At 39.9% G+C, this 72089-nt stretch overlaps 1 protein-coding gene across 1 annotated transcript; it reads left to right on the top strand.

Moving 5' to 3' along the window:
- Positions 1-16410: 16410 nt before the first annotated feature.
- Positions 16411-30503, top strand: LOC148026989 (UDP-glycosyltransferase 85A2-like). Its single transcript, XM_087690553.1, has 3 exons — positions 16411-17059; positions 29433-29867; positions 30029-30503. The coding sequence occupies exons 1-3, from the start codon at positions 16570-16572 to the stop codon at positions 30487-30489; spliced, it is 1386 nt and encodes a 461-aa protein (XP_087546679.1). The 5' UTR covers positions 16411-16569; the 3' UTR covers positions 30490-30503.
- Positions 30504-72089: the final 41586 nt, after the last annotated feature.

The following is a 72089-nucleotide window of genomic DNA, read 5'->3' on the forward strand; positions in this document are numbered from 1 at the left end:
TTAAGTGTTCATTCTCTTTTATATTAAATCTCGAAAACAAGCGAATATCATAATTGGTAAGCATACTACGTTGTTCGGGGCATTTACATCTGCCAAAGTTTATCCCTTAACAATCAACACACTGATTATTACTTAGAACAATTAGTCTTAAAAACCATAGATATTTTTAATTTCAATTATGCTTTAATACCACGTGTCACATGCCTACCTAACAGTTCCCTAGTAGCACGTTTTAGTGGTCCATCGAGGAACTATCCTAGATGGCTTTGCTCGGCACTCGGGAGAATACACATGGTCTATCGTCTAGGTTTCCCAGAGTCCACCCTGTAACGGAAGGTACCGGCCGTCCCCACAAGGATCAACGTGCAAGCTCGGGGTCCTAATTTGACAACTCAAGTCTTGATGCATCAACTAGCTCCATCGGAGGTGTCCCACAAGGGCTTCTTGTTCGATTGGAGCGATCGTAGTTACCCTTGGTTCATGGAGTGCAACATTTTTTTCCAGAAACTAGTTAGGATTCAGGGAACCTTAACGGAGTTCTGGCACATCCGCTGCACCTTTCCCTTAAGATAATTATTGATAAAGGTTTTAAGACTTGACCCTAGGTAAGTCAATGCTCAACTCTACCTAATTTATCCTAATTAACGTTTCATTCAATCTCTTGAAAGAAGCTCCCAGCTTATCAGGACCACCCATTCGTAGGACGGATCCATCAGGGATCTCGCCCACCCGCTTCCCACAAGCGGTTTTCTTTAGTTTTCTAATTACCTATCACATTAAGTTATGACATATAAAAACAACTTCATTAATTAACCCATTATCATAGGTTCCTTTGCATAATTTTATGATACAACACAAAGACATAGAAAAACAAACTTTTGGCAAAATATATTTATTTATTATTTTGCAAAAGTTATTTACAATGCTTTTCCCCTTCTGCCTATGCAAAAAAAAACCTCAGTTCATCAGAAAATCCCTTCTATATGTGTAGAAGAAAGCAAACCCTCAAAGATTTCCATTCCTTCACTAGTACCGGGGACTCTAGGATCCCATCTTAATTTGCGTGAGGGTCAGGCAGTTCCTAGGAGCGATTGAGAGATTTATGGCCAGAGCCCTTGGCACTCCCACCTTCTCCTGCCTAATGGATTTCTCACCGAGCGACCTCCTCTCGCCATCAGGGCTGGTCCAAAGCTCCTTACGGCGGTACAAAACAATCCCCCTTGGAATAGGGTTCCGCGTCTAGCCGTGGGGGAGGCATAGCGCGATCTTTCCTCTTATTATCCTGATTATATATTTACAATCAGATCTAACTACTCCAAGCACAATTAATCATTCTTGTGCAACCATCAATACATGCACAAATAAAAAAAGAAATGACAGCAAGTGTTTTTAGCATAGGAAGCAGCCCCACCCAATTCTAGGGTTTCTCTTTTAAGGTCCCACCTTATTCTTAGGGTTTCACTTTCTACTTGCAACTCTTTTTTTCGGATCCGCAAGTTATTTCGCAAATATGAAGTCTATTTTATCCTTATGAAAACCTGGTATTTTTGCCCTAAAAGATAATATGGGCATTTATACCTATGGTAGGCAATTCATGTGCTGCCTTGCCCTAACCCACACTTAGCAAGATTTCAAATACTTTTCCAAGTCTGTTTAGAAATTAGAATTTGTATCGACAAATTCTTATCAATCTCCAATAAGTCTTACACACTTTCGATATTTATTTAATTTCCTGATACCTGATAGTTTCATGGTTGTCGAGTATTTCATAGTTGTTTTTGCTTCAACATCCTTGATATTTTAGGTAAGGTTTTCTCGTTGATTCATATGGGGGTCGACTCATGATATTGATGTTCTCGCTAATATAACCATTAATATTAACATTGTGTGTGTTTTTAGTAAAAAAATAATTTTTATTTTATTCTGCTCGTATTCTATGGTTTAATCGACAATATCCGACCATTTGTCGAACTTTCAACATTATGTAGGAAGATCAATTTTCATTTAGCTATGTCATGCAATGCTAATTGTTTTTCTGAAAACTTTATTCTAAGCAATGTAAAAATCATAAGTGTAATTTTTCTTTCATCTTTTAGACATCGAATCATATTACTACGCATCTAATTTATGCATGTCTAGTATATATTTTCCTATACAAATTTTTGTTGATTTAATGCATTGATTATTTTATGATATTATCTAAATGATTTTCTATAAATTATTATAAGACTCATATTTGTCTGCTTATCATTAGAAAAATGAAATAGAGATAGTCACTTTTAGGAAAAAATTATAAAATATTCCCTTCTACATTTTTTTAGTTATTATAATTACACACGTCATTAATGAAATATCAATAAATATCACAAAATAAACCATAATTACGATATTTTCTTCATGATAGGCATATAATCCTTTTTCAAGTAAAAGAGTCTTTTCATTGAATATTTTATTATTATATTACTTAGCCATTTTCCAAAGCGACAGTTCATATGCATATTCTTTAAAATGTGTTTATAATCATTTAAAGCCAAATATAGTGATAAGCTTATAAAACATTATTTTTTTCCAAACCGATGAGATGTTACCTCTATCAAGTTTGTAGTAATGGGGGTTTCGCCAATTTCTATCGCGTTATTTTCTCCATTGATCGGGTTTCTTGCTTCTTTTGCTTTAAATGAGCTTCTTGAATTTTTGCGACCTTGTGGAGCCATGGATGTCAGGTGAAATTAAAGTGCTAGCTTAGGGATAGTTGGCGATCATCTAGAAAAATTTTGCCAGCGTTTTGCTTAGCGATATGGTTGTATGGAAGAAAGGCGCAACAGGGGGTAAAGAAAATGGAAATGATGTAGAAGAGGGGTATTTTCCTTCTTCAAGGCTCAAGCTAGAATGGAAAAGAGATGTAGAGAAAATTTTCCATCATCAGGAGGTCTTCCTTCTTACTTTCTTTGTGAAGGAGAGGGGTTGTATTTATAGTCACGAGGGGGATGCATGCAGTCACTCATTCTTTTGGCTACTTGTTAAGAGCTAAGTAAGCTTGATAAAAAATTCTTTTTGATTGCCTACCTATTGGATGGTGGCATGGGGATGATTTTAAAATGCTTTCGCTCCCTCCAGGCGTAAAAAAGTCATAATTTTTGGTGTATTTTTTCAAAAACTTCTTTTTTTCATCAAAACGACTTCATCTGGTAGTTTTTGGCCAAGTTACCTCATGACTTATCTAGTTTATAAAGTCATGCTATACTCTTTGATACTTAACTTACTCAATATCATGCTTGTTCTTGCGTGTTCTTTGTCTACCGATTAAGGCTTTTGCGATTTGTCTTGCTGTTGCAAAATCAATGCGATCTTTGATGTATTACATGGAATCGGGAATGCTAAATCAAATATAATGCGGGAAATATTATGATCAAGCCGTCGTAATATTATTTACGAGGCATATTTGCTTTTTTGTTGGATGGGTTCATTGAGGCGTCTTCTCATGTCGGATTGTAGAATTGATTTAATGCAAGATTTGATATTACATGCGGTTACTTATGTGATAACTCAACAAATAAATTTTTAAAACATTTCAAGCCCGAATTTATTTTATGAAGTGATATGGTAGGAATATTACATTTAATTGCTATGTATTAATAATATGGTTACTAAGATTAATTACATAGAAATCAAAGGCGGTGGAGAGAATACAAGAGTGCATCCCCATTATTAGGAGAGGGGAAGATGATCTAGATAAGTCTTTTTGAGATCTATCAAGCCACATTAATTATGTACCAGAGATTATTTAAAGGTACCATGGTTAGTGTGCATTTTGGTTTTATATGTGGATAAAATCTCTCAAATTTTGTCTCATGGTTGTTTAGCACATTGATCTTAATTAAGTTTAAATATGGCAATATAGCCTTCCTCTCAATGTATCTTGAGCTACCCCCCCCCCCCCCCCCCCCCCCCCACACACACACACACACACACACACACACACACACACACACACACACCTCTCTCTCTCTCTCTCTCTCTCTCTCTCTCTCTCTCTCTCTCTCTCTCTCTCTCTCTCTCTCTCTCTCTCTCTCTCTCTCTACCAAGCATGATCACCACAGTTCATATATCTCCCCCTACTAACCTAAATATTAGTATAATCAATGTTACTAAACTTAATGTTTTTTATTAGCTTTATGACTAGGGTAAAGTAGTATTAAAAAATATTGATATAAGCTAGTGTGTCCTTAAGGAGACATTTGAATTTAATGTGATCATTGAGTTGTAGAAATATAACACAATTTTTAAGCCAAAGATGGCCTTGTAAGTCTAATGCTTCTAATTTTTTAGAAGTGAAAATTGATCATATTACATTTGAACCTAGAACTACAACACAATGAGAACATTGAATCCGCTAACAAGGATTGCTCTACAGTAATCAAAGCCTCCATGACCACTCCCAAAAAATTTCAAGGCTTTGATGAAGTTTTGTTATTGGCATTATTTATCAATTAAAATACTTGTAATTCTTGAAGAGTGTGCCTTATTAAAGGTATGAAATCATTATTTTTATTGCAATATTCTATGAGTTGGTCTAACAGACCGAACCTAAGAGAATTGTAGATCCATTGGTGCTTGCTGTTGTGGAAACTATTTAATCTCCCAACCACTAAATAGTGGGACCTGGATTGGATCTAACCTACCAAATAGTGGGCCTTGGCAATTGTAGCTAGCAACAAGTCTAATGCTCTTCTTCTATACACAATGATGGCAATAGGATAGCAATCTCTTATAGTGGAGTGAATCCTCACAATTATATGGTAGTAGAGCCTAGAGGTAGAAGCTCTGATGGGGCCGGGGGCAATGATGGTAGTAGTAGAGCTTGATGGGAGGTGAAGTAACATTTATAGAAGGCCAAAAAGTGGTAATTATGGTGGGAAGTGACAAGCCTCCTACCAAACCTCCTCCCCTATTAAATAATCCTCACCTTCCCCCACCCCTTCATTAGTTGCGTAGAAGGGAGTGGGGGGGCTTGCCAAGTGTATGCTAGTAGCTACCTTATACACCCCACCACTTGCATGGAATTTGAGGGCTACATGGTAGTGGTCCCTTAGGTTTTAAAGTAATGATGTTCCTTTTTAATGTAATAACCCTCCTCCCCAAAAGAGATTTCTATGGCAAGGGATATTGAGGGTGCTCCTCCCCTTTCATACTGTATTTTGCAATCTCATCATAGTAGAGGTTTTTTCCCCTTGGTTGTTGAAAGACAATCGTATCAAATCTTTGCCTACCACAATTTGTGAAGCTAAAGCAATGTTTGTGTAGATGGAGTAGCGATTTGTTGTTATAACAAGGTTCATATGTGGTATTATGAATCGATTTCTCTTCATTCAAAATTCTAGATTAAAAAAAAAAAACTTTCAAAATCCACTTCAAGTTCAAGACATAGGTGTCCCTTTTTCAATAATTTGAAGCCATTGTACCTTACTGTAGAGTGTTTTAACCCTTGAGATTTGAATTGCAATGATTTGTTCACACAAGGAATTCCTCTCCCAATTTATGTTCACATGAGGATATTACTTAGAATAACCAAAGACACACAAATGAGCATATGATGGAGGTTTTCTAGACCACACTTCCTCTATAACTTGATAGTCAAGGGTAGTGCATGGGGATTGATTAATCAAATGTGAGACAATAGTAATTGCCACAGCCCAAAAATGCTGGGGTAGGCATGCATGGCTAAGCATACTATGAACTCATTCTTGAATTGTCTTATTCATGGACTCAGCCATACCATTTTGGGGTGGCGTGTACGAGATACTCAACTAATGCTTAATACCCCTCTCATCACAAATTTTCTCAAATGATTTAGATACATACTCGCTCGCATTATAATATTGTAGGCATTTTAGCCTATATCTAGACTGATTCTCAATAAGAACAAGGAAATGCTAAAATGTAGCCAATGCATCTAAATTCTACTTTATGGGATATTCCCAAACCTTATGCAAATAATCATCAATGCATCTAAATTCTTCTTTATGGGATATACCCAAACCTTATGTGAATAATCATCAATGAAAGTAATGAAATACTTCATACCACCTAAAGACTTGCAGGGCATAGGGGCATAGATCCACAAACATGAGAATGAACAAGAGCAAGAGGCTCACCCATGCATGTAAGGCTAGACTTCTTGTGCAAATTATGAGTTTGTTTTCCATAATGATAATGATCACAAGAATCAAAATACTTATAGTCAAGGGATGGAAGATACTACAAATGAGTAAGTATTTTCATTCCCTTTAATGACATGTGCGATGATGCCATAACGATACATGTGGTGCTACAGCCACTGCCAAAACATGGTCAATAGACCTGGATACAAGTAAGGGATAAAGAGTACCAGACTTCGCACCTTATGCTAGGATGAGATTCCCATGGGTAATCTTCCATGAAGAATTACCAAAAGATATAACACAACCTGCATCATCCAACTGTCCATAGTTGAAAGCAAGCTTTTGATGAAACCAAAACATGGCATACATCATTTGCAAAGTAAACATACTGCCTGAAGGAAACTCTAGCTGGACATCTCCAATACCAACAATATCCAATGCTAGATCATTACCCAATGAATAAAGTAGCCAACACTATGAGCATGAGATGAGGCATCGACCTCAAGAGAAGAAGTTGTAAGTATGTAATCATCATTAGAATCAGTCTACCCAACATTAATCTCTTCGATCTTGATGCTAGACTTGCTAGGGATAATGCTATAATCATTATTATTTCTTGAATTTTATCCTTTGCCTTTTCCTTGCACTTGTTATCATGCATTTTATGGCATTGTAGCTGAATATGACCTTGCTTTCCACAATAGTGACAAGTTAATGAGGACTTATGCCCACGAGATTTATTGTGAGATTGTCCATGTGACTGAGAACGAGACTTTTGATGAGAGTCTCTCCCACAGGTTTCATTACTGCTCCTACCATTATTGCCTTTGACTGTCAAGGTATGAGAGGTGTGGGAGGCATCTACATTCTTTATAATAACCTTTTCATTCAAGAGATCACCCTCTACATCCTACAATTTCAGCTCATCAATAGGCATATTAGCACATATAGCAGTACGGAATGTGTCCCATGACTCAAGCAATATAATGAACAAGAAAAAGGGAGGAAGATTATTCTTAAATTTAATTCCTTGCAAGATAAGTGGTTGAAAATAGAATCAAAATCATTTAAAATATGGAATTTCCCTCCTTCATATGAAGGTCCATGAGTAGCTTCAGCCAATACATCTGAGAGGCAGGGCTCTGCTTATCATAGACATTGTGAATCTTATCCCATAACTACCATGCGTTCTACCCATTAGAGACAACATTATAGAAAACGTGCTTAAAGAGTGATAGAACGATCGTGGATTTACATAACTCATCCAGTTTAGTCCAATCTTCTATGTCAATGTGTTTGAGCTTGACACCCTCATGTCTTAATGGCTTATTTTGCAAATTCTACACTAGAACTTACTAGATTTTTGCCTTCCAATAGTTTTAGTTAGTGCCATCCAACTTGTCAATATTGAAGATAGCACTATCCTTTGACCCACTAGCCATAATGCAAGAAATGATAGCACTACCCAAGATAGACACGTTGCTATAAATGACAACAAAACATTGCAAAATCAAAGCCAATACAATGTCTAATAGAGGAGAAATAGCAAAGGGTAGGGCTATCCACTAACTACCAAGAATGACGTTGAAGTCAAGGCATTTGCCCTTAGAAATGATATATAAACTTACAATTACATCAACCTAAAAATAATGACAATAGTCAAACCAAAAGCAACGTTGGAGCAATCAACCGATAAAATCCACACTACAACTGCTAGATATATCCTACAAGAAGTGGGATATGTATAAGCAACTAGTAGTCATCATCGAGCATGCAACTGATATCAAGAAGAACTGTCAAACTCAATGTGTTAGAGAGAGATACATCCAATAGGCATAACTATCATGTATATTGTAGATCTCAGAGATAGTAGAAGAGAATTGCCAAATACACAACTAACTAAGCAAGTGTAGAGAAACTCAATACAAAGCCAAGCTCGATGAAAACATCACTGCTGATAGAGATAGGTGTTGACTCAAAGCATGAATCAAATCAGCCCACTAGCCAACAATTGCATCCAAATAGCATCCAAAGAGCATGATCATAACTAAGCAAGTCCCATAGCCTCATCAATGAAGTAAGCTCAATTACATAAACCCAATGCTTTGGTCAAATGTAAAATTTCCAAGTAGTGCAAGTAACTCCCACTGGTACAAAAGTGAATGCCAAATGAGCAATGCTAGCTCAATACATCAAGGACATGACATCCAAGTATCCAAGATACATGAAGCATAAGCCATGAGTATAAAACCTAATAGATTCTTCAAGCCCATAATTGCATAAAATCAAAGGCATAAGCTTGGTAACAAAGATATGGAGCCACAAATAAGACAAATGTCACCAAGGCAAAGTCAAAACTCAAAAGCTTTCAATAGCATATTCAAATGCATAAACCAATGCTAAGCATCAAGACATTGATATGAAGCACCTAAATGACATCCAAGAGCAATAGGCTACTAAAACTAAGCTAATGCAAGCTCAAATCCAACCATCAGCACCTTAAGACATTTTCTAAACATCCCAACATCAATGCATATGCATATGGGCATTAGTAGAGATTGAAGTGAGCTCCAATGATTGACAAAACACTATTCAAACATGTATTACAATAGGTTTGCTATATATTACAGGAAGTAATGGAGGTTGAGAGCTCCAAAACCCAAGTGGCCAATGCCAACAAGTGTGTCAAAGGTTTCTCTGAGTGTTCAAGAGTACAAGATGCCACATATGAGTTGGAGAAAAAGTGTAGTAGGTCTCAGAGAAGATGGTAGCACTATAGGTGTGACTTGTTGTGTGTTCCTATTACTAATTATCTTGACTAGTTTGAGGGCTCAAACACTAATGAACAAGGCCCAATGCAACCCTAGAGCAAGCCTTAGGGGATATGAGCAAGCTGGAAATGAGGGAAGATCAAATGCATACCATTAAAGGTGAATTGGGCTAAAGTAAACTGAAGGAAATAGCTCCTCAATCTCAGCTCTAATACTAGTTGAAGGAAGGAAGCCCCAAGTGGAAGCTTGTGAGTGGAAGAAAGAGCTATGGTGGAAGAAGCAAGAGAGCAAGAGCAAGGAGACACAGGATGCGGGAACTCCAATAGTCACATTGTGTGACCGGCCTTCCCTTATTCAAATGTCACTAAAAGAATAAAGAATGAAGTGACAGTGATGGGCACCCACCACTTGCAGAAGTATACATGTGTGTGGGTACTATCAATGTAGTAATACATGGGTGTCGTAGGCACATGTACCTTTACCCCTAACAACAACATCAATTACCGCATTCTTCTTCCTTGGACAATATTTGATTTCAAAAAGTAAATTCTTGTAGTGCTTCAATCAACACAATTCTTCTCATAAGGCTTGAGCTTATGACAGGTAGAGGCCATAGGGAAAACTTATTTCATTAGAATGCATCCTAATGAAAGGATGTTGGCATAGGGATTATCCTTGGGGTGTAGGAGAGTCATAGTGGAGCCATAGTAATAAGCTGGGGAAATCTCTGTTTGTTTGTGTTACGAGGTGCTAGATATCATTATGTTTGGGTACTCCAATTTCTTGGAGTTGGGAAGGGCAACCAGTTAGACTATGATTTAGAAATAATATCTACAATTGTATTCTTTGGTCAAATGAGTTCACACTGTCTAGATGCTCCTAGCCACGAGGATGTGGGGTTGTTTAGGTGAGTTTAGGAGGCTCGCTGACTAGAGCCCTAGAGCCAGTGTCCGGGCCCATTTTTGGTCCTGACATTTTGAAGAGGATAGGAGCACCCTAAGATGAGTTGTTAGGACAGATGAGACATTGCTCTAGCAATTGCCTTAGGTACTCTTTTGTCTTTATTGATTTGGTTATGGACATCACATATTGTCTCTTTACTACTATCTCAACTCTAGGCACAAGTTAGATCTTATGGTCAACTTTTAGACTAGGGGTAGCTTAATCAATTCTTTAGGAAATACATTATCATACTCCTTGAGCCAAGAAATTTGTTGTTACCTTTTCAGTTGATCCACCTTATTGAGTTTGATCTAGTATATCCCTAAGAGATTTGGAAGGTGACTTGAACATTACCACATTATATCAACTTCCTTTGAAATTAACTATTCCATACCCAAAGGAAATCATATACCCAGAGTAACATGACCCTAAATTTTGCTACAGACGAACTCATTAAAGCTTTATGAAGTAAAAGCCCCATCAAAAGATCAAAATATGCATGATGCCATGTACTTTGAAAGAATCTGAGTTCATGTTTGTTAAAGTCCCCATGGTAGCTGAGGAATTGATCACCATCGAGATTTCTTGTGAGCAAGCCCATAGACAAAGGCTAATCATCTCTTATAGCAAGAGAAAAGTCTTTGCCACAAACCGGGAGTTAGAAGAACTTAAAAGGTTGGCCATCATTGACTCCTCCTTTCTACAAAAATGGTACGCTCTTTGTTTTCAATGGGAACAAGAGGGCTGCCCGATTATGACCAATGTTGAGTAGAGATGCACCCTCAAAACCTTTGAGTATGACCCAACTTATGTGGCTCTTACCTCCTTTAGAGTATTGGCCATCACTCGCAATTGACCCTTAGAAGATCATAACATGGCCCACCCCTATTTAAATTAAGTCCTTATCGAGAGGAAGAGCTACACATTGCCAACAGGATCAACATCGGTGACTTTCTAAGTGATGTCCTGATCTACATCACACACGTAGGTATTAGACCTTACGACATGGACCGTCATTCTCCCTTGGAGTATGACCCACATTTCTACACCTGGCTATTGCAATAGTAAAGCATCGCAAACTTGAGCTTAATAACCTTAACCCTTCATTCTCCAATCCTAGGAATGATTTATATCCTTCCGGGGGGGGGGGGGGGGGGGGGGTAAGGTGGAAAGTAAAACATGTCTCGAACTTCAACCAATTTTTAAAGGAATAGAAACTAACTTATGATTGAGGAAATTATCATAATTTCTTTTGGATGGATTGCTTGAAGCTGAAGTCTTTATTTTGTACTTAAGAATTTCACCTCTCCATAGCTTACAATCATTATCAGCTTATTGTTTTGCAAGAGTTATCTCAAGAAAACTTATGATAAGTTGTGGTATTGTGATAAGAACCTACGATGGCGGGCCAAGACAAATACAAGCTTCCATTCATAGAAGAAGAATAGAAAAAGTATGGCCTAATGGCGGAGATCAGGGCCTTCAACCGATTCAAGTTTAGAAACATCATGAACTTGGATGACTTGGTCATGGGGAAGAATCGACCATGAAGGTGCTTGTTGACTAGTGCAACCTAGGAAAGTATGTGGAGAAAGTCAGTGGACAAGCTGTAGACTACAACATGTGTGCAGAGTTCCTACGAACCTTTGATGCCAATAGGAACCACAACATCATAACAATGCAACGAGGAGAAGAACCTTGCAGAGTCAAGGTGGAATTGAGTTCGCAAGTGGTGGAAAAAGCATTTGGCCTAGTCAAAAAGGTTGAGAGGTGACCTAAGAGGGACGTCTAGGGCATGCTAGGGATAGACAAAGCCCTAGTCCACACCAATGACGGTATTAGCCTAGTGGACATCCCGGATCTTGAAATCAGGTTGCAGGCAAAGGTGATCCACACCTTGTTCTCTAGCCAAAGGTACAATGCCTTGATGAGTAGAATTGGAGTGCCCCTAATAGAGAGCCTTGTAGCCAAGTCCCTGGATGAGGTGAATTGGAATGGCTATGTACAAAAAACCATCAAAGATTTGGCAAAGGCACTATCCACAAGGACAAGACTAGCGGGTGGGGAGTCTCCGGCTTCCATAGCAGGGGCAGCAAGAAATAAATCGTCATCAAAAGCATCCATCATAGGGTTTGGTGGGTTGTTGACGGCCATGATCCAAGAGGTTGTGGGAGAGGTGCAAGGTGAAGAGGAAGTGGGGGAGACACCTGAAAGGTTGCCACCCTAGGAGCAGGAGCAATCAAGTGTGAGAGGACGGTGAGTGAGGGCAGAGATCCAGAGGTACCATCTAGCGGCCAAGGAGGGCATAGGAGGCCAGAGAAGATGACCCCTCGAAAGTGACAAGAGACTAGGGAAAGAATGACAAAGGAAGAAAAATCTTAATTACAGAGGGTGCAGGAGGCAAAGTTAAGGAGGCCGAAAGAAGAAAGAAGGAGGAAGGCAGAAGTAGAGGTGGAAGAAATACTAAAGAAGGAAGAGTAAGATTTAGCTTGAGCCATTTGCATGTCAGTGGAACAGCCCACAAATGAGGAGTTAGCCACGATGAGTCCTCCAAGGGAAGAAGGCCCAAGTACCAGCACAAAAGTGCCAAAGATCAAACCATCACCGATGGAAGAAGGAAAAGGCAAGGGCATGTTGTATCCAATCTCGCTTGCTCTAGTCCCCCAATCTATAACTCCCACAACCACCCAAGGCATCACCAGCACAGTGGATGCAAGCAACCTCATGGCCTGGGTGCAATACCTAGTGAACAAGGTGCAAGAAATAGCCCTGAATTTGAGTGGGGAGCTTTAATGATTGGGACAAAGAGACCGGTAGTAGTAGCTGTAGATGCTGAATCCAGGCAAGACCCCAAGAGGCAGAGAATAGAGGCATCTACAATGACCATACCAATAGCACCGTCGCCGTTCATGGGCTATGATGAGTATGTCAAAGAGCTTCTCGCATAAGTGGATAGGGCAAAGGCGAAGAAGAAAACAACGGTATCTGAATCGAAATCTGAAAGAGAAGCGTTGGCAGCCTTCTAGTTGGAAATGACTCACTGGGTAGTAGGATACCAAAGAGAAATCTACGAGATGAAGGAAGAACTCAAGGCTAGAAAGAAAGAAGAAGAAAATTGGCAAGGAAGGCTTGAAGAAGAACGATAGGAACTAATAGGGTTGCAAAGGGAGTACAAGCTCATCCTCATGCAACATGGAGAGTTGAGAGAGCAGTTGAAGAGGATAGAGAAAGCAACGAAGGAACTTGAGGTATTGGACACAGAAAAATCCCAGAGAGAGGAAGGGCACCAAAGAGACATGGAGAAAATGGAATATAGGTTATTGGTGGAGCTGGAAGAGTAGGGAAGACTAGAGAGGAAAATTGAGCACATGGAGAAGGAGAAAGAAGAAGCAACCCAGAGGTGGGGAGAGCTGGAACCAAGAGGATGGTTGCCTTAGCACGAAGGAAGAATGAAAATCTAGAGGAAATGAAGCAAAGAGCAGAAGAATGGGTCGCCAAAAGTGAGGGAAGAGTGAGAGAACTAGCAAGCCGTCTAGCCCATGCTAAAGAGAATAAGGTGTTGAAAGAGAGTAGGGCGCAAAGGCGATAAATATGAGCATGGAAGCCCAGCAATGTGCCTTCCTCAGCACCATCTTAGATGTCAAGGATCCATAAGAGGAGGAGGCCATTGAAACATTGCAAAAGAAGTTGGACATTACCCGCAAGGCCATAAGCCACGACATGTGTGTCCAAGCTTACGAAGCAAAACCAAACCTAAGCCCACAAGAGCAAATGAAGTACTTGCTAAGGGCAGGACTAATAGTCCAAGAGATGGAATGGCTAGGGTATGCAAAGTAGGGACCACAAGAGCTAGTGAGAGAAGAAGAGATGCAGGGTGCCACTACCTGAAGTGGTGAAAGATTTTGAAGTGAGGCAACAAGACAAGGAACAAGTCCCCCAACCACCCTCTCCAAGATGGGAAGCTCAGCAAGAAGTGCCGCTAGAGACGCAACTGCAGAAAGAAAAGTAGAGGTCATGAAAAGGAGGAAGAGGATGCTCGAACAAGAATGAAGAAGACTAAGGGCACGACCCCTAGCAATTTCGAAAGCTTCCATCCCGCAAAAAGAGGAATGCTTTCTTGTCAAACTGGAACCTGGAATTTGCAGCATGGGAATAGTGGGAAGACAAGTGCAAGCCCTTCAAATTTACCTTCTAATACCCACCCACACTGAGCCGAGTATTATCCCCTAAAGTGGTAGAGGAAGTGATAAGGATGGGCAAAAGGCTTGGGGATTGGTGGAGTGTAAAAAAAGAGAAGAATCCAATGCTATGGGGGACACAGGCACATGACTACTGGGAAGACAAGGTCATGGAGGTGCCCAAGACCGTCAAAGGGTATGAGTCACAGTAGAGGTGGAGGCGAAGAATTTGGGATGGGAACGTGGATGCATAGATGGCTTCCTCTATGGTAGGAAAATCCAAGACCCCATCCTTAAACTTGGTGTCCTTGATTGATTTTGCATTGGACCAAGAGGAAAATTATGTTTTGATGATAAGTATAGACTTTGGGAAGGCATACGATAGAGTCTCATGGGACTTCATGATAAAGGTGCTAGAAGTTTTATGATTTGGAGAGGGATTTTGCAAAATGGTAAATCTCTTCTTTGCCATGCGCCATAATGGAGGTGTATATCAACACATTCCTATCCAAAGGATTTGAGCTTGGGTGATTAGCGAGGTAAGGGTGTCTACTTGGAACATGCCCACATTCTTGACAAGGCATCCGCTACCACATTGTCTTTTCTAGCCATATAAGCTATCTCAAAGTCATATCCTTGAAGAGTAGCTAACCACCTTTGCTGCTTGGGAGACAAATTTGGTTACGAGAGGAAGTATTTCAACACACGATGATCACTTTTGACCTTGAAATGGTTGCCATAGATGTAATGATGCCACTTTTTAATAGCATGCAATATTGCCAACATCTCTTGCTCATAAACATGTAATTGACACTCTTCTCTATTTTATACCTACCAAACTCCTACTTAGGGCATTTTATGGGAAAGTAGAGGGTTCTTTAAGCTAAGGGATCAAATTGCCAAATGGGGAACCCTTCCTTATGTAGATGTTTGCATATGATAATCCCAACTTGCTTGAGGCAGAGGAACAATCTATCATGATTCTCTTGCAAGTCTACAAGGACTTCTTGACTGCTTCATGGTCAAAAATCAATCCCTCTTTTCCTTAAATGGCAAAAACCACCATAGTGGGTGACAAAGGGAGGTAATGGGCTTCATATGCTTCATGCATGGTCCATATAAATAGGAGAAGAGAGGGGTTGCCTCTCCCTTGTCCCGTCCACTTTGTTTGATTAAGCACTTGCTTCTAGTTGTTGATTATTGTTGGCCATGTTAGATCCCTTAATCTGCACGTTGACCTTTGTTTCAAATAGCTTGTCTATACAATTTAGACCTATAATTTCAAACTAGGGCGACGGTCAAGAGCACTATGGTGATACTTATTTGCCTAGGGAGTCCACCTTGTAGAACATGTAAGATAGTGCGTAAGTTCAAAGGAAAGAGTATTCTATTTAGTAAAATTTATATGATTATATTTACAAAAGGGGCTTTTTAATTATAATTTGAAAAAGGCTTGTAAGTTTAGTAAAGTAAAAGGGGTCATTTTATGGCCTTATAGCATGTAAAGAAATGATATTTCTTAATACCCTTTGAATGTACGTTATATAAATGATTTTTTATAGGTGCACCCCACGGGCTTGCCTACCTATATAAATACTAAAATGTTTGATTAGTCTTCATACTTCTTTGGATATGTTAGTGGTAAAGGATTGTGTTGAGGGGTCTAGCCCACCCCAAACTTTGGTGGGCCCGGACGCCATTCTACAATATACAGGGATCGAATATATTAGCATGTGGGGGATGTCAAGATAAATTAAACCAGTCCAATATCAATTTTTTAATTTTTAAAATATCTTATATAATTTTAAAAAGTTGAAATTTGGGAGGTAAGGGTACAATTGAAACCGAGTATTGTAACACTTTTTTCACAAGTCAATGAGTGACACCTAAGCAAAATTCTCAACATATTCCTTTTTTCTTGTGACATGACGAGCTCCAAGGTGTTTGCTTTCGGACACCCATGTCGCAATTGGCCCGTTACCCTAGCCTTTTAAATCCTTAGGGAAGTATTTGAGCAAGTTGTAATTCAGTGTGTTACACAACTTTTTCACCTTCGCATTTGACGATCGTGAGGAAGATTCCTCTCGGCACTGCGAAACCGAAGTCCTGGACCGATGAAACCGAAGGAAGGGCGATAGTGTGGTGGGCGGCATGCGACGATATCGTTATTCTCATTTGTCGTGGTGTGGGCGGTACGTGGTGCGAATCTCGAAAGCTTCCAATGAGATGGGATCGAGGAAGGGAGAGGGAGAGAGACCTGTCTGTCTGTAGCGAGACAGCTGTTTGTCTCTCTAGAGAGGGAGAGGGACAGAGCTATAGAGAGGGGGAGAGAGCTGCCGGTGTGTGTGTCTAGAGCTGTCCAGAGAGAGAGAGAGAGAACAGACGAGGGAAGACTGAGAGAGAGAGAGAGAGCTGCCTGTGTGTGTGTGTGTATACAGAGAGCTGTGCAGAGAGAGAGAGAGAGAACAGACGAGGGAAGACTTTGAGAGAGAGAGCGAGAGAGAGAGAGAGAGAGAGATGGCATCCGATGAAGCAGGAATGATGATGGAGGGGGAAGAGGAGGAGAAGAGAGAGCGGCTGCAGCTGCACTTTGTGATGCTGCCTTATCCAGCGCAAGGTCACGTCAACCCGATGCTCCAGCTGGCGCGGCAGCTGCTGGAGCAGGGAGGCTGCCGCGTCACCCTGGTCCATACGCACGGCTTCCACGTCAGCGGCCCGCAGCACCCGGGCCTGCACCTGGTGAGCCTGCCGCCGGACGGCGGAGACGACGAGGCAGACGTAATAACCAGCAGCGGCATCCGCGCGCGCGACACGCTGGCGCGCCTCGCCCGCCACGAGGGCTTCGTGCGCGCCCTCCTGGTTGGCGGCCTCTCCCCCCCGCCCTCCTGCATCATCACCGACTTCCTCTCCCCTTTCTACCACCTCCCCCGCCTCCTCTCCCTCCCCCTTGCCATCTTCTGGACCTCCAGCTCCATCTGCTTGGCCCTCTCCTCCAATCGCCCCGCCGGTAAAGTCTCCCCTCCCCACCTCTCCAATTTCTTGTCAATTTCTTATAAACCATTTCCCCCAAACCAAAGAATTTCAATTCCCCATGTTTGCCTTTTTGCTAAGGGGGTTGTAGCTCTCGTGGTTTGAAAGAGCTAGCATGTGTGTGTATGTGGATGGTTACTTCAAACCCTGGGTACACCCTTCAATCATCTTTCAAATTTCAAGCCTTCTCAAAAGAAAATAGTAGCGGATTTTGAAGCAAACAATAAGGCATCTGTGTGTGTTGTGCAAAAAGCCAGTGTATCGTGCAAGAAGTGAATTGAAGCCAATGTATTGTGTAAGAAGCCAACTTCAATTCCCAAGAGTAAACTATTGCATTTGTGGCTCTATCTGTTCACTTCTTGCGCGACACATTGGCATGTAGTGCATTGAGGTGTTTCTTTATATCATTTCCTCATTCTTCTCTTTTACACAAGTAAAGGGTCATTAAGGGCTTGGATTGCTGCAATCTAGTTGGGCCTTTCTCTTCTGCACACGCAAAGGGTTATTGGGGGCTTTATTCCTCCAAGCTAGTTTTCCCTTTCCATACCAAAGAAACATAAGCTAATCTTTCCGAATTATTGTGAGAGTATTGTGTTTGTAAAGAGCTTCTATATTAGTCAAGTCCTAAGGAACTCCCACATTGGTCAAGCTAGTTGCCCACACAATATGTTTCTTGACTTCTAGTTTGTGGCATTACCATCCCAAATATCCCTCCATTTATTCTCCCTTTCTTAGTGAGGGAGTAGACCTTTTCTAGGTACCTATTATATGGGTGGTTGTGTATTAATAAAGGACCTATCTAGAATCCAAATGGAGCCTAATGCTCTTTATAATCATGGGTCCCCTCAAATACTAAGTTAACTTGACCATCTCAATCACTCTTTGTACGTGACTTTGTCTCACTAGCATGCCCTCCTTGTTGTATCCTACATGTCTTGAGGGGCCTATATTAGGAAATAGTAATGGGGTATTTTATAGCATGTAGCTATTTTCATCACCACCATTGATATCCCTATTTCACCCTTAATGTTACCTTTTTATTTCTAATCTCTATCCCCAATCTCTCAAATTGTCACCTTTCCACATTTTTACACTCTATCTACATGCCATCCCTCATAATACTTCAGTACATTAGTTGGTCAAAGTTAAATTGGAAACTCAACATGCATTCATTTGTCTAAACTTAGGTGTCTACATATTCAAAATTTCAACCTTATTATTAATAGTAATAAAGCATAGTATCAGATGATTACTTAAATACATGCACATAGTGAATAAAACTACCCAACTTTCTTCTAACAAGCCTCAGGAAAAATTAAGGTTTGCTAAAGGTGTCAAGACATCCACTTGCTAGCCATGCCACTGCTCAAGAGTGGCAATTGGGTTTGAATTCATGTAAGGCATCTAATTGGAGTCCTGTTTATCATGCTACTCAATATTCTCTCATAGGAGTCTTTCGGAACTTGCAAGACCTAGTGAAGGTGTTGTTCTATCCACTTTCTAGTCATGGCATTACTCATAGAGTCAATGGGATCTGAGTTCATCTCAAGACGATGAGTATTGAATATGTTCTTGTTTGCATTATCAAAGATGAAGAAAAGGGTGATCAATGGGCCATGTAGTCGCACTCGGTCACATTGGATCAACCACTCAACCATGTCCATGGGGAGGTACTACTATTATGTGGGGGATACGACAATGCTTAGGTGGTAACAAATAGCTACCCATCAACAAATGTCCATCGTGCAAGTGGGCCACTTCTTTAACATTAGCTCAAGGACTAGCTGATGTGACTCACACTCTTTCATCTAGTTTTTGATGACCCATTCTTTGTCTCCTTCTTCAATCGTATGCTACTACAGTGTCAATTGTACCACACAGGAGATGTGAGCACCCATAGTCCCTCAAGCTTAGTCTAAGGTTTGAGGAGTCTAGCATGGCGCCTTATAGCCCTTGTCATTGGATTGTGGTGAATCCATTTGCATCATCCATTTATAGGTGTGGGCTTTTCTCCTCACATGGTCTCATACTAGGCAATTTCTAATGTCTAACAACCAAATTCATGACTTGATGAAAGTCACTAGTTTTAGTTGCCAAAATAACAACAACCTACCATCAAATTTTGGTCCCTCCAGCTTAGTCCAAGGTTTGAGGAGTCTAGCATGGTGCATTACATAGGTGATATGAGCACCCATAGTCCCTCAATCTAAGTCTAAGGTTTAAGAAGTCTAGCATGGTGCCTTATAACCCTTGTCATTGGATTGCGGGGAATCCATTAGCATCGTCCATTTATAGGGGTGGGGTTTTATTCTCACAAGGTATTTGACTAATGCCTAGGAAAACTCTAATGTTTAACAACCAAACTCATGACTTGATGAAAGTCACTAAATTTAGTTGCCAAAATAACAACAATGTACCTACCATCAAATTTTAGTGTTATTTGCAAGAATCTCAAGACCATAGTAGGGATCTTACACCCCAACTATGGCACACTTGGTTGAGTCCTTATAGTATGGATCTACCACCCAAACTCTGCCACAATCTTGGTGACCCTAGTAGGGATCTCATTGTCATAAGGAAAAATAAGGGAAAGATGTATACATAAGCATTTTAGATATATGCTTATGAAAGATTTAATTAAGATGTGAACATGTTTTTCTAGGTTCAAAACCGCTCTCCAAAATAGTATGAACACCCATTATTATGTCTTAATAACTTAACGAGAAGTTTGGGTGGATCTAGATATGTGCAAGGACTTATCCTAAGTGATACAAGTCATCCAAGCCCAAAAATGTCAAAAAGTGATGCATTTTATGAAAAGCGGCATTTTCAGCTATTTTGAGAAGATTTTTGTAATTTTACCCGGATCACCTTGTAGACAAGGTATTTGTTCAATTTGAGTATTTGGACAACCCTATTCAAAGTTTGTATGAGAAAGTTATGGCCAAAACAAGTTGTAGTTAGTCTTTGGCCCTACACAAAAACAGAAATGAAAATATAGAATAGTAAAAAGCAAGGCATAGAAGGCAAAAGCCTATTTTTTAGACATGGAAAGTAAGGCTATGAACTTCCTAATAAGATGCATAGATTGATGTATGAAGGTTTGGGTAATCAAGAGAGCTATCTTATGCAGAGATCTTATGGACTAAAGTGATGCTACCACTTGACGGGCGCCTTTTGCCCAAAGGCTTGCATGAGAGTACCTAATTTGGAGTAGATTTGCATGAGGAATTACATACTACTATAGTTGAGATTTTGGAAGAGATTTACTACTGTAAATAACAGTTTGTGATAGGGTTTTGATAGAGAGAGTGGATTGAGATACATCTAGGCAAGTGCATTTCGGGTTATTTTGGTCAATGCATGAAGGACAATCTCTCATTGTATTGTTGTAGCAAGAGATTTTAGATTGCATAAAGTTGTCAAGAAATTATCTTAAAAGAGTTTTGTCTAAGGCATCGCCTTAGACACAGAGTTGGTAATTCAAGAGAGTGGTTATAGTGTATAGAATTTACCAAAGAGTAATACACAATGTGTTTTGGGTTCTTTTGATTCTTTTGTCTAACTTATCTATCTCTTGAACCCCATTGGTTTCCAGGGAGTCTACATATAAGAAATCATTTATATAATGTGCTAGGAAAGGATATTAAAGAATACCATTTCTTTACATGCTATACTGCCTTAAAATGACCCCTTTTCCTTTACTAAACCTACTGATTTTTTTCAAATTGTAATTAAAAAATCCCTATTGTAAATATAATCTTGTAAATTTTACTAAATATAATACCCTTTCTTTTGAACTACGTGGTATCTTACATGTTCTATAAGGTGGATCCCTTAGGGCTAGTTTATGGCTTGACACTTTTTCTCCCTCGATATCATCTCTAACTTCCACCCAAACTACGACACACTTGCTCCAGTCATGTAAGTGAGGCCAAAAGTAGTATCTTAGAGAGATTATTGAAGTCATCTACAAAGCTCCATTACTCTATCCAAGGAGCTCCTTTGCTAGTCTTGTGAACTGGAGGGTGACACGGTATGATAGAATTAAAAAACTAGGTTTCCATTGTACCATTAATTCAAAAACTAGGTCTCCATTGTACCATGGCATTGAATAGATAACATTGTTATTAAATACTACTAGTGAGTTATGAGTATCTCTAGGAGGTCTTTGTACAAGTAAGGTTAGTTCCACACCTAGCTCATACCAGTCGCTGTGGGAGTCTTGCAACAAGTAAAGTCAATATGGTACAACATGCTCTTTTTCATTCACACAAACTAAAAATATGGCTATGTTTAATTTAAAATTCTATTCAAGACTCTAGGTGTGCATTACCCAAGACTTGCGATGGTATTGATGTCTTCTCCATGAGTGTGACTATGACAATATTGCGTGAGGTGCCAAAATTAGTAGGGTGGAATGAAATCAATTGTGAAGCTTAATAGAGGAGGGGGACTACATCACAATAGGCCCAAATTCCACAATTTCCTCCTTTGTTGGCTTAGGATATATTACACCATGAGTCCCACAAGCCATACTATGATCTAGTCAATCTTTTAATTGGAACAAAAAATAAAATTTATTGCTACATGAGTTGAACCTATGTCTCCAAGACTATAGTCTCTCTTGATAATCATGACACTAAGGGCTTGCTAACTTCCCATAAAGTAAATACCTTCCTATAGGGAGCATTGGTATGAAGTATCAAACCCCACAAGTAAAATTTGGGGTCCATATATTGAAATCTATCTTGACCTCCATATTTGGAGACACATATGTTATGAAGATCAAACTTTTATGATAGACGTTGTCGGAGGGGTTTTTTGTCGAAAGGTCGAATCCATCGGGGATCAGAGATAGGAGGAAGTAGAGATAGGAGATGGAAGAGAAGAAAAAGAATAGACAAGAGCTAAACACAACAAAGACAAAGCACAATGAATTGAATCAATATGTATTGACAGAACCTGAAATCCTTTGTCTAGCACTACTTAGAAGCAATCTCTAGGTATTAGATCTCCTGGAGCTTCTTCGTAGAACAAAAATGTGCATCAAAATAACAGCTCCTTCTCTGCTACTCGAAACCCAAATATGATGGCTTCATTGGCTTCGGAAGGGGGGTAAAACCTGAGGACACCTGATCAAGGATCTCCCAAATCACTCCTTCTTTCTCTTCTAGTTCAAAGTGCAGTTTTCAGCCTGTCAACAACAATCACGATAGGCGCAATTTTGCCCAGCTTTCTTTTTTGTGAAAAATCTAATAACTAGCTGAAAAAGCAACTTGCTTTTTGCATGCCATCCTAATCTAGAAGTTTTTTTTTAATTTTTTCAGATATTTATAATAAATAATAGGCTAAAATTATCCAAAAATCTAATATTTTTGGACCATCTATGCCACTCACACTAGTATTAATGACTCAGATCACATTGACTCTCTAGATCAATAAAGAAGTCGGATGATTATGCACTCTAGAGTTTCACACTGTGCCTGCATAGTGGCACAACATCCACCCCCTCTGAACCTGCATGTCCTCTGGTATGTGCCACCAATGCACCACCCGGGTCAAACACCCATAATGTCAACTTGTCGCTTATCATGCATATAAGAAAGCATCCCCAAGGATCATAGATCAAAATACTTGGCATTTGTACAACTCTTGAGCCATACCTAGTATCCCATCTAGGGTCGTAAGGCCTTGGGTGCATATCATACACTAGAGGTTGTTGAATCTCCATATATATGCTATCAATGCACCCATCAACAAATACATAGCAACATGCCAACTCTTTCAAAGTCCATCGCATGGGAAGTTGCTTTTGATAACCTTTTTGCTCCTCATCCAACATAAACTGAGTCTCACTTGCATTCAACACATTCTCACCATCATCGAAAATAGTAAAACAATCCATAACTTGAAGCATCTTAGAATTGTCAACCAAGGCCTTTGTCAAAGCATCCGAAAAATTTTCCAACTGTAAAGCATTACATCTAACATATTGTAAATGCATATCCTTGAGCTCATGAACTATTTCAAGAACGATAACTTTATCATCCTGCAAATCTTGTGCATCCAACAAGTCACCAATCTCTATTTGAGTCCCTACATCAAGTAAAACGTTATCTTCACAAACCTCTTTAGATGCATTAACAAAATCTATAGGTGCAATGACTGAATCTTCCAACACAAGATCTTCCAAGGCATCTGTGCCTATCAGATTATTGCAACTGCTCCTGACTAACCTCTTCCATAACATGCTCAGGAGGTGACTGATTTGTAGCTTTAGACAAATCCACACTTCTTCTTGTCACTTCCTTAGATATCCTTGCATTATCTTCATCTCTCATCTGTTTCCCTTCACCAAGTACATCTGTGCTTTGTCCTTTTTCTAAATATCCATCCACTGAATATGCATCTACCAGTGATTCCCAATCAGTTATGTCACCAATTTCTTGCCCTACATGAGATATTTTACTATCAGTAACTTTTCTCTTTTCAGTTGCATGCAAAGTATGTGTCCATATTTCAGCCTTTGGACCAACCATCAGTTGGCCATGCATTCTATCCAATTGTAGACCAAAAGTAGAATCACGTACTGCCGCATAAGCATTTCGGACAGCCAAGTCTTCCAACAACTTTTGAATACCACCCTTTCCAAAATTCAAAGCAAGAGGCAATCCCATTTCTTGTGCATGGATCTTGCCATCTTTCCAAAATATGAGTTGTCATGCCAAGGCCTCCTGATAGGTAGCACAATCCTTTCTCTCATGCTGCAAACTATCACACCACATACATCTTTTTCCTAGCTTAGGGGTTGCTGCCCGTCCCCTTTCCTCTTGTCCTTTTTCATCCAATTTTGCAACCTTCAATTGAAGATCACGCATGCATTTATCCAATTCATCTAAGACATCTTCCCTACTAACAGAGGGAACAATAGCAAGTATAGCCATAGGGTTAGCCACAGAAGCGGGTGGCTTACTGGATACTTTAACTATTTTGCCCATAACAGTGGGCAAGCTAGAGACATGCAATCTTTCTCTTCTTCTATGCTTTTTCACAAGTGCAGTAACAGCTTCCTTGACATGTCTCCACTCTGTTTTCAGACCTGTCTCTATAGTTTGATCCTCTAGCAAATCATCAAGCTTCTCTTGAAGCTCAGGATCTGTTGCTTGTAGAAACAATTCAATTTTCTGACTTGCAAGAGCTTGCTGTTCTGCAAGATCCAATTGCTCAAATCGACTTTCAAATTCTCTTAACAATTCTGTAGCCACCCACAAGACCCTTATTGGGTTGTAAAACCCACTCCTGAAAAGTCTTGCATGTAATCACAAACTAGTATCTTCAATGTAAAATTCTTCCTTGAGTGTCTTCTTGAAAGCTACCCAGTCAGCATCCTGCATGTATAATTCAGTAATTCGCGCTTTCAGTTCATGTACAGTAACATGTACAAAATACCGGCTCCATGCAAGTTGAGCCACCCCAAAGAATTCCATCTTTTGAGCATAGGTATGTACATATGCAGATACATTCCTACCATTGAATAACTTCATCTCATGCTCAATTGCTTGTAGAGCACTCATCACAACCGTTCCTGTTTGAGTAGAAGCCTACATCACCTATTGTTGTTGTTGTACCTACATAAGCATTTTCATATTTTGCACTAACTGTTGCAAAACATCACTGGAGATTGTGTTTGAAGGTTCTCCCATCTCGTCTTTCCTTCTTCTGACAACCTTTCACGTTAGGTTCACCAATGTCGGAGGGGTTTTTTGTCAAAAGATCGAATCCATCGAGGATCAGAGATAGAATGAAGTAGAGATAGGAGATGGAAGAGAAGAAAAAGAATAGATAAGAGGTAAACACGGCAAAGACAAAGCACAATGAATTGAATCAATATGTATTGAAAGAACTTGAAATCCTTTGTCTGGCACTATTCAGAAGCACTCTTCAGGCATTAGATCTCCTGGAGCTCCTTCCTAGACCAAAAAAGTGCATCCAAATAATAGCTCCTTCTCTGCTGCTTGGAACCCAAATCTAATGGCTCCACACCCCCCTCCTTCCTTCTATCTCTACTCTTAGAGATATGGCTCGGAACCCAAATCTTCCAGTTCAAAGTGCAATTTTCACCCTGTCAACAGTAATCGCGACGGCACAATTTTTCCTAGCTTTCTTTTTTATGAAAAATATAATAACTGACTGAAAAAGCAACTTGCTTTTTGCATGCCATCCTAATCTAGAAGCTTTTCTAACTTTTTTGGATTTTTACAGTGAAGTTGGTTGATGAGAAGCATATATCCATGACAAAGTAATCTAGGCGGCATCTTTCAAAGATAAAGACCTAGTTCTTTTTTGTTTTCTTGTGTAGGGTAGCCTATTTGTTAGCTAGATCAATGACATTTTTCAATCTGAATACCCTATTTTGCTTCGTTTTATGTTAGGTGGCACTATTTATTTAATGCTAGGCAACCATCTTTTGCTATTGACATTATCTTTTCCAATGCTCGAGGCTAATTTTTTAGGTAGGGTAGGCTTTTCCTAGGCTATGGTGATAGTTTTAGTATATTTGCATTCTACATTTCTACTCAAGCCACCTATTTATCTTGCATTTTGTCGGTCATGACTTTGTACAACTATGTTTAGACATTCCCACCTCATTTTCCCCCCATTCTTTGTTGTTCACATAATCAAACCTGTTGTTCACATTTTGTCGGTCATGACTTTGTACAACTATGTTTAGACATTCCCACCTCATTCTCTCCCCATTCTTTGTTGTTCACATAATCAAACCTATTGTATAGCAAACAAATAGGCCCCAAAAAAGCTAGAGTCATAATCTTCTAGGCCACTTTCTCCATCAACATCAATGTTTATTGTGTTTTTGGAAGGTTTTTGGAGGATACATATGGCAAATTGATATGATAGGTATAATTGTGTGGATTGGGAATACAAGGGTAGTTGAAGTGACAAATGAGACCAAGGAGATTGTTTTTGAAACATCTATGACGTTGAGGACCATTGTGAAGACAACTAAGATTGATATAGTAATCATGATGTGGATCAACAAACAAACTGTGATCATAGTCCTCCTTGACTATCCTCATATCATGCTATCCCAATTCTATCTTTTGTGGTGGCTATGAGCCCATGATTGGCCATTATAGCACCCCCCATGTTGGTGCCTATCCCACCCTCTCCTCTCACCCTCATAAAAAAGGTGGATGGGATGAACTACTCTATATGGTTATTCAAAGTTGCGTGCCTCCTTTGAACTATTGGATTTTGTGACCAACCTAGTGTGGATCCCCACATTGGCATGACCATGGACTCAACAGATTTATGGTATTGGCTCAACACTAGAGCACTTAGTAACCTGACATGAGGTGTCTTCATTGAGTTGGTTGTATTGAGGTTGTATTCATTAGGGATTCTTCATTAGAAGCCATTCTTAGGATAGGTTGGCAAGAGAGGGATCTGTATAGGTTCCATTCCCTTCTAATGTGAAAGGCCCTTCAAGGCAATTTTTATTGCTCCATCCATTCTCATTTTTGCAACCTCTATCCCACACATTCTACCCCATCCCCCACCATCTCCTTTGGTGGTTATACCCTCCATACCTTTTCGAGGGAAATGCTATCATGCATGTGACTATATATTCCTTAACCCTTGGTGTTTCAAAGGGGCATTCCCAAGTACTTGAGGATATTATTTAGGGATTATAGTTTTCTATGGGCCTTCCTTTCATGTGGCAACCTCTTTTCTTTATCATCAAGCCACCATCCCCTACCACTTGCATACCAGTCCTATGGACCTTGGTCCTTGTTGTTCTAGCAAGTTATGGTGCCTTCAATAGCTACTCTCTATTGTCTCTCAAATGGGCTAGAGCTCCCAAGGCCTCTCCAATCTCATTGGCTTATGGTGGGCTTTCGTGAAATTGAGCTTCCATCTTGAGAGGGGGTCTTACTCCTTTGCTAGCATTAATAATTGATAGACTTCATTAGTAGTGGTACATTTCTTGCCACCTTGGTTCTATTCCATCTTCTTTGGCCTTTTGCCACATCTAGGATCTCAAAAGCGGTGTTAGAAGTCACGCCTTTCATATTTGGTCATCTCTTGCATGTGATTCTTAACTTGAGTCAAATGAGGACATTTGAAGCATTGACATGATGTTTGTTTGTCATTTTATCAATTCTAGTCACTTTAGGTGAAGATCACAGAGAGATCACATTACTACATTTCATTTTTGGTAGGGTGGACATTTGACACTTTAGGTGGACGTGACACCATTGCAATTCATTCATGGTAAGGTGGATGTTCTGAAAGTGGCCCAAGTTGACTAGGGTGGCCATATTTTGAGATTTAACTAGCTAGTGTGCCAATTGTGGCATCATTTTGGCTATTTATAACAAGCTCCCTCCCCTCACTCCATTTTCATCCTTCCAATGTTCATTTAACTAACCCTCCTCATTCTCCTATCTCATCCTCTTGCCTTTGTTTGGCATGCACATTGATGATTCAAATGTTGGGGCTAACTATTATAGCATTGTATCATTAAACGTTTTGTTTGTTTGTTCCTTCACTTCATTGTGTTTTTAAAAATCTCCTCCTTCTCTATTGACTCCATGTTCACTTTCCCTTTTGTTGTGCATTCTCACAATTATGACCTCTTATTTAATATTTTCAAATATCATTTACCTTTTTTCATATTCAATGCAAAAGATTGGTATGATATGATGATCCTAGGCCAGAAAAATTGCATCTCTTTTGCCATGTTCTAAAATGTTCTCTGATAACCATATGAGGCATGCTATTCATGCATGTTGGATTCCCATTATAAGCCATAACTTGTCTTTTGATATTTTTTCCTATTTACCTCAATATTTTAACAGCCATGCAAAATAAGGGCATGACATCATGCTCCATTCTCTCACAATGCATAGAATTTGGTCATAATAATATGAGTCTCATTTGAAGTGACTCAAAAATTGGAGAAATTTTTATCTACCACATCATTTTGAGTCAACCCCTTTTACCACTGTGATGCTCCTAACTGCTTGTTGCTAGGGTTGACTATTGCAACCTTGTATCATTCAACCTTTTTTCAATTTACTCCTTTATTTTGCTTTGTTTTAGTCTCCTTCTTTTTTCAACCTATGTTCACTTTCCTTTCCATTGTGTACTCTCATAGTTACGACCTTTTATTCTATACTTTCAAATATGATAACTTTTTTCATATTTCATGTAAAAGATTGGCATGGTGTGATGATCCTAGGCCACGAAAAATTTGCCTCTCTTTTTTCTATTTGAGAAAATATTCTTCAATAATACGAGGCATGAGATTCATGCATGTTGGATTGTGTTAACTATAAGCCATAACCTATCTTTTGATAGTTTTTTGATCTAAATATATGTTAACAACCATGCAAAATAAAGGCATGACATCATGTCTCCTTCTCTCACAATCCATGGAACTTGGGCATAATAAAGTGAGCCTATTTTAAGTGACTCAAAAATTAGAGAAATTTTTACTTGCCACATTCTCTCACCTTCAATGCATGAAAAACGAATTTGAGAACTTATATCAACTTAAAAAATACGGGGTTGTTCCAAGGATCTAAGTGCATTTAATTCAAGTGGATTCATCTTGATCTATTTTGAAACTCTCTACTAAATGAAAATTCAAGGTTTCTTTTTCACTACCTCAAGTTTGCATAAATGCTACTTCCCTTTATGTATAACTAGGGATTAAGCAAGCAAAGAGTGTTTGCTTCCTCTTTCTCCTTCCTAGTTGTTAGGTCTTGGCTAATTATATTTCTACTAAAGATAGATTAATAGCCCTTGTGGTGGCATTTTAAGCAAAAAATGTATCATTGCTAAATGTTAGCTTGCAACAGCCAAAGTCGAGGACTAATTCAATTTAGTTGGACTAGAAAGATGTGGGCTATTTAGTCATATTAGAAGTCCCCAAAATAGTTTCACCTTTTGTGGTTTAGCTATTTTATTTCAATAGTCTACACATTTCTTCTAGCAAACAAGATCTTGTTTTCATAGTAGGCTATTATTTACCAAATATTATGTGTATGTGTTAATCCTCTATTCAAAGAGAATATTTACCCAATAGTTGACATTGTCCTCGCATTTTGTATTTCTTGGTCAATCCATTTTTATCAACTTCATCAATTGGAATCAAGATTATTGATTTTGTTTGTCTTAAGTGAAGGACTCAAGTGGATTTTCTCAACCTTGTGACACTCATACCCACATCAGTCCCCTCTTTTCCTTTCCTTATATTTCCCTTTATAATGGCACCCGTAAGGAAATCCTTCAAATTAAATTGTGTCTTTCTTATGTTGTAGACCTTCAAGTAGATGAAAAGGTGTCGAAGAATCTTCAAACAATACCACAAGAGAGCAATATTCAAGAGAAACAAAAGTTCTTCTATACTATGGTTAAGCGATTGGAAGAAGCCTCACATATCCTTGTGAACTCCTTTCATGAGATAGATGAGTCAATATTGGGGCAACTACTACCTAATGCAAGGTTGATTGGTCCATGTTTATCCATTTCTTCTCTTATGCCACCTATGAGAGGGAAGATTTTTGAAGAAGATGAAGGATGCCTCGCATGGCTTACTGAGCAAGAGAATTCTTCAGTCATCTTTGTGTCTTTTGGAAGTGAGGAGTGGCCATCAAGCAAACAAATGGAAGAACTATCGTTGGGCATTGAAGCTAGCAATTTTAAGTTCATGTGGGTTGTAAGGCCAGATATAATTGCACCAAGTTTCCCTTCAGGTTTGTGTTAAGGGAGAAATTTTCAAGAAAATATGCAAGTTTTTTTCCACAATTCAAATGTTTGAAACATTGACAAAATGGCTAGAATTGTACTTCTAACAATGTATACTTATTGAAAGTGACTAAAAATAATTGTATTCTCTCCAAAATGGTGAATGTAGGTTTCCTTGAGCGAACGAAGGATAGAGGTTTCATCACTTGTTGGGCACCACAACTAAAAGTGCTTGAACACCCAGCCATAGGTGCCTTCTTAACACACTGTGGGTGGAACTCAGTGTTGGAAAGCATATGCATGGGCGTGCCTATGTTGTGCTTCCCTATTCGCAATGATCAACCAATGAATTCAGTGATGGTCCAATGGGAGTGGAAAGTAGGCATGGGTTTTGAGAAAGGCTCTAATGGCTTGGTAAATCGCCATGAGGTGCATAAAGTTATCCAATGTCTCATGGACAGTGAGGAAGGTGTTCATGTGAGGGCTCAATCCTCCAAGCTGAAGGATGCAGCTCGAAGGGCTATCAAGAGTTCATCTCATGCTATACTATCTTTCTTTATTGAAGACATCCTTTCAACACGCATCACTTCCACCTTGCCAAATTCAAGGGCCCCATTAACAATGGAATGAGAAAATAAAAGTGACTAGATTGTAACGATAGGATACGTAGTGATATTTGATTATTACATTATATATTAGTTTCTTTCTACTCTACTCTAAATCACTCATATATTATGTGAAGATATGATAATCAAGGAATTTTTACCTTATACAAGATTCATGATCAAAACTTAATCCTTTTCTTTAACACTTCAATATTCAGATGACAACGTGCATACTATTACTCTTATGTATGCATTATACATGTTACTTTAAGTCATTTACTTATTTTCACAACACCATGTTGTTACAACCCTACAAGACTAGCTTCCTCCATGTTGCCAAACTATTCTCATTGCTAGTTGCCCCTAGGGGAAAAATTAATTCCATTTTGGGTATTTTAGACCCCCTTTTCTTCTCCTTAAAACAAGGCAAAGTGGAGAGATCCATAATGGATTTCTCGAATTCCTCCTCTCTCTCCATCCAATAGCCCTTTTAAAACCAAATTTTATATTCATATAAAGATTAATTATGGGAGTGTGGTATTTCATTTTCAATAAACATGATTAGTAGAGATTATATAATTCATTTTTAATAAAAAGTAAAAAATGAAAATATGAGAGTTCTTTTTAATATTTTGTAGAGATGTTTAATTTGCTAGCTTTTCTCAAGAAGTAAACACATTGGTCAAAATTTTCATGAACATCCCTTCTCTCCAAAGGTCTTTAGCTCATTCCACTTCTCTCACAACTCTATTGTATCCTCTCCTCTAGGTATATCCAATTACCTTCACATACTAAACTATGCTATTTTCTTTTACCTCTCTTGCATTATTTTCTCTATTCATTCCATAAACCAAAATTCACTTACCTAAATTGTGTAACTATCTTGACATCTCTCCAAGTTGAGCTCATAGTCAATGAATATATTCAATCTATGCAATCTATCTATGCCTATCCAAACTACCACCACACACTTAACTACCCCATTTCCATTAGCCTCTGTATGTATCTATCCAATCTACCTTGACACACTCAATATTCATTCGGCAAAATTACGCCACTCCATTGACACCTCTCCGACTTGACCTTACAGTCAATATACAATAGAACACACGCAACAAGGAGTTGCACATCAAGGTAGATGTTGAATATGATCCTTTCTTTATTAAGAGGACACAATGTGCCCATATTAACCCTCAAGTTCTATAGAGCTACAAGGAGATGGAATTGATGCATATATACTTATGACTAGATGTGGCAATCTATCCATAATAAATATACTTATGGGCTGGATGGGGTTACTCAAAGAATCTTTCAATGTACTAACCTTGAAATTTGATTAAAAAAATCTTAGAGAACTTTAATGTTCAAACAAAGCCTTACAATTTGATAAAAACAAGCCAAGAAACTTTAGTCTTCAATCAGAGCACCACGTATGATGGCTTGTTGCGCTTGAAGTTCCCAATGAAACATTTGAGGTGCTACACCTCTTCTTCATGCACGCACATATTTGAAACATCATTGATGAGTGAAGAACATGGTGAGATGCTCTTAGTGAATACATGGTGGAATGGCACCTTGTAAGTGACTTCAAGACTTCGGAATATATGTAGAATCACCAATGGTGCAAATGCAAAATTTCATGCCTATACTGCTTGACAAAGAGGATGTAAGGAAAAGATGGTAAGAAGAATTGGCAAAGAGTGAAAAGTACTGCATCGACATGTAATAAAAAAGATCTCACATGGAAGCCTTTCTCCAGCATTCCATTGGATCATGTTCATATTTGTTCATTGCATGTTTTTGATAGAACTATCAAGAAAATATTGTATGAATGCATTTTCTTATATATAGAATGCAATCAAAGAAAGAAGCCTTTGCAATATGTAACAATGTGGAGAGATGCTACTAGAGATTGGGCTACACAAGTATCAAGTAAATATTGAAAAGGGCAAGAAGGAACTAGCCAAAGAAACCTTACTTTGGAGGAGCCAAGAAGTTTCTTTCAGCACCATTGATGAGGAAGGGGATATCACATTACAAGCTACAAGACTATAATGGGTGGAAAAAATTGCATAATGTAGTGTGATCTATTGACTCTCTTATTTTGTAGAGCATATTAATATTTGTTAGGTTTGGGTATAGCCACACACACACACACACACACACACACACACACACACACACACACACACACACACACACACACACACACACACACACACACACACACACACACACACACACACACACACACACACACACACACACAGAAGAGAGTGTTGGAAGGTCACATTCACTATTATTTTGTAGAGCACATTAATATCTGTTAGGTTAGGGTATAGTAACACACACACACACACACTCTCATAGTGAACAAGTGAATAGCAAGAGAGAAGAGAGTGTTGGAAGGTCACATCCAATGTGAGAATGAATCGGTACTAAGTACCACATCCACTAATGGGTCTTCACACAGGGAAAAACTCCTTCTGGAGTGAATGATGTGAATGTATACATGGAATGGGTAGATCAATCCCGAAACAATATCAAGTCGAGATCCTTGCAAAAGGCTTTGAACTTCTCTTTAGAGAGATCTTTCCTAAACACATATGCCAAGTTGTCCTATGAAGGGACATAAATCAAGACAATCTCCCTTTGATGGAGCCTCTCTTTGACATAATGATAATGCACCTCAATGTGCTAGTGCAAGCATGAAAAATTGGATTCCTTGCAATTTCCATGGCACTCTAACAATTAGTGTAGATAGGAGTAGGTGATTGCTATCGCACACTAAGATTGACCATCACTCTGACGATTAGTGTAGATAGGAGTAGGTATCATTGATCACTTCATAAATAGTAATACCTTGATCAATGGGCTAAAAATTGTTGAGAAATATGCAATCACATCCATATGCGCCTCTTTGTATAGAATAACTAGGCAAGGAACATGCAACTCAATCTAGGAAGAGTTGCCTTTATCCCATAGGCACAGTGGAGGAATGGTATCATCCTGTAACTATAAAAGAGTGTACTTGACAATCATTTGAATCCATACAAACAATATCTCAATGAGCTTCCTTCTAGAGATCTTTCCCTTGACTTCATGTGCAACTCCTTGTCACATCACATCATAACACTGGCATCTCTCCTACTCAGCATTTTGTTTTTTCTAGCTCGTTGTTAGATCTGCACTGCCCACTTGCCGTATAGCTCCCACCATCAATACGCAATGCTGAAATTGACCCTATGAGCTCAGGGCTTTTAAAGCTTGGATCATAAGCTTTCTCCTCACCGAGCATCTTTTCAAATAATCATCTCCACGCTATTATAAGTGAAAAACTAGTCACCTGTGTAAACCCTAAAGTGGGCAGCCATAGCCACTTTCACCAATGCTTATAAATTACTCTATTTTCTCACACTGCTCAATTCAACCAACCCACCGTCACTTTGACTACTATACCATTGAAGTCATAACAAGATTACCCATCAAATTAGTAAGGACGGGGTTCAATTTCAAGATTCAAACTTGAGCTCAACCAACATAGTATCTTTTGATACTCATATAGTGCTTCTTGGCTCTATTGCTCTTGTGTCTCTTGACATAGTTGGGTTCATCTTTTGTGCTGATTTGATTCCAACAATTTATTTATGCTCCTATCATCTAGTATCAGCAAAGATTCACCATCATGCTGCTTCAAAGGAACATGCTTTGGGCAAGAATAAAACTAATCCTCATGAAGAAAGGTCTATGGTCAATAATTAGTGGACATGAGAAGAGACCTAGAGATATTGCTATTGTAGTAGTATGGCAAAATAATGATGACAAAGCCCAAGAAATAGTCAAGCTTGAGCTTGATGGCCTTTATATCCACCATGTAGTCACATGTGATACATCTCATGCCAGTTGGGAAGAGTTGGACACACTATTTGGTGCCCAATCTAAATATTCAAAATGTGGATTATTGATTGAGTTTTTAAGGTTGGACATGAAGGTTAATACATCCCTTGCAACTCACCTTAATTATATGAAAAGTATGCTAACTCAACTTGCAGGGAACTTAAAAATGGAAGAAATCATATGCATTGGAGTCTTGCTTAAGAGTCTTTCTCTAGAATTTGGTAATGTCTCCACCACACTAATTAATAAGCCAAATCCAAAGCTAGTAGACATCCAGGAATCACTCCTTGAAGAAGAGAAAAAGCTCAAAGGTAAAGAGGAAGCAAGTACTTCAAAAGAAGAGCACGTGCTCTATGTTAACAACAAGTCCAAAGGGAAGAAAGACATTGTTTGTGACTTTTGTAAAAGAAATGGATACATTGAAAAATTCTATCATACCAGGAAAAGATCATTGAAGGCCTACCTTGCAATTGTCAAAGATGAGAAGACCATGAAGAAGAAGAAGATGATGATGATGATACTCAAGAGCAGAAGGACAAGTCTCATCAATCCTTCTATTCCCACTATTCAGACCAACTTTTTTAGAGCATTGTATGTACTTGCCTTAATGTTCTTATCATAAGCCTTGTACTCATGTAACCTCTGCACTAAAGCCTCTACACACTTAGGCTTTGTAACATCCCTTGGATGTTTTGCCATGTTTGTGGTATGCCCACACTTTGTAAGGTTCTACTCATAACAACCTTTGTATACTTAGTGCTTTTCACGGTTGTGATTGAGGAGAGGTGTTGAGAAATATGCAATCACACCCATACGTGCCTCCTTGTATGGAATAGCTAGGCAATAAACATGCAGCTCAATCTAGGAAGAGTTGTCTTTATCCCAAAAGGCACAGTGGAGGAAAGTGGTATCATCCTGCAACTATAAAAGAGTGTACTTGATAATCATTTGAATAAGAATTCTATTATACTTTGTACTTTCAATATTGTCCATGTCTACTCAAGATTGTATTGAGTCCAAGATAATCTATCTTGGAACCTAATTCACTTGAGAAGAGTCTTGTTGAGTCATCATGCTTCTTGTCATTGATTTCCAACCTCCATAGCTAACCTTGCTCAAGATCTGTGTTTCTCAACAAAAATCAGATTACTATTTAGCATATGTTTACTGTTTATCTTACTACTATAGACCCTCAATAGGTTGTTAACATTGACCAAAATCAACTTCACTTTGTTGGGATAAAAGCAAAAAACTATCAAACATGTCAATAGGCCTCACATTGGGCTGATATTTGTAGTCCATGAAGGGCTAACCAATTTTTTAGTGAATGCCACATCTCTACTAACAATTTTTTTTTGGTGGAGGGTTGGTACAAGTGGTACCCTTTACTTTTTGCATTATAACCAATAAAGATGCACTTGACATCCTTGTCTTCAAATTTATGTCTTCATGGTTGTTGCACCAAAGCATATGCCAAGCAACCAAAGATATGGATATGTGACACCACTGGTTTCAAGCCATTCCAAGTCTCATACGGTGTACAATCAATTGATGCTTTAGTTGGACTGCGATTTAGCACATACACTACACACATGATAGCATCAAGCCAAAAATTTTGGGGCACTTTATTGTGCGATAGCATACAATGTGCCATTTCCATCAATGTGTGATTTTTTATTTTAGTCACACCATTTTGTTGAGGTATGTAAGGCATAGTACATTAATGAATCATGCTCCTTTCAACCAAAAGGAGTTGAACTCTTGTGACATATAGTCCTCCCTTGGATTGGTACATAGTGTAATCAACTTGCATCCACTATCATTTTCATCCAAGACCAAGAAAGTTTTAAAGCATGAAAACACTTTGGATTTATGCTTCAAAGCATATGTCCAACAATGACGAATCTTAACATCAATGAAGGTGACAAAGTACAAGAATCCATTGATAAATTTGACACTTATGGGCCCACAAACATCACTATGCACAAGCTGTAATTTTTGATAAGCATGAATAGTACCACCCTTAGGAAATGAAGTGCGATGAATTTTTCCAAGTACAAAACTTTTACATACATTGCAGTACCTGCTTTCAATGGAGGGAGATCAAGCACCATATTTTTGCTTCTTAGGCATAGCAAATTGCCATAATTAAGATGATCAAACCAAGCATGCCATAGCTTAGTGTCATCCATAATGGTGGCATTAACATGTAATAATTTCTTCTAATGCTCGCCTCATATAAATCAAGCTAATACAATCCATTATAAAGTATCAATGATAATGAGGGTATCCCCACCATCACTACAATCACATACACTACATCGATCCATGTGGAATTTGACCACAAAACCAACACATGCAATGGCTCACATTGAAAGCAAGTTTTTCTTTATGCTCGGCATATACATGACATTTTCAAACATTATAGTTTCTGATTAGTTTCCACATTCATTGAAATAATTGTAATCTGACCAATGCCTTGAATGGCATACAAAGTTTGTTTGCATGTACAACTAATCCCCCCTTTTGTACATTTGCATATGATACAAAAAAGTCATGAAAGGACATTATGTGCTTAGAAGCACCACTATCAAAATATCATGTTTTGCAATTTCCAACAACTCAAAGACCATGGTCATGTGAAGAAGAATAATATGAACAATCCACAACAAAGGCATAAAACTGCCAAGCTTACCAAATTGTGCGGTTGCATCCTTTGCATTTGCTGAATTTTCAGTGACACACGTGCCCAATTGTTTCTTCTTTTCACTTGCCATCCTTTTTTTGCATTCTTCAATAGATTGATCCAAATATATACAAGGGCCTATTTTGAATAGTACCAGTTGTCAAATACCAAAACTATAAAAAAGTGATGCGTTTTAGAAAAAAACACTCTTTTTCAATATTTTGAGAATATTTGTAACACGTTGCCGTCGCCATGATAACGACCCCCCCTTTTTTATATTCCGTTGTCGTCGCCGCCATCAGAGTCTTCTTTTTTTTTTTAAAGAAAAAAAAAGAAATTACATTATTCTATTATTGCATTTCCCCCCTGTAAATGCCGTCGGTTGGCGGAGGGAGGGGGAGTTGAACTATGAGAGAAGGGAAAGTTGAACTAGGTGAAATCAACGATGAAGGAAATGAAGATTGGGTTTGGAAGAGGAGCGAAGTTAACAAGGTGCGGATGTAGGTGGAGATGACAACAACAGGAGGAGAGAGAGAGAGAGAGAGAGAGAGAGAGAGAGAGAGAGAGAGAGAGAGAGAGAGAGAGAGAGAGAGAGAGAGAGGTAGTGAAGGAGAGTAAGCGAGAGAAAGGGAGAGAGTAAGAGAGAGAGGGAGAAGACGCTCAAAGAACAAACCCCTTCCTTGAGCAAAGACTCGAACACCATCTTTCCCCATCGCGACCCTCATAACCTCTCCATCGACTGCCTCAAATTGACAAGGAGACCGTGAAAGGCAAGACAAGACGTAGGGAAATCCGGCACCAAGGAGTCCCTCAAAGGAAGTGAAGGCCACCTCCAACCCCATAATGGCCCCAAAACATAAGCTCCCCCGGGTAACTGGAAAAACCGCGACTATGGGAGAAGGGTCAGGAAAAGACGCCACTATTAACATGAATGGTTTGTTAGGCAGAAAAGCTAACTCGACTCTCCAAAACCAGGTACCACCACCATGTTTAGAAAATTGGGATCGATCATTTAAGCATAGGCATTATTAGAAATAAAGTCCTGTCTTGCATCAGGTAATTTGCATGTTATGAAAGATAGCTGAAAAAAGGGTTAATAATCATGAGTTGTCGAAAATAGGTTAACTATCTACGGTTATAGCGGAAACAAGTCAAGTAATAGGATTTAACTTTCACAGATGCATCATAGATTGTCGAGGTACATAAATATTCCATCTAGGTCAATTGTACTCCATAGACCATCATAGAGAATTAACTTGCATTTTTAATGAATGCATGCACACTCACATTTGAGTAATTAAGTCATGCCTTTTTGAGTTGCACAAATGTACTGGAAGGGATTTCTATGATTGGGGACCTCGCATCGCATCGACAACTTAGAGAAGACTTGCATTGGGACTTGCATGGCATCAGGAATAGCCCCAATTGCACCACATAATGGGATATGCATCTAATAAGGTAGTTTAAGGTGCGCATGTGAAGTGTTGAGCTTATTTAAAAGGAATAGTTTGGTAAATGAAGTCCTGACTGATGAGCGAAGCCAAGATTTAGCTTGACCCAACTAGGACCTTAGTCCCAAATAAATCGCATTGTCCTTACGACCATAATTTGAATTGGAGTCAACACACTCTTTGGCCTCCAACTCGATAGCCAATAGCAATAAATCCAAAACACGCTTAGGTATATCATTTTCAGAATATGAAACATCTCGAAGCTAATGCAAGGAAGCTCGAATGTAGTACCCACAAGGAGAATGACCACTCGCTACTCATAACTATTTTGGAATGGTAAATAAGCTTGGTTTACACTTGACTTGTGAGAGGAGTAAATACAAGTTCCCATTATCTTGAGTAGAGGAGACCCTAGGGTGAACTTAAAACCCGATAATAGAGTTCTAAGATGGAAAAGATAGCTACCAATTGACCCAACAAAACCTTAGAACAAAATCTTAAGATAGGGTGGACCAAAGGATAGTAACCCAGGGGAGCCATCATTTGAAACTATAGTTTAATTGCTCTACCCTAATACATAGTAGTGAGGTCGAGCAAAGGGTATCCCCCATCCCCATGGGAAATAATGGAAAATGACGCCAATGCATGAATGATCAAGAAAGGCGACAATAGCGTCAAAGATGAGGACTCCGCCTTAGCAGATGTCTTGAGAGCACTCGCCTTCATTGTTTGTTTGTGCTTGTAAATCTAGGTTCAATGTCTATGAAAGGAATGAATAACCCAAGCTCACAACAGGAAATTGAATAATAAATTAGGATGAATTCAAGGAGAGCAGGCCAAACTACCTCAATTGGCCGCCAACCCTAGCCAAGGGGATTCCAAATAACTGTGACGGGAATGTGGACCGAACCCGCCACGAGAGGTCTCTCTGTGGGTTAGTTTGATTGTAGGAGGATGCTTGGATGCTAGGGGAGGGGGCTCTGACTGCAAATTCCCTGCCTCTGGGTCCTACTCAAACAATCTACGTGACTCGGGATAGATTCTCGAGGCCCTGTTACTAGTGCAAGGGCAGATACTTGGAGGAAATAAGATGCATCGTCACGGATTGTGGAGTCCGTCCTTTTCGGACAAGACTTGTATTTCAGTTAAGATGATAATATAAAGTTTACTTTCAAAGAACTTCTCTGAACTATTTTTGTGTTAGTGCCATAAGTTACACAAACAAACCTTGTTTCTTAAAGGGCTTAATTAAGGAAGTTGTTTTTAAATGTCCCACATAAATGTGATAGGACCTAATTAGGTAACTAAAGAATGCCCATTGAGGGAAGCGGGTGGGCGGAATCCCTGATGGGTCTGTCCTAAAGAAGGGTGGTCCCAGAAAGTTGGGAGGCTTCTCACAAGGTTCTATAGACGAACGACCTACCCTAGGCGACAAACCCCAGAACATTCCATGGGAGTGCCGGTTGGCGATGCTTAGATTTGTTTCTCGATGGACTGCTAAAATGTGCTTGGGTAGCCAAAGACGAGCACGGTACAATTGGTAGTAGAGCCAACCAATGAATAAAACAACCAAGACAGGAATAAATTAGGAAGGAAGAAGTGATGCTTTCATTAGGGCAATAATTTTTCTATTACTCATTCATGGTTTGTTGCCGCTTTCAGACTTACAAGGCATGGAGCAGGTTTCTCGTATTTCACATCATGTTCAAGATGGCTATGAACTCTTCAAGTTATCACCAACGATCTGACATGATGGGGATCCTAGATCGACTCTACAACCCTTCACCGATGTATGTGGAAAGGCGTTGGACTTGGAGTGCAGGATACTGCTATATAGAAGCCAACCGACTCGCCTATCTTCAAAACAACCTGAGGATGCTAAAATGGTTGGAAGACTTGAAGATTATTAAGTTATTCATCTTGCATGAGGCTCGTGTAAATTCAATTCTACACATCGGATCCCGGAAAGTAGAACAGAATCGCTACATCTATGACGAGGTGGTCAAAGTCTTGCTAGCTGATAAAATTAAAGGAATGGGGCAAAATGAATGTCATGGCTATAAAAAACGGGAACTTCCCAAGCTTCCCATGACTTACCGCTTTCTGAGAATCCATTCTCCCAACCCATATTACTATTCTGTCCCTGTAGCTGAATCCAATAGGGAATTATTAACTTGGCATTGATGTATCTATTGAAAAGAAAAATCATCCCAGCCAATGTCTAACTATTCTCGAATAATTATACTCGAGGCTTATGCTTATTTATGAATAAATAAGAACTTTACGTTCATTTGAATTGTTGTATGACATTGATGAAAAGTAATTTTGCGCATTGATTCAAGAGGTGTAGAGAAATGTAAATGTTATCTTAATACGAAGGCTTTAATTGTAAAACCAGATACAACCCCAAGCATAGAACCAGAGTCTTGTGTCCGCACTAAGCCCAGCGGAGGCACAAGAGAAGAAGTTTCTCCTCAAATAGATTAAACCACCAGAATTTGATGGAAAGGGGGGGACTGTTGAAGCTGACACTGAGGTATGGATTGAATCCATGGAAGATTACTTCAGTGCAGTAGGATCAGCAGCTGTGAACTAGGCCATGATTGGCAAGCTCAAACTTACTGGAGAAGCTAGGCTCTAGTGGAAGCAATGGTGTAGAGACCAAGTAGTCGCCGAAAGCACAATAACTTGGGGCAAGCTAAAGGAAGCCGTGCAGGGAAGATACATGCCACTTGCATACAAAACTCAGAAGACGAATGAGTTCTTCAAATTGAAACAATTGGGCCTATCATTAGAGGCGTACTACTCGAGATTTGTCTCCTTGCTGAAGTACGCTCCGACCATGAGCATGTTGAGATATTTGCGATCACATCTACTTCAGTCCCTTTGTGAGGAGCAGTGAGGACTCACGACCAAAATCCCATATGCACAATAGGAGAAAGTACCACCACTCAAATCCTATAAAGCATTGTACTTGCACACTCTTTCTAATGCAATGATAGTATTCTTTTCTTTCTAGTAAAGTGTCATGTCACTGTCAATACACAAGATTGTGTTTATGAGTCCAAGTCTCAATCTTGGAACCTAATTCACTTGTGTAACAATTTGTCCTAGTCAAGGTTAATGTCTTCATGAGTTTCTTTTTCCTCTTTCAACCTCCATAGCTTCCGCATCTGCCATGCTCTAGATCCCATGTATTTCACATGGTATCAGAGCTCAGTTGATTATGGCCCAACTCTCCTTTCACTCCTCTCAGCTCCTTTCCATCTCTGCTTAGCTCAGTTTGAGTACTAGACCCTATCTCCAACTTCATTTGCATTCTTACCTTCAATGAAGCTTCCATGGCAGCTATACACAACAGCACCCTATCAGCTTGAAGATTTCATATCTCTCTCCACAGGCCAAATCTCTTTGAACTCCCTTTTGGAGAAGTGTTTCTCTACTTCTAGAGCTCCTCCTTGGTACCTCAATCATTGAGATTGGGAAACTATAGCTTCAGTATTGCCTCTTTTCAGAGTTGCTGCCATAACTGTGTCTGTGGAGGACATCACCTACCTACCTCTGTTGGAGCAGCCATATCTCATCAACTAGGCCATATCTCTTTAATATTTCTTATTGAGAGTTGTTCTTTAGGTCAAGAAAAAACTTCTTGGCACAAAAATCAAGGAGATTGATGCACACCATGCCCAGCATTTTCATTTTCCCAAATCTAGGTGCAGTTTTGATAGAGACCACTTTGAAGGCTTAGATCTCTCAACTCAGGAAAAATGAGTATAAAACCTCTTAGGGGGAGTTAGATCCATTAGTGAGGGTCCTCCATCTCAAAGGGTTTTAGCAGATTCGACCTATGGAGCTCGTGGGAGCTCATTTACCAATCGTTGGTCCCTGTTTTGACACGACAGCCATAGCCAAACTTCACCAAGCTTAAAAATCTCATCATTTTCTCTCTTTTGCCACTAGAACAACCCACTGCCACTCAGACCTGAAGGTCCCAGCATCAAATCATAAAGGGGAAGATCTGGATCCGAAAGAACTTGAAGGATTTTTGCAGGTTTGAAAGACCCAGGGAAGAAACATAGTGTCTATTGACACTCATTTTTAGTGATCAAAACACTTGTGTCTCTTGACACATCTCAACCAACTCTTCTACTCCTTAAATTTGATAAGTTTGAAGCTGATTTGCTGCTGGTCTCTCAAGTCAAACATGGGCAAAGATTCTTCAACTGCCCGTTTCAAAGGAGTGGGGTTTCATACCCTGCATCAAACTGATCCTGATGAAGAAGGGCCTTTGGGCCATTACCACTGGAAAAGAAAAGAAGCCTCGTGATGCGGATCTTTCTATCACTTGGTAAAAGAATGATGATAAGGCTCAGGACATTATCAAACTGGAGCTAGACGACAGCTATATCCACCATGTGGATAACTGTGAGACTTCATAGGATACATAGAAGAGACTTGACACTTTGTTTGATGCATAGTCTAAATCATCAAAGTATGGTCTCCTGATTGAGTTTTTCAGGCTTGAAATGAGGTCTAGCACATCACTTGCCACACATCTAAATTACGTGGAAGAACTTCTAACCCAACTTGTAGGAATCAACATTAAAATGGAAGAAGATGTTTGCATTGGTGTTCTACTTAAGAGTTTGCCTCCTAAATATAATAATGTATCAACAACTCTAATTAATATGCCAAACCCTGAACTTGTTGATATCCAGGCATCACTGTTAGAGGAGGAAAAGAAGCTAAAAACTAAGGAAGAACCAAGTACCTCTAGAGATGAGCATGCATTATATGTTGGCAACAGGTACAAAGGCAAGAAGGATCAGCTCTTCTATGATTTCTGCAGAAGGACCGGACACACGGAGAAGTTTTGTCATGCCAAAAAGAGGTCCCAAAAGGCCTATCTAGTTGCAGTCAAAGAAGAAGAAGAAAACAGAGAAAAAGAAGAAGAAGAAGAAGAAGAAGAAGACCACCAGGAGAAGGACAAACCTCATCAGTTCTTCTATTTAGACAGACTTTTTTAGTTGTGTATTTCCTAGCCCTAATGCCTCAGACATAAACTTGTAAAATCCTCAGTTATCTACACTTTGCGAGGCCCCTGCTACAGCCTTTGGATGTCCATCATGTTTGTGGTACCCACACTTAGCCTTTTCTGCGAGACAGCCTCTGGTGTTTTGCCATGTTTATGGTGTGCCCACACTTTGCAGGTGTTGCTTTCACTAAAGCCTCTACACACTTTGTACTTTTGGTTGTGATTGAGGAGGGGTGTTGAGATATTTGCAATCACACCTACTTCAATCCCTTTGTGAGGAGCAGTGAGGGCTCAGGACCAAAATCCCATATGCACAGTAGGAGAAAGTACCCCCACTCAAATCCTATAAAGCATTGTACTTGCACACTCTTTCTAATGCAATGATAGTACTCTTTTCTTTCCAGTAAAGTGTCATGTCACTGTCAATACACAAGATTGTGTTTATGAGTCCAAGTCTCAATCTTGGAACCTAATTTACTTATGTAACAATTTGTCCTAGTCAGGGTCAATGTCTTCATGAGTTTCTTTTTCCTCTTTCAACCTCCATAGCTTCCACACCTGCCATGCTCTAGATCCCGCGTATTTCACAGAGCATTCCCCAACAAGTTTCGAAATTCTGTGATGGGCTGAACCCACCATTGAACACTGTGTTGGAATCAATGCGTCCTTCAGATTTGCAAGATGCATTGATAAGAGCGAGACCTATTGCTAAGAAGTCCAACCGAAGCCCAGAAGTAATAGACCATGGTCTTACAAGGACCAGAATCGAGGAATGTTGAAAGCTCAATTCAAGAGGGCTCAAGGACAAAGTCAAGGCCAATGGAAGAAGCCAAGGGCAAATGCAATCAGTGACTTTGTCCACACTCAAAGAAGCGATTAAAGCATGTGATGTTTCCACTGTAATGAGCCTGGACACTTCAAAATGGAATGCCCCAAACTTGGTGGAGAGCATCGCCAAGGAAAATTCAGTGGCCAAGCCAGAGCTACCCATGGCCGCGGTAGTGCAGCAATGGGAAGGGCAAAAACTTCCAATATCTCCACTAAGGGAATCAACAAAGAAGAAGAACCGTCACCATCAGATTACCAATGTAAGAAATTCAAAACCCTGATTGACTGTGGCAGCACTCATTCCTTCATTTCACTAGCTTGTGCAAGAAGGTTAGGAATAGCCACTATAGCTGCACCTACCCTGCTTGTTGAACTAGCAAATGGGTGAGAAATCACTTGCACTAGACAAACTGCTAAGGTGGAATTCCTACTCGAAAACGAGCCCACATATGTTAAGTTTAGGAGGGCATTCAACACAAGATATGGTCATTTCGAATTCATAGTAATGTCTTTCAGATTGACTAATGCCCCTGCCACCTTTAACAGGCTAATGCAAGACATATTTAGACCATATCTTGACAATTTTGTGCTTGTCTTCTTTGATGATACCTTGATGTATTCCAAGGAAGACGAGGATCATGAATCCCAAGTTCGCATAGTCCTTGAGACCATGAGAACTCACAAGCTCTATGCTAAGAATAAAAAGTGTGCCTTCCTCAAGAGGCAGATTGAATACCTTGGATTTATTGTGTCAAATGAGGGAATCTCTATAGATCCTACAAAGGTCAAGGATGTCCAAGAATGGCCTCCACCAACTATTGTTAAAGAAGTGTGTAGCTTTCTTGGATTAACGGGTTGGTACAGGATCTTCATTAAGGACTATGCCTTAATTGCAGCTCCCCTTACAAATTTGCTGAAGAAGCAGGTTGCCATAGCATGTACGCCCATTGAAAAATCAAGTTTTGATAAACTCAAGCATAGCTTAGTGACAGCACCGATTCTAAAGCTCCCAGACTTGAGGAAGGAATTTGAAGTTGTCATAGATGCTAGTTCACTTACACTAGGCTGTGCACTAATGCAAGGAGGTCATCCTATAGCATATTCTTCGAGGAAGCTAAAGACCTATGAAAGGAATTATGCTACCCATGACCTGGAGCTATTAGCAGGTATTCATGCTCTCAAGCTTTGGTGACACTATCTACTTGGCAACAAATTCTCCTTGGTCACGGACCATAAGAGACTTAAATGGATCTTCACCCAGACCAACCTCAATGTGAGGCAACAATGTTGGATTGATGTTCTGCAGGAATATGATTTTGAGATCAGGTATCGACTTGGCAAGGAGAATGTAGTTGCTAAAGCCTTAAGTCACAAAGCATTCCTCAACTCTCTTATTATGGAGGAACCCTCGATGGTGGAATCATTGGCAACTATGGTATCAATGCCTAGTAACCCTATCCTTGACTTAGCAAAAGAGGAAGCTAGCCATGACCCGGAATATCTGAAGATGATGAAGGAGATGTTGAAAATGGACCAAAACCCCAAACTTAAGGTCAAATATCAATAATTTTCTATCAATGAGGGACTTGTCTACTTTAGGACAAGGTTATGCATACCCTCAAGCAGAAAGCTCAAATAGAGAATACTTTGGAAAGCACATAATTCCCCCTTTTCAGGCCATCCAGGATATGTCAAGTCCCTTAACACGGTCAGGAAGAGCTACCACTGGGGAAGGCTTAAGGGGAATGTGCTCAAATATGTCACGGAATGCTTGTCTTGCCAGTGCATTAAAGCAGAGCATGTCAAGATGCCTGGGGAGTTGCAACCTCTTGACATTCTCCAGATGAAGTGGGAATTTATTAGTATGGACTTTGTTGTTGGACTACCTTCAGTCCAAGGGGGATACAACTCAATCATGATCATAGTAGACATGCTCACTAAAGTTGCACACCTCATTTCAGTCAAGACAAACTATAAGGCTTCGGATATTTCCAGATTATTTATCAAGGAGATATTCAGACTCCATGGGTTGCCTAGGAGGATCATTCGTGACCGTGATTCCCTCTTCACATCTCATTTCTGGAGAGGGATACTCGAGGCCATTTGGACTTAGTTGTGTTTTAGTACAGCCTATCACCCTCAAATTGATGGCCAAAAGGAGAGAGTCAACCAAGTCATTGAAGACATACTTAGGGTATATTGTTGTCGCAAACCCAAGAAATGGATCCAATTTCTACCATTGGTAGAGTTTGCCTATAATGCTTCTCACCAACAAAGCATTCAAATGACACCTTTTCAAGCATTGTATGGGCATGATTGCCATACTCCGTTTAATTTTTCAGATCCTACCTTGAGGGTAGAAGCTTCCAAGGAAATGCTTGAGGAGATGGATGAGCAGGTCAAGGCCATCAGACAAGACATTAAAGCCGCCAAGGATAGCCAGAAAGTCTATGCGGATCTAAATAGACAAGAGTGACTCTTCAAAGAAGGAGATATGTTCTTTATTCGCGTACAACCCAAGAAGAGCTCCCTATCACACTGGGAGAGTTCAAGAAACTAAGTCCAAGGTATTCTACAGGATCCTCAAGTGTCTAGGGCCCAATGCCTACAAACTCCAACTCCCTAAGAATGTAAGGGTTCACAATGTATTCCACGTTAGCCTACTAAGGAAATATGTATCCAATCCTAGCCATGTACTCAATGATCAACAAGTTGTAATGCCAAGCCAAGGAGTCCTTGAGCTCTAGCCAAATAGAATCCTAGACATTTAGGAAAAGAGATTGAGGAGTAGAACCCTCAAAGAGTACCTCATCCATTGGAAGGACTATCCAGAAGAAGATGCCACATGGGTTGATGAGAGTATTCTCAACCAACAATACCCTCAATTCATTTCGAGATGAGGACATCTCGATTCCTTAAGGGGGAAAGGATGTAACACGCTGTTGCCGCTGTGATAATGACCCCCCCTTTTTTCTATTCCGCCGTCATCGCCGCCATCAGAGTTTTCTTGTTTTTTAAATAGAAAAAATGAAATTACATTATTCTATTATTGCATTTCCCCTGTAAATGCCGTCAGTTGGTGAAGGGAGGGGGAGTTGAACTGTGAGAGGAGAAGGGAAAGTTAAACTAGGTGAAATCAACGATGAAGGAAACAAAGATTGGGGTTGGAAGAGGAAATTGCGAAGTTAACAAGGTGCGGACGTAGGTGGAGATGATGAAAATAGGAGGGGGAGTGGAACTCCAAGTCGATACTAGGAAAAGACAGGGAGACGACGGAAAACCCCCATTTATTACCTCCTTACCCTTTATAAATTCCCCTCCCTTATTGGGGGGGATACGATAATTCTCTTTGTTATTTTCCCCCCCTCCTTGAGCAGCAAAACGACCATTCTTCTTTACCCCCTGCTGCTAAGGTAGAGAGAGAGAGAGAGAGAGAGAGAGAGAGAGGTAGTGAAGGAGAGTAAGAGAGAGAGAGGGAGAAGATGCTCAAAGAATAAACCCCTTCCTTGAGCAAAGACTCGAACACCATCTTTCCCCATCGCGACCCTCGTAACCTCTCCATCGACTGCCTCAAATTGACAAGGAGACAGTGAAAGGCAAGACAAGGCATAGGGAAATCCGGCACCAAGGAGTCCCTCGAAGGAAGTGAAGGCCACCTCCAACCCCATAATGGCCCCAAAACGTAAGCTCCCCCAGGTAACTGGAAAAACCGCGACTACGGGAGAAGGGTCGGGAAAAGACGCCACTATTAACATGAACGGTTTGTTAGGCAAAAACGCTAACTTGACTCTCCAAAACCAGGTACCACCACCATGTTTAGAAAATTGGAATCGATCATTTAAGCATAGGCATAATTAGAAATAAAGTCATGTCTTGCATCGGGTAATTTGCATGTTATAGTTGAAAAAAGGGTTAATAATTATGAGTTGCCAGAAATAGGTTAAGTATCTTATGGTTATAGAGAAAACAAGTCAAGTAATAGGATTTAACTTTCACAGATGCATCATAGATTGTCGAGGTACATAAATATTCCATCTAGGTCAATTGTACTCCATAGATCATAATAGAGAATTAACTTGAATTTTTAATGAATGCATGTGCACTCGCATTTGAGTAATTAAGTCATGCATTTTTTAGTTGCACAAATGTAATGGGAGGGATTTCTATGATTGGGGACCTCGCATCGCATCGACAACTTAGAGAAGACTTGCATTGGGACTTGCATGGCATCAGGAATAGCCCCAATTGCACCACATAATGGGATATGCATCTAATAAGGTAGATTAAGGTGCGCATGTGAAGTGTTGAGCTTATTTAAAAGGAATAGTTTGGTAAATGAAGTCCTGACCGATGAGCGAAGCCAAGATTTAGCTTGACCTAGCTAGGACCTTAGTCACAAATAAATCGAATTGCCCTTACGACCATACTTTGAATTGGAGTCAACACACTCTTTGGTCTCCAACCTGATAGCTAGCAGTAATGAATCCAAAACACACTTAGGTATATCATTTTCAGAATATGAAACATCCTGGAGCTAATACAAGGAAGCTCGAATGTAGTACCCACAAGGAGAATGACTACTCGCCTAGCTACATTTGATACTCGTAACTCTTTCGGAATGGTAAATAAACTTGGTTTACGCTTGACTTGTGAGAGAAGTAAATACAAGTTCCCATTATCTTCAGTACGAGGAGACCCTAGGGTGAACTTAAAACCCGAAAGAGTTCTAAGATGGAAAAGATAGCTACCAATTGATCCAACAAAACCCTAGACCAAAATCTTGAGATAGGGGGGGACCAAAGGATAGTAACCCAGGAGAGCCATCATTTGAAACTATAGTGTAATTGCTCTACCCTAATACATAGTAGTGAGGTCGAGCAGAGGGTATTCCCCATCCCCGCAGGAAATAATGGAAAATGATGCCAAGGCAGGAATGATCAAGAAAGGCGACATTAGCGTCAAAGATGAGGACTCCACCTTAGCAGATGTCTTGAGAGCACTCGCCTTCATTGTTTGTTTGTGCTTGTAAATCTAGGTTCAATGTCTGTGAAAGGAATGAATGATCCAAGCTCACAACGGGAAATTGAATAATGAATCAGGATGAATTCAAGGAGGGCAGCCCAAGCTACCCCCAGCTGGCCACCAACCCTAGCCAGGGGGGTTCCAAATAACCGTGATGGGAACATGGACCGAACCCACCATGAGAGGTCTCTCCGTGGGTTAGTTTGATTGTAGGAGGACGCTTGGATGCCAAGGGGGGCTATGGCTATAAATTCCTTGCCTTTGGATCCTACTCAAACAATCTACGTGACTTGGGATAGATTCTTGAGGCCCTGTTACTAGTGCAAGGGTGGATACTTGGAGGAAATAAGACGCATCCTCACGGATTGTGGAGTCTGTCCTTTTTGGATAAGACTTGTATTTAAGTTAAGATGATAATATAAAGTTTACTTCCAAAGAACTTGTCTGAACTATTTTTGTGTCAGTGCCATAAGTTAAGCAAACGAACCCTGTTTCTTAAAGGGCTTAATTAAGGAATCTATTTTAAATGTCCCACATAAATGTGATAGGACCTAAATAGGTAACTAAAGAATGCCCACTGAGAGAAGCGGGTGGGCAGAATCCTTGACGGGTCCGTCCTACGGTAGGGTGGTCCAAGAAAGCTAGGAGGCTTCTCACAAGGTTCTATAGATGAACGACCTTTAGGTGATATTAGAATAGAATCCGATTCATGCCGTTTTAGGGGACCAAAATGGGACTAGGCCTTATGGGCAGAGAAGTTGAGTAGTGCATCCCTCTTGTTTCCTATTCTCTTTGAACCAAGTGCAACATGGATCTACTTCGGCTTGGGTATCCTTGCGTAAAGTAGGATGTCTAGGACCTGATGTTAGAATGCTGTCAGGAGACCTTGATCCCTAGGAACCCAGATTTCAGGTTGATCCTAGTGGGTTCGGCTGCAAACGTTCCGTTGCGAGGCAGACTCGAAAAATAGGCGACAAACCTCAGAACATTCCATGGGAGTGCCGGGTAGCGACGCTTAGATTCGTTTCTCAACAGGCCACTAAAACGTGCTTGGGTAGCCGAAGACGGGCATGCTACAGTATTTTCATATTTTTGCCCATGCTAACTAGTAGATCAAGGGTTTTCCAATCATTTTGAGTACCTAGATGACCATATTTAGAGTTTCTATGATAAAGTTATGGCTAGAACAAGTCATAGCTAGACTTAGGACCTATAGAAAAATGAAAACAGGAAAAGTAAAAAGAAAAGGCAAGGAAGGCAAAAGCAAGATTTTGTATTTGAAAAGAAAGAGTTTGAGTTTGTAAATAAGGGATAGAATTGTATAAATAGAAGTATGGATGAATGAGAAGGCTGGGCAAATCAATATAAAGCTTAAATCAAAGAGTTGATCATGATAAGAGTTTTGAGGAAGTTGAGTTGCCTCTTGCCTAAAGAGTTGCCTCTTGCCTAAAGAGGTGATTCTCATTGTAAATCGGATTATTAAGGTACTTTATTCTTCTACTTTGTATACTATTTTCTCATAATATAAAGAGTTTCTGAGCATCATTCTAGCTGCATATTTTCTATCTTTTTGAGCTAATTCCCTACAAATTGTGGTTGAATACAATATCCTCCCGACAACACAAATAGGCTATACGAGATCCATTGCGCACCTGATACAATGAGGCAAGCTTATCCCAAGTCCTTGGCCTTTGTGCATGACCGAATGTGTGGGATATCCTTCTCTTGTATAAAAGTGCAATCAAAGCATGAGCTTGGGCATCATGCCCATCCCATTTCAAATGATTTGCTATGGGAGGTGCAACAAGAGTTGGAGCTGAAGATCCCTCAGTGATTGTGGATAAGCTAGAAGAAATTGGCATTTTGCATAGTAGGTTATGAATGTCTAACTTTTGAACCACATACATAATCCCAAAGTTGCTTTGGCAACAAGCACATGCTTCATCATATATGTCCACATGTGATAATTAGTGCCATCTAATTTTTCTGATTCCCAAAACATGTTGAGTGAATCATTATGCTCTACCATGTTGATGGAATTTATGGATTTTTGTAACGAGTTGCTATCCAAAGTAAAAATGAAAGTCACTACAAGATACATGCAACATAATATTGATATTCAAAGTGATGCAAATATTCATAAAAAAAATTTCCCCCGTCATCCTAAAAGCATCGGTATAGGTGTCTCTACAACATCAGAGATAGCGTCGCCATTTGTATTGCAATTATGAAACACAAACAATGATGTAGATAGGGATGTGTGTAGTAAATTAGCGACGTAAATAGTGACGGTTATAGAGGAATAAAAAAGTGGTGGCAGGATAGCAAGCTGCTTGCCACCCATAGTACCATGTGCTGTATAATATTCTACAAAGAAATTACATATTAGATATGAAATAATCATCGAGACAAGCGCAAAAATTACTTAAAACCACAATACTAATAATTCATAAAATAAGTACAAGATTGGTGATGACAACTCATGAAATTACGTGGAATGATGGAGAGGAGAGCCAAAACAAACATGAAAATCTATTTGTGGTATTATACAAAGGATGATAAGTATATCTAAGGTATGCTTCATGGGAGAGGCTTACACAGATTAGAGGACCAAAAAAGAAGATGATGTGCACTCCACGAATCCAAGCGTGTGCTACAGATCCTCGCCATAGGAAAGCTTGTGCAAAGGAGCATCAAATGGACTTTGCAAAATGAACAACCAGATATTAGTCAACTATTCATAATGCATCATTAAAAAAACTAGTGACTGTTGATAAGAAAGAGGATTGACTTACTGGGCCGCCGTGTGCATACAATCTACTGATAAGTGCAGTGAGCCGTGTTTCTCTGCATATCGAGTCTCCAAACCTATGGGATCGTGGTTTGTGATGGAGTGCTGCAAAGAAAATAGAATAGCATTGTTAGAAAAAAGATTGTTAGTACAAGTGATATTCCAAATAAAAAAGCGAGAAAAACCAAAAGAAAACTACAAAATCCTCCAAATAAGTCATGTGGCTTCCACTCCCTATATGATGCATGATCTCTACCTCCAATCGTGCCCTCACTGCCTCCCACTCTACCATTGTCCTGAAGAATCTGTGGTCTCCTCCATGAGTCTCTACCAATCCTCTACATCTAGCCACTTGGGATTTGAGGCGCCACTCTTGATTGCCTTGCATGCATTTGATCATCTATGTGAAATGTATGCATGCATACACTCCATCATCCACCCAATGGAAAACCTCTCTGCCACCATAGGTACCAGAAACTTCTCATGCAAAGATGCCATTACATAGTCCTTGCTCCCCTTGGGTATATTCTTCCAATGGTCTAGAATGTTGTGCCTAAATACTTGTTGGCACAACTCTCTCATGTGAGATATCACCCTCCTCCCCTCATCATTCATGATTACAGTATATGTCTTGTCATCTACGAGGTATCTGTACCTTATTGGAGTATGTCTAAGGTGTGCTCTCTCCCACATACGACCATGATCATGGGTATAACCAAGAGATCCTTGTATGTCTGGCGTGCCTACGGGGTAGTATCTCTCAAAGTAGCATCCATAGGGGTTCCACCTGCAAATGACTGAGTGAAATTTGGAGTCACAAGAGTAGATGTCCCTACAAGTGTGACAAAACTTGAAGGTGACAAGTATCCACTAGATCAACGAGACAGAGACACTACATCAGTGCCTCCACAATACCCACTTGAGCCACCCTATCTAGAGTCAGTACGAAAGCGAGGAGTAGAAACCCTCTCTAGAATCGACCATGGGCTCACAACATCCACATCTTCGCAACACCCCCCAGAACCACTCTCTCCATTTGGGGCCAATCTAGAGTTTCGACCTCGTCTATTGGAAATCAAAGCATCAGAGAGTGCCAAAGTAGACCTCATAGAATGGCCTAATACTGTGCATGACAGCTCCTGGTGGTCCACCATATCTCTAAATTAGACTATCTGATCTAGAGACATACATGTAAATAACTCCTACAACTCCTCATCGGTTATCCCTCGACTCATGCTCCTCTTTGGGTATCATCAAAGATAACTCTTGCATATATAGAAAATGAGGTTAGCATAATCAATATAAGGATTTATGTAAAGAAAAACAATATAAATTTGAAAAAAAGGATGCTAATGAAAGAACATATACTAAAGTACCCTTAAAAGTGAATCATCAAAAAATTAAGCAAGCAGATGCAAATATGACCCGGCCTATGGCTCCATGTCAATCTCTTAGTATAGCTCAGCGTAGACTGGAAGGTCTATATTACCATAGAAAGAGGAGTCCACTTCATTCTCAAAAAATTCTTGGCCTCCTATCTCTTCATCTACGTTACTCGTGCTTGTCTTCTCTACATGCTCGAAGCCCTCTTCGCCCTCCACCCTTTGCACTATCAATCTCTCCGCCTGCATACTCTCCTTGTCTACACTGGGAACATTGCTTTCATCATATACTTCACACTCCAAGGAGTTGATGGCACAACATACCACCATCGAGGCTATTAGGGATTTGGATAGAAGATTACATATTCAATATCACATATAAGAGTGGATCAACATTTGTGATTGTTTCTATCATGGAAAAGTTAAAAAAATTGGTTATGCACATATTCACAATGACTAGGCAGCAGGACAAATGTATCGTGGAGATTCATCCATATTTTCTCAGAATCTATTTGTAGAAATCTAGATGGACCTTGCCGAATGGTTTCCCCTAGCTCCTTTAAATACCAGTTGAAACCACTGTACATCGAATATGACCATGGAGAAGCTACAATAATCCACTGAGATAACACTTTGCAAGTTTTCAAAATAATCCATCTAATCTACTATGGCATTCAGATCCGTGGCCTAGATCCGTGGCCCGACGTTGGCCCTCTTGCTTAAACTTTGCCATGATATCACAATCTGTGGTGGATCACATTTTGTCGATGTGCTCAATACAAAAGTGTCACCTGCACAACCACGCCACACTGTAGATTTTGTTCTATACACTGAAATGGTTAGATTAGTTATTGCACATAAAATCTAGATACTGAGGCAGGAGCTGAGTTTGCGATAGAAGGCACAAGTATAACATATGCCAAATTCAAGGAAGCCCTTGAATCATTGGCTTGTTGCACATAAAATCTAGATATTGCAACGAAAGCTGAGTATGCGATAGAAGGCAACAAATAAAGCATGTGATCACCTTCGAACTACATCCCCTCAAGGATTCCCACTCCTTGAATAGAGACCTCTACCCCTTTGCAAGAAGTTGCAATAAAAGCTCTATGTAACCGTTGCATAGACATAAACTATGGCATCTCCTCCATGCCCTCAAGATATCAAATCAGTCAATGGCATGTATTGTGTTGGAATTCTGATTGCGCTTCTTTTCGGTTTTTTCTAGCCTGCTCATACCTAGTGATCCACTTCTCCATGAATGCATGATGAAACGTACAAAAATGATTCACTTTCTCCTCTATGGTGATATCCATCCTTTTTTCTATTCCATTTCCAACCAACATATCTCCGATCTCATCATCCTTCAAAGACCATAGCATAGTGTTGTCTGAATCTACCGTCGATAACCACTTTGAAATATGCACTAATGCCTCCACCAACACTAGCCCAACCTTCAACCATGCTACCTTCTGGATGAGATCGTTGTCACACAAAGCCCTTTAGGGTTTTCATGAAGTTCTCCAAGAAGAACATCCATCATGCATGGATGGGACTTGCAATCTCCACTTCATCTATGAGATGCACTAGGAGGTGAGTTTGTATGGTGAGCATACATGGGCAGGTACTTCTCAAAGAGACAAACTGTCTCCATCGCTCCTTGCCTTGCAAATTCAATAGAGGATGTCTTGATCTCCTTTTCTGAGATCCATTGCACTAAGTTCAATAACTTATAAATAACATTGTGCATTTTTGGAGTGAGGCACCCCGCGATTTCAATTGGTAGTGCAAACTATAAAAAATGGAGAAGCATTACGTCACATCGTGTAAACACTAAATAGTGAAATATTGAGACTACTTACAATCAAGATGAGGACATACTTAACATATCTTATGCCAATAATGGGATTTCAACCCTAATAGCTGGTTGTCTTTAGAAAAAGAAAACTTGAGGAAATGCATCATATCCATTGGGGTGTGGATAGACCTAATAATTTGCTCACAATGCACTCTTCTTTAGTGGATAGGACCCAAGGAGCGCGAGGTAGTTGCAAGTAAACATTAGTGCTTGATTGTGGCTAACAAAGCATCTCCATCTTGCCCATCTAATTCAAATCCTTTCGTGCTCCTACAGTGTCTCTCTTTCTTGTGATATAGTCCCATAATAAGCTATCCACATTCTTGAAAATATGCACGAGATCCAACAAATGGTTGATATGTAAATATGTCCAATACAACAACTTGTAGAAAAATGAGAACCATCGCATTCCACTTGGATGTGACTCCTGGTGGCCCATTTTCAACTCGTACCATAGCTTTGGGTATTTATTTGTGTTGGAGGTCGTCCAAGAAAACCTTCCCTTGGTTCATGACCCTCTGGCAAGAAAGCGGTGTGTCCTTGATATACCATCTTCTTCATGGTCCATGACCTTCGAGAGTCTACTGTGGCCCACACAATGGACATGCATAATAATTTGAGGTAACCAGACTTGTCACAACACCCCTAACTAGTCAACACAAACTTGAATGATTCATGTTAGATATCACCAAAATGAGAACGTAAGTCCATTTACTTGAGCACTTTCCAAATCCCAAAAAGTCATGCATGGTCCACATGAGAATGGCTCATATATCAGCAGACCATTGACCATTGTGATTGATCTTGTCTTCTACAGTGATTCCCTCCTCCCATAAAATCTTGAGCTCATCAACAAATGAACGGAGATAGACATCCATATTCTTGACTTTGTAGTACCCAGGGACGAGCAACCTAAGGATCAAGTGTCCTTTCTTTGTAGAAAGTCATGGCGAGATGTTATAGTTAACAAGGACTATATATGCCACACACTATAAGAGGTTGAGCAGAGACCAAATGGATTTACACCATCCATAGCAAGACCAAGCCAAAGATTCCTTGGCTCTCATGCAAAGCCTAGAAAGGTGGAGTCAATGTGGCTCCATGTATGTGAATCTATTGATATTCATTGGATTCCATCTATGGATCTATTCTGCAAAGGCCACGTTGTCAAGCTCGTGATGTCCGATGTACGAAACATGTGACGTATGAGGGATAGTTTGCCCTTGCAATTCCTATTGATACCTATGAGCACCACACTTTAGACATGTATCCATAGTCCCATAGTCTCCTCAAAACAACACACAATCATTGATACATGCATGGATGCTATTGTAGTCCATGCCAAGCTTTTGTAACACCAATCATGCATCATCATGGGACTCAAGCATTGTGTTTCCGGGTGGTAATATATGACACTTTAGCAACCAGAAAACAAATCAGAAGTAGTCTTGAAGAGCACAAGAAGTATTTTTTATAATAGAGTAGAAAAAAATCAACGGGCTATAGAATGTACCTGAACAACTCAATCACACTCGCATAGCTCCACTCGTACTTTTTCTGCACGCTTAAGAGCGTAAGAAACGTCTTCAGGTGAGATACTCGGCACCCATCATATAATGGTATGGCACTTCCTCTCTCAGTGGATCAAATGACTCAAGATCTATGGGTATTAATGCATCGATCATTGCCTCCATCTCAAGCTCCAAGATTGGAGGAAGGTCCAAAAGGTCCACTATCTCCTCTAGTATCGAGGGTGTAGTCTATGGTGTGTCCTCCAATTGGTGTATCGGCTCAAACAGTCCAGCCATTGCATACCCATTAACTCTTCTAATGGGATGCAATAGGTGCATTCCTTAGGAATAAGTGTCACCTCTCTGTTCTTCGTCTCCCTCTCCCTCTCAAGGCGATGATCTCTCTTGCTCTCTCTTTCGATCTCTCTCTCTCAAATCTTTACGGCAAATGCCATGTTCGGGTTTTCAACCCTTTTTTTTCTCAGATCGGCATCACTATTTGCATTGTAATTAGCATTGCTAAGTCTCACTATTAGCATTGTAAATAGCATCACTAAAGTAAATAAGCGATGCTATTTGTGATGCATATAGCATCGTCACTATTTTATGTCACAAATTGTGACACTATTTGTGATGCATATAGTGTCGCCACTATTTTATCTCGTAAATCGCCATTGCTATTGCCCCATTCCCTTGTAGTGAGTGTAACACAAAAAGAAAGAAAAGAAAAGACCAAAAAGTCACAAATTTTTGAAAATTTATGGCCTTGATTAAGAAATTTCAATTGAGAGGGTTCCAATGTGCACGAATGTCAATGGAGAAGGTATAGATGGCATTAATGTTGATGAATTTGGAAAAATTTTGTAAAAGTCACAAATTTAATTAGTGGAGCTTGGTGAAATTGAAGCTTAAATGTGAAAAGTCCCAAATTTTGGCACAACATCGAGTGATTTCTAAGCACCAAGTATGAATCCCCAAAATTTTTATGAGATTTGGGGTTTTAAAAAAAAAGGCCGCCCAAATTCTACAAGAAATTTATAAAAAAAATTGGATTTGCTGTAAAATCCCCAAATTTTGTGCTTCATAGGGGCACTACATTACCCCTTTGTCTTATTTCAAATGTATCACTACAAATAAAGATTTTGAATAGGAAGTATTATAAATTATAAGTGAATATAAATATAAATTGCTCTAAAACCAAGTTGCATCTAATACTTTTTAATTTAGAAAGATAGGGTCTTTATTGAAAGATCAAATATAGCATTCTTTTACAAGTAAGAACTAATTAAAGTTATTGATATATAGATCCATTAAAAATAACTCATAAATTATGAAATTACTATATATGATAATATAAGATTTTTCAAGTTCTCCCCTAGGATACGATGGGCAAAAATTTGACATTAGATAGCATATGGTGGTGTATACCAAAGAAAAACTAATCATGATGGATGGGTAAATGGTAGCCATTCAATGATCCAATGATTATCTTGGTAGTACAAGATCATAGTAGCAGACAAAGCATAATTGCTATAAAGGAAAGTAAATGAAAGTGCTCATGTATTGGCTATAGGCATAATAAAATTATGTCATGTCACTAAAAGAGCATGTTATGATCAAGTGCTAAAGAGAACCATGCTAAGTGGCTAGAAACAAGGCTTTGAGAAGGCACCAAATGGATTCAAAAAGAGCTAAGATAGTAATACAAAGAACACATTCAATGTGAACATAATCTATTATTAGAGAGAGAGAGAGAGAGAGAGAGAGAGAGAGAGAGAGAGAGAGAGAGAGAGAGAGAGAGAGAGAGAGAGAGAGAGAGAGAGAGAGAGAGAGAGAGAGAGAGCATATGTGTGTATAAATGAGTCTTAAAGTTTAAGCATTATATATTTTTTCGCTATCTTGTTCAATATGTTTTCAAATCTCTTGATGCCTAGGAAAGATAACTTGATCTAAGGTAGTCACAAATAACCTTCTACTCAAAGCTACAAATCATGTTCATCCCATTGAAGCATCTATTGTCTTAGATGTAGTCTTTGACAATGCCACTTCTTAGCATGCCAACACACCATCCCCTTCTCAATCTAACCTAGCTTCCTCAATCAACCCTCAGAGGGTTCCTCCTCGGCATTCCCACAAGACATGAAGGTGGAGGCCAAGTATAGTGGCTTGAGCTTTAGAAGAAATTGAGGGCCAATTATAGCAAGTATAGTGGCCTTGAAATTCTCCTAAAGCTCAAGCTCCATTTGAATCTCAAAGTCTCCTCATGCTCAAGATCCCCTCATACTCAATCTCAAATTCCATAAGCTCAAGCTTATTCATATTAATCTTCCTTGCATATGTGTCTTGTCAATGCACACTACCAGGAAATGGAAGAATACTGATGGCCAGTTTTGAGAAGAATTTTAGTGGCATTGCTAAAAGTGTTGCTATAGGTGTCACTATAAGCATCACTATGCATGTCATTGTATCTAGGGACACACACAGCGATACTTTTAGTGATGCTTTGCATGACACAAATAGTGACGGCATACTATGGGAAGAAAAAGCAGCAAAAGTAGAGCATGGAATTTTTGCATTGGGATTAGTGTGAAGAGGGAAAGGGAGAGGAAGGGAGATCAAACAAAAGCAAAGGAGGTTGAGAGAGAGAGAGAGAGAGAGAGAGAGAGAGAGAGAGAGAGAGAGAGAGAGAGAGAGAGAGAGAGAGAGAGAGAGAGAGAGAGAGAGAGAGAGGATGTTTGTTAGAAGATTAAAGTCAATGTCACTTCTATATGTTTTGATTTTTTTAGCGTGGTAGTTGTACCTGAATATACTACAAGACATTAGTATTGGCCTTCTTGAGAACTTAGTTAATTACTTTCTTCTTGACCTATTGGAGGAGATTAATGTAAGTCAAGCAAGATGGAGACTAGGAAGTCATCTAGGTGTGGGACGCAGAATAAATATTTGTGGAGTCACTTAAGTGACTCTATGAAGGGTGTGAAGGAAAATGAAGTGTGTGGTATAGGAGGAGTAATTAGTGTATTTTTAATGCAATTTGGGGATGACTAGTCTGCTACTAATCATGCCCTATTTGGCAGATGGAAAGTATGTAACTGAAGAAAGAAGAGGGGAAAGGTACTCTAGTATCCAAGGATACTAAGTGGTATTGTGGTTCATGGATAGAGAGGAGAAGGTAGGGGATTATAGGTTGTTTTGAATTGTTCACAATAGGGAACAACATGGAAACAAGTTGTTCATGGATTGTGGAAGGTCAAATAGGAATTCCCAAGTGCTCAAATGCTTGATTCTTACTCTCTACCATTGGTAGACATTGTATAGACATCAAAGATTGAGTTTTTCTTGGATTTATTGGCAACAAGGAGTGTTTTCTTCTCGTTGTAATAAAAGTATCATATAGGGCTGAAGTGGTTTTTTGAAGCCCCACAATGGATAAACAGTGGTCTTTATGAATTTTGATGCTTGGACTCACTTCCTAGCATTAATACCTATTATCTAGTAAAAAGAGATTTGGCTATATGTATGTATTTATGAGGTGCATGTCTTTGATTTTGATCTATGTACAATAGATATATAGATGCAAGTCAAAGGTTTCTTGAGCTATAGTCTCAGATTGTGTGTTGGGCAATCATCCCAAGTGTATTTGCATGCCTAGGATCTAGGCATCTTATATGGTTGCATTGAGTTACATTGCTAGACTATATAAGGAATAGGATCATCAAATTGTTCCTCTATCATTGTCTTACACTTCATCTAAACACTTAATACTTTCTTTCTTCTTGTCCCTTGTCTCACTCCCTCAATGTTGTATCTTATCTATACTTTGTGTACATTGTATAGTGTGAAGGCCACTTTGACATTGGAACTTATCTATACTATAAATAAAGGCCACTTTCCTTTATGTTGTATCTTATCTATACTTTGTGTACATTGTATAGTGTGTGGAAGAAGAAGAAAAAATCAGCAAGAAAACGTTTTGGCCTCCATGTCTCTTCTTGTGTTCTTGAGTGAGCTTCCTCTTGTGTATACAATGTGTGTTTGGTGCAACAACTCAAGCAAATCCCCCGATCATGCGATTCTTGACAGAGTCTAGGGGACCACTCGAGCAGTAGGAAAAAACATGTGGAATGGCACAAATCACTAAATTGCATGCACATCCCAATTCTGATCATGTCCTTATTCTTCAATTAGCAAGGAGGATTTTGAGCATACCTGGAATCATCGAGACTCATAACTTGACCTATTGCTCTCTCCTGACCTATTGCTCTCTTTCTCTATCTCTCACAAGCTCAAATGAGCTCTTCCCCCCCTTTCTCTTCTTTTAATGCTCTCTCTTTCTTTCCTTACTCTCTGTTTTTCTTCTTAGGTATTCAAAATCTCTTTTTTTTCTTTCCATGCTTCCCTTCTTCTTGGTTGTTATAGAAACTTATTTATTTTTTTCTTTTTCCTCATATCATCAACCTTAATGCATCCTACTAATGAAAAACAATACACCATTGATCTAACTAACATTCCTAAATCTTCCAATACCTATACTATCCGACAAAGGAGATCAAACATCCTCCAACTCCCTAGTTTCCTACCTACATCAAGGGCTGTTTTGGAGACAAACTCCTACTCTGTCATTCGATTTGGAGCATGCAAGCACTCAACATTGAATCCATTAGTCTCAACAATGGAACCAAAATATCATTTCTATCACTAGTAACTGTTGAGACCTTGATGACCACTTATCAACTCAAGCATTTCAAGCAACAAGCAATGGCTACCTCTCACATAGTCATGCATGCTCTCACATAAGGATGAAGTGAACTTACCATTGAATTTGATCATTGTAGTCCTCTTCCTTGATTCCTTTGATAGCTCCATGATTCAAGGTGCTAGCTCAAGCAAGCTCATGCTCCATGCTCTAAGCTCCAACCTCCATAGCTACACACATGAGAAAAGAGAAGAAAAGAAGAAGAAGAAGAAAAGAGGAGAAGAAGAGCTTCTCCACCGTCCCTCACTCTCACACACTCATACTCCCTCTCTCATGCACAAGAAGGAAACAAGAGCAAGAACAAGAAGAGAGCTAGTTTGCACAAACACCAAGAATGAGCTTATCCATTCACTTTTTGACTTTTATACATGCCCTTCTCCCCTTGGGCACCCAAACCATTTCCATGACCCGTTGTTTGGCCTTGGTCCTATTTTCCACTCCTTTTCCTATTCTTTCCTATTCTCATGTCTCCTTTATATGCACCTTTTCATTTACAACTTGCATAGGAGGGAGCCTGGCACTCTTTTACAAAGGGTTAAAATGTGCTTTATCTCTTGTGCACTCTGTTCTTGATTTTAAAAAAGTTCCCACACTTCTTGGTCTTCCTTTTCCATTGGGCTATCTTTTTGTGCTCCTTTTTAAGCCTTCTTTGCACCTTATGTCATTTCGAGGGTTAACAAAGTCCTTCCTTTTTGAATGGAAGCCATTGCACAATTGGAAGAGGACAAATTCATAGTACCTATGTTTTATTCGAAGTTCAAGCCTAACAAAAGTATCGAGTGGATAGGCTTTCCAAGAAATCCCTTTTCTAAAAGGGCCAACTCGTTGTGATCTTTAAGACCTAGATGGACAAACTACTAGGGAAGCTAAAATTTTGATGGATCAGTCTTGTTTGGGTCTTTCACAATTCTAGAACTATTTCTTTCTATTTGACTGATTTATAAGGTGAACTACTGCCAAAGCCTATCAATGGATTCTAGTTGGGTCATTATCATACTAAAGGCTTCCAATGCCCATTTCCCATTGAACCAGATTCCCTTACCACTCCTTTGCAATCAGCTTTTGGATATGTGTCCCACTAGTTGCTTGTTGTAGATTAGATTGGATCTAGAATTTGCCTGTCATGGTGACATGGTGTTCATTACGAACCCCACTCATTTGCTGATAACCCTGACGTTGACATGGTATCTCAAAAAAACCATTTTCATCATGCTCTTTCATGGCCTATTTTGCTAACATGGTGTACATGCACTAGCCACCCATAGTCCCTTCTCATTAACTCAACAACCTTTTAAGAAAGCATTTTCCTTTTAGTGTCCTTATTTATCATCTAACAATTGTGCTCATCGTCTTGTTTCTCTAATCAGCTTTCACTTCTTTTGCATTCTCTACATATCACCTTTTTTATTCTTGCTTCTATGGCCACTTTCTAGCTTACAATAGAGGAAGTTTGCCCTCCTATCCTTGAGGCAACCTATCACCAAATGCATAGCCTTGGATCGACTCTTTGTAACTTACCAACTTCATGAACCTACGATGGAGCATGACCCTAGTTCTCACCCCAACACCTCATTGATCTTGGAGCAACTCCTCTCAGGCTCTACAATCCATGTTCAAGGTCACAAATATACCATGTCCACCAAATGAGTGTAGGAGAAGCCATGCCTACCTAGCCATGGCTACCCCAAGCCACAAGCACTCTCCACCATAGCCATTGAATAAGTCTTTGGTCCTATACTGAACAACAAGTATCGACTAAGCAATCTTCTCGACTGCCACAAATCTAGGAATGACACCCTCAAGTTCCTGGTCCAAGACTTGTACCTGTAGGCCAAGGTGTTCAACATCTCCAAACAGGTAACATCTCTCTTCCTCTCCCTTTCTTCTTTTTCCATTGCTTGGGTCCATGTCTTCCATGACCACTTCTTTGTTGAGGCAAAACGCCTAGACCACTAGCCACCCACTAACACCAAAACGATTAAGGTGATGTGCAAACAACACTTCACTATCTTGTTCCCCCCCCACCTGCTCTCTTCCTTACCCCACCTGGCATAGCTCTTGATACTTGCAATGGATGTTGCCCAGTCTCAACCTAAGACTAGACCGTTGCACAAGTCCTTAAAAAGGAATACCAATAGAGAAAGACACTAACAAGTAGGACCCCAAGCAAGTCCATGCACCCCAGGAGCACAATCCCCCAAATTTCTCAAAAGGTCCACTTGTTCCACCAACCTCTCCAGCAAACTTTCCCTCCCCAAGTCTAAGGTCCAAAAGCACCAGTGGGAGGAGTTTCAAGAAGACAATAAGCCCCCTAGCCCCATTTTGATGATCCTCATAAGCCCAAATGGCACCTACTTTGCTGCCACACCCCTCCCCCCAATCTGTCCTAGCAGTTTGTGCTGATCCCATTAGATTTCAACTAGGAAATAGCTGACCAATCATTGAACTTTGTTAATGGGTTCTTGACCACGATAGCAATACAAGAAAAAAGAAATCATTGCCTAATTGGACCATAATCAAGTCAATACCACCCTCTCCAAGTAGTTGTGGCAAAAGGGCACTACCCTCCTCTATGAATACCAATAACGGATGCAGGCATGCTAGCAAGCCCAACTAGCCTTTCTAGATGATGTGTGGAGCTGAGCCTAGCAGCTAGAGAGGGAGAATGTCTTTCTCCAAGCACGTACATCTAGATTAGAGCACTTGGATGGTGCAAACCCACTCTATGAGGAGATAATTGAGGAACTCTAGCACGACTACGCATAGGAGTGGATTGGAGTATGGAAAAAGTTTAAATACGAACTCTTGGTTGCCATAACAGACTCCTTCTCCAAGCTCTTGCCTTTGCTTAACAAGCTAGATGAGTTGAACTCTGAAGCTAATTTCTCTCCCTCTACCTAACCTGATTTCACTACAACTTTGCCTATTCCCCAGCTGCAAGGCAAGAGTGCCATGGCTAGCTCCACCCTTGTTGCACTCCCATTTTACAACTAGCTCTGGGATTAAGTTTAAACTTGTCACCCTACCTCAGACAGAACTACCCACACTCCAAATCCTTGTAGGCCAACTATCCAAGGAGCAAGGAACAATAAAAAGCCCCCATCCCGATGAAAAAAGAGAAGGAGATTGCCATGGAGGAGCTTGCTAGCCCTAGGAATGAGAAAAATGCTTCACAAAAACCCTTGGATCTAGACTTATTTGACTTCTTTGCTCATACTAGCTCTATGGATCCCAAGTGGCAAATGATGGTCAAGCATTGGCAAGAACTAGAGCAATGAAATGCTAAGATTGAGGAGTGGAATCAAGTGCTATAGCAAGCCATGTTCGACTTGAACTAGGACTAGAAGGCAAAATCCGACCTTCTTTGGTAGCATATCCTAGAGGAATAGTGGATCAGAGTGGCCCAAGACATGAAGAAGGGGGGTATTCCCCGTCTCAATTAGGATTTAGCCAACCCCCACCCTCCACCATAGAGCGCTCACCTCTAGCCCAAAGCTAGAGTTAAGAAGGAATCTTTCTTGGATTAGGGAGAAGAATTCCCAAATCTTGATGATCCAGCAAGGATTAGGGAGGTAGAGATCCTAAGCTCAATGATCCACTCTGTGACCCCTTTGCTCCATCCCTGATATCATGAAGTTGGTCAATATAAACCAACTCTGGACTAGTCCTGTGACCAAATCAGAAGCTCTCTCCCTCAAGTGATGGCATTGCATTCATGCCCTCCTGAGCACACCGAATCCATGCATAAACTCAAACTTGAAGGATTGCATGTGTGCCTCATCAAGATCATATTCGATTTTGACAAGCTCCAGTAGTAGGACTAGATACTTTGGGCATACAAGACACAATGGTGGTGCACAAAAGGTAAATAGCCTATTGGAACTTTTCCAATGGTTTTACAAATTATTTTGGCACAAAGCAAGGTTAGAAGAAGCAAAAAGGACATGCCAATACCCAGACATTACCCTTGCATTAAAAAGATAAAAACAAAAGAGACAAAAAACATATAATAATTCATGTGCAAATGGAAAACTTTTACAATGGCTAACCTTTAGGCAGAGATGGGCCTTAAGGAGCGCATAAGCAAGCATTCATTCCTCACTACATGGGCTCTAAGGGGATGGTTTCATCTTCTTTGCTAGTATTTCCTCGTTCTCATCACCGTCATCCCTTGAGGTTGGCAACTGTATAAGTGGTGCTCCATAATAAACCTTGTTTTTCATAAGGATGCAAGTCACCCAGTCCCAGGACCCTCATGGCAATGGTATGAGTGATGTATGATACATAGTCAGAGGCCCTCAAATATTGGCATCCATATCCAATGCCAAACACCCACAATGCATGTCAATTCTCTACTAGAATTATTTTATATGCATTCATTGGAAGGGCATATCCTCCACAAAACTTGGTCAACACCTTGAGTGCAAAAATAGGAAGCCTTGCATTCTTCTTTCGAAGAATATTCACTGGCTGTGAATATTATAATCTATAACAACAAAGTCATTTATTCAAATCAATACACAATCTTTCTCTATAATACATCACTTGAAAGTGTTTTTGCATGTATGTACCTTTGTATGATCCAATTTGGCAATGTATTGTTAGAGATATGTATCTTTTTTGTGGCCTTTTTCTTGGAGTTGTTGGCAATCGATGTCCTTAAGCCCTTGGCTTGTGTAAGAAAGTCATCCTTGCTATCAACTAGCACTTGCTTGCAAATATACATTCTTAGAAAAGAAGCCAAGAACCATTTTAGACCAAGAATAAGAAGAGCACATAGACTAAAGACTTGTTGATTTTCATTGCTTTTGTGATGTCCACAAAGGGATTGTTCCACCCCTGGATTCTTGTGGCACTGATATTTCATGCTATCATGTGTTTGTCATATCAAGCCTTTACATTATTGGTTGTTTTTCTCATCAATAGGCCATTATCACTATTCATAGGCCTTGGCCTCCACTTCAAGCCTTTCGAGGAACTCCTCAATTGTTGTCCATTTTGCATCTTTGATCACAGCATTAACCAAGAGATGCAAATCTATGTCATCCACTACCCACCCTAAGTCAGTCTCACTAAATTGGGCCAAGACAATGAGACTATAATCCTTGTAGATGTCTACTGAATCATAATGTCGGCCAGCACCACATAGTCCTAATCGTTTGACATCGTAAATGTAGGCAAGAAAAATACAAGCTTGTCTCCTTCCTTAGCATATGAATCAAGCAGTAGCACATCCTCTAGCTTGCGAGAGATAATAACTACTTCTCTGTCAAAACTTTGCCTTTGAGAAACCTCCACTCTCTCCTCCTCTACATCAAAGGCTACAATTTTCTCTACCTCTTCAACCTCTCTATTAGTAATATCCTGTTGTCTCCTCTCACCAATATGCAGTGCTTATGAAGTCCCTTGCAAGTCATTTCCATCTTGTTGTAGGAGGTGCAAGTAGCAAAGGAATGCATAGGAAGAATGTAGTAGATGATACCTCTTTGAGTGTATTAGGAAATCCTCTATGCCGATGTGTACACTAGTAAGTATTTTATCCAATGCCCTAGCTAACTTTCTCTTGGCAACTTTGTTGGTCACAAAGGCCTCCAGGTGAATATATTCCTTTGTATCAATGGCCACCATGCAAGATGACATGATTCTTCAGTATTGCTCCATTTTCTTAGCTAGCACAATCCTAAAGAAACCCAATACGTTCTCAATGGTAAGTGATGACTTGAACATGCATGACAACTAGAGAGCACGAGAGTGAGCACTAGCATTATAGAGGAGCATATATAGCTTTTCCTCTGAGGTCTCCTCCACATTATCCTCAAACACCTCCTTAATCTTCCTATTTCTTGTGCCCAATAGAAAATCCAAAAGTAGAAAATAACCGATTCTCCAAGCCAAAAAAATCATTTTAAAACAAGCCTCCTTCCATTGGTGGTGAACCATAGTGTGTTCAAGTGCACATGAAGGTCAACATCAAGCTATGCTCTTTGCTTGCCATCCCAATGAGGGGCCTCCTTTGCTAGACGGTATCCCATACTATGTTCAATGCACACAAGGGGTCAAAACCAAGTGATGTAGGAGCTCTTAAGCCTAGGGAGAAACCTCTTTTGATTGAGGGTGATCCATACTACATTAAAGTGCACATGAGAGTCAACACCAAGCTATGTGGAAGCTCTTAAGCCTAGGGTGAATCCTCTTTCGTTTTTTGGCAAATGACGACCAATACTGCATTCAAGTACACATAAGGGTCAACACCAAACAATGTGGAGGCCCTTAAGCCTAGGGGAAAGCCTTTCTCACTATGTGGTGTCCCATATGGTATTTAGTCCACGCGAGGGTCAAAAAAGAAATGTGGAAGCTCTTAAGCTTAGGGAGGAGCCTTCTTTACTTGGTGGTGACCTATACTACATTCCAGTGCACATAAAGGTCAATACTAAGCAACACTCTTTGCCCACCGCCCCAGTGAAGGGTCCTCCTTGTTGCTAGTAATTCTTGTTGCATTCAAGTAGAAATGATGTCAAAAGCAAGCAATATGGGATCTTTTTAGCCTAGGAAGAAGCCTCCTTCACTTGGTGGTGAATCGTAATGGGACTTGTCCATTCCGTGGGTAGAACAAATTGACAAACTCTTGTAATTGCCTCACAAAATAATATGTTGCACATAAGAAAAGAGATGGAATTAGTAAAGTGCCAAGTAGTAAGCTCAAGGCCTACTGAAGCTCCATATGAAGTTTGAAAAAACTAAAGTACTATCTACTTGATTATGAATTCATTTCAATCAATTATCTAAGGCATTTACGTGCCATATACCAAACTCAAGTGCTATCTACATGATTGTGGGTTCATTCCAATCAATTATCCATGGCATTCACTTATCATATATTTTCAATGGATTGGGTTGGAGTGTTGGGCATTTAGCTCCACTTCCAGGGCCCGTATACATGTCCCATGCGGCCCTAATTAAGGGTAAAGGAAGGGGTAGTTGGGGGGGGGTTGTTTGGAGGGCCACACATGTGCCCCTCCTCCCTGTTATGATCGTCGTCTCGACTTCAAGGTCGTCCTCGTTGTCATTGAATTGAGCTCCCGTCGTATCATCAACTGTCATTGCAACTCCCATTATCATCATCTACTTTTCTTAATATTACAGATCCCCCCTTGTCACATTGACGTGCTGTTCTCACGGCTCCCCCCTTCGTCATTGTCTTCTTTACCTACATTGACACTCAGCTCAACTCCCCCTCCCTCCGCCAACTGGCGGCACTGACAATGGGGCGATGTTAATTTTTTTTTGTTTTAGTTTGGTTTAAAAGGAGGGTCCTTACAACAGCGGAATATTACATCCTTCCCCCGTTAAGGAATCGATATGTCCTCATCTCGAAAGGAATTGGGGGTATTGTTGGTTGAGAGCACTCTCGTCAATCATATGTGGTATCTTCTTCTGGATAGTCCTTCCAGTGGATGAGGTACTCTTTGAGGGTTCTATTTCTCAATCTCTTTTCTCGAATGTCTAGGATTCTATCTGGCCAGAGCCCAAGGACTCCTTGGCTTGGCATTACAACTTGTTGATCATTGAGTATATGGCTAGGATTGGATACATATTTCTTTAGTAGGCAAACATGGAATACATTGTGAACCTTTACCTTCTCGAGGAGTTGGAGTTTGTAGGCATTGGGCCCTAGGCACTTGGGGATCATGTGGGGTCCGCAATACCTTGGACTCAATTTCTTAAATTCTCCCAATGATAAGGAACTCTTCTTGGGTCGTACATGAATAAAAACCATATCTCCCTCATTGAAGAGCCGATATTGTCTATTTAGATCTACATAGGCTTTCTGCCTATCCTTGGCGGTTCTAATGTCTTGTCAAATGGCCTTAACCTGCTCATCCATTTCTTCCAGCATTCTCTTGGAAGCTTCTACCCTTGAGATAGGATCTAAAAAGTTCAATGGAGTACGACAATCATGCCCATACAATGCTTGAAAAGGTGTCATTTGAATGCTTTGTTGGTAGGAAGCATGGCGAACTCTACCAATGGTAGATATTGGATCCATTTCTTGGGATCACGACAGCAATATGCCCTAAGGATATCTTCAATGACTTGGTTGACTCTCTCCATTTGGCCATCAACTTGAGGATGATAGGCTGTACTGAAATAGAGTTGAGTCCCAATGGCCTCGAATATCCCTCGCCAGAAATGAGATGTGAAGAGGGAATCACGGTCACTAACGATCCTTCTAGGGAATCCATGGAGTCTAAATATCTCCTTGATGAACAATCTGGCAATATTTGAAGCTTCATAGTTTGTCTTGACTAGAATTAGGTGTGCAACCTTGGTGAGCATGTCTACTATAACCATAATTGAATTATATCCTCCTTGTATTGAGGGTAACCCAACAATAAAGTCCACGCTGATAAATTCCCACTTCATTTGGGGGATTTCAAGAGGTTGCGCTTCCCAAGCATCTTGACATGTTTTGTCTTAATGTGTTGCCAAGACAAACATTCCATGACATATTTGAGCATGTCTCCCTTAAGCCTTTCCCAATGGTAGCTCTTTCTGACCGTGTTGAGGGTCTTGACATATCCGAGATGGCCTGAGAAGGGGGAGTTATGTGCTTCCCAAAGTATTCTCTATTTGAGTTTTTTGCTTGAGGGTATGCACAATCTTGTCCTAAAATAGACAAGCTCCTCATTGATAGAAAATTCTTGATACTTGACCTTAAGTTTAGGGTCTTGGTCCTTTTCCAAAATCTCCTTCATCATCTTCAGATATTCTGGGTCATGGCTAGCTTCCTCCTTTGCTAATTCAAGGATAGGGCTACTAGGTATTAACACCATATTTGCCAATGATTCTGCCATTGAGGGTTTCTCAATAATAAGAGTTGAGGAACACCTTGCGACTTAAGGCATCAACGACTATATTCTCTTTGCTAGGCTAATACCTACTGATCTCAAAGTCATATTCTTGTAGAACCTCAATCCAATGACATCGCCTCATATTGAGGTCAGTCTGGGTGAAGATCCATTTAAGGCTCTTATGGTCTGTGACCAAAGAGAACTTGTTACCAAGTAGATAGTGTCTCCAAAGCTTGAGAGCATGAATAATTGCTGTTAGCTCTAGGTCATGGGTGGTGTAATTCCCTTCATGGGTTTTTAGCTTTCTCGAAGAATATGCTATAGGATGGCTTTCTTGAATTAGTACATAGCCTAGTGCAAGTGAGCTAGCATCCGTGACAACTTCGAAGTCCTTGTTCAAGTCAAGGAGTTTCACAATGGGTGCTATCACTAAGCTATGCTTGAGTTGATCAAAACTTGATTGTTCAATGGGAGTCCACACTATGGCAACCTGCTTTTTCAGCAAATTTGTGAGGGGTGTTGCAATGAAGGCATAGTGCTTGATGAAGATCCTTTACTAATCTATTAATCTAAGAAAGCTACGCACTTCTTTAATAGTAGTTGGTGGAGGCCACTCTTGGACATCCTTAACCTTTGTAGGATATACAGTCATTTGACATAATAAATCCAAGGTATTCAATCCGCCTCTTGAGGAAGGCACACTTTTTGTTCTTAGCATAGAGCTTATGAGACCTCATGGTCTCAAGGATGATGTGGACTTGGGATTCATGATCCTCCTCTTCCTTGGAATAAACCAAGGTGTCATCAAAGAAGACAAGTACAAAATCATCAAGATATGGTCTAAAAATATCCTACATTAGCCTATTAAAGGTGACAGGGGCATTAGTCAATCCAAAAGACATTACTATGAATTCAAAGTGACCATATTTGGTGTTGAATGACATCTTAGGAATATCCTCTTCTTTGATGCGGATCTGGTAGTATCCTAACCTCAAATCAATCTTGGAAAATATTTTTTCTCATTGCAATCGATCAAGTAACTCATCTATTCTTGGGATAGGATATTTATTCTTGATGGTTACTTGGTTCAGGCCTCTATAATCGATGCAAAGGCGAAGTGTACCATCCTTCTTCTTTTGGAACAAGATTGGAGCCCCCCAAGGAGAAGTGCTGGGGCATATATACCCTTAATCCAATAGCTATTTGAGTTGTTTCCTTAACTCAATAGCTTTAGGAATGGACATCTTGTAGGGTATTTTTGCGACTGGTGCAACTCTTGGTATTAGGTTAATCTCATGATCCACTTCTCTAGGTGATGGTAATTCAATCAATTTTTCTGGGAACACATCCACATACTCTTTTAGCCATGATGGTTCTTCAATGGAGTCCTCTACCTGTTCCGTCTTGTTCAGCTTGATCAAATAGATGGCGGGTAATCCTTTTATAATCCCTTGAGCTATTTGTGTGGCTGTAGCTAGCTGGATCTTTGGTTTACCTACTTCTCCTTGTGTTGTAACTTGCTCACCTTTAGGATTTCGAAAGGAGACTTGACCTTC

This window comes from Lygodium microphyllum, chromosome 13 (genome assembly GCF_053477565.2).
Source record: "Lygodium microphyllum isolate KBCC chromosome 13, Lygodium_microphyllum_v1.1.10, whole genome shotgun sequence".
Lineage (NCBI taxonomy): Eukaryota > Viridiplantae > Streptophyta > Polypodiopsida > Schizaeales > Lygodiaceae > Lygodium > Lygodium microphyllum.

Bases quoted from the DNA above. Each gene is read 5' to 3' on its own strand.
- LOC148026989 (XM_087690553.1), top strand. From the start codon at position 16,570: ATGGCATCCGATGAAGCAGGAATGATGATGGAGGGGGAAGAGGAGGAG. The intron at 17,060-29,432 runs GTAAAGTCTCCC...CTTATGTTGTAG, and splicing joins CTCCTCCAATCGCCCCGCCG to ACCTTCAAGTAGATGAAAAG. The intron at 29,868-30,028 runs GTTTGTGTTAAG...TGGTGAATGTAG, and splicing joins TGCACCAAGTTTCCCTTCAG to GTTTCCTTGAGCGAACGAAG.